This window comes from Sphaeramia orbicularis, chromosome 14 (genome assembly GCF_902148855.1).
Source record: "Sphaeramia orbicularis chromosome 14, fSphaOr1.1, whole genome shotgun sequence".
NCBI classification, from domain to species: Eukaryota; Metazoa; Chordata; class Actinopteri; order Kurtiformes; family Apogonidae; genus Sphaeramia; species Sphaeramia orbicularis.
Window position 1 is genome coordinate 51,169,299 of NC_043970.1, and position 60,948 is coordinate 51,230,246.

Genomic DNA, 60,948 nt, shown 5'->3' on the forward strand with positions numbered 1-60,948 from the left:
GTTTTTCCAGTTTTTGTTGGAAGTGTTCTCTTTAGTTAACTTCATAACAAATGCACCTCAGACTGTTTCCAGTTTTCCTTTGGTTTTGGACTTTTCATCTATTCCTGAAACAGCTGTAAATAAAAGCTCAGGTATTTGGAATTTCACAGCCCTGAGTTGTTTTTCATTTTTGTCAATCTGGACTGATTTTGTACAGTTTCAGAAACATGTGAGTGGTCAGACTGCAGTCGCACTCAGACTCCAACAGTGTTATTGTCCAGTCAGTTTACTCTGCTTTTATTTGGGCTGTTCTAAAGAAGATGGTTCAAATCTTCCAACATGTTTTCAAATTCACAGTGAGTCACAATATGGACGATTATCAATAATAATAATAATTCATTTATAAAGCGCTTTCAATCAAAGTGCTGTACAGATATAAAATCAATCACAATAAAACATAAAAACTAAAAACATTAACAGTAAAAACAAATCAAGACATAAAACACAGAGTAAACAAGTGGGTCTTGAGCTTTGCTTTAAAAACATCCCCAGAACATGCCTGCCTTCTGTCCAGAGGAAGACTGTTCCAGAGTGTTGGCGCACGGAAAGAAAAGGCTCGCTCACCGACAGTGTTTTTCCTGACTTTAGGCACAGTCAGGAGGCCAGATCCTAGTGAGCGAGGATCATCCAGTTTATAGAATGTGTAGATGGAGAATGTAACTCACACATATGATGATGCTGCTTCTTCTGCTTCTTCTTCTTCTTCTTCATCTTCTTCTTCATCATCTTCATCTTCTTCTTCATCTTCTTCTTCCTCTTCATCATCATCTTCTTCTTCTTCTTCTTCTTCCTCTTCTTCTTCTTCCTCTTCATCATCTTCTTCTTCATCTTCTTCTTCATCATCATCTTCATCTTCTTCTTCTTCATCATCATCATCTTCTTCTTCATCATCTTCTTCTTCATCTTCTTCTTCTTCATCATCATCATCTTCTTCTTCTTCTTCATCTTCTTCTTCTTCATCATCATCATCTTCTTCTTCATCATCTTCATCTTCTTCTTCATCATCTTCATCTTCTTCTTCATCATCTTCATCTTCTTCTTCATCTTCTTCTTCTTCATCATCATCTTCTTCTTCTCCTTCATCTTCTTCCTGTTCTTCCTCTTCTTTTTCCTCTTCTTCTTCTTCTTCTTCTTCTTCTTCTTCTTCTTCTTCTTCTTCTGTGTTTTGAATCTTCAGCTCTGTTTTTCATTTTGATTTCATGTATTAAGTTGATTCTCGTCAGTTTTCTCCAAACATTCATAGACTTCTTCTGTTTGAATACATGTACCATCAAACCAGTCACAATATTTCTAGATTTCTTCTGGTTTTGACCTCATGTCTTCAGTAAAATAGTCTCTCAATTGTAAGTATCTAACAGAAACCCTCGTAGTCCAGACTGTACTTTGCTTTGAGATCCTAGAAGCTTAGAATTCTACCTTTTTCTTTTTTTTTGATGCTGTAATACGTTTTGTATGCACTTCTAATCCTGAAAAACATTTTTGTGGAGACTCCCAAAGGAATTTTTCTTTACATTTAATCTTTTTTAAATCACCATTTATTATAATATCATCCTCTAAACTTGACATGTTTCAGTGGAAAAGCATGTATTTTCCTTTATTTAATTCATTGATCATGTAGATGTTCATCAAAGTTCAGAATAAATTCAAAGTTTATATAAAAACGAAGAAAACTGAAGAAACAAATGACCTTTTCAGCAAAATATATCATTACCTGGACATATGAACAAGTGTGTCCATCCACTGTCATTGATCCAACTCCATGGGTTTTACCGGTGAATCAGTGTTGTAGAAGATAATGGTGTTTCCACGGCAACCACAGAGCTTTTGAACGTCCAAATGGGTCATATCTGATGACCATGAAAGATGACAAACTGTATTTTACACCAATTATTTACATGTATTGATAGGTTTAGTGGATCAACAGGTATTAAACGGTTTAAATCAGTAGATGTTTTTGGATGTTGTTGGATCACATACCCTTTGAATGAACTTTAATCATTATTTAGTCATTATAACACGATAATTTACTTTCAGATCTTTTTGTGTGCATTTTAAAACTGAACTTTACCTCTGAACAGGACCGGTGTTGGTGTAAAATCTTTTTCATTGCTGGTAAAGAGGTCATTACCAAGAATTAGTGTGACTTTCCAGCCTGAGGCAATGGATGGATGGAGTTAAAGGGATGTCTGACGTCTTGGAAAACTGGAAGAATTCAGCTACTTAAAATGTAGAGGAGGAGGGTTTCAACATTATTAGCACTTTATTATTTATCTCAGCTGCTCAAATTCATGCAGCGTCGTTCTGTTTAACCCTTTCATGCATGAATTAGGAGAACCTTAATCAAGATGCTTTTCCAGAGTGATTTTTATTCCTCTTTGGGCATGAAAACAAAAACAAAAACGAAAAAACAGTGCGATTAAATTTTTTTTATGAACCTAATTTTTCACAGAGTTACAAAAATGTCCACTCAGCTGGACACCATGTGTTTAATTTTAGAAGCAAAGAAATGTGTATTTACTACATGTATTTACTGATATACTGTGTGAAAACTATGAAATAAAAACATGTTTAATGCTGCTAATCTGATGTTTTCACACATTTGATCATACTCTAATACTAGTTATTACTCACTTCATGAAGATAACACTGGGTTACAAAAAAATGTTTTTTTGCAAGTTGTCTAGGTTTTTTCAACTGAATTCGGACCATTTTGCACCGCTAAATCCAAAAATGACATCTGTTTTTCTCAATCAGGTCAGGTTTTTTTTCGCTAATTTGATTTTGAAAAATTTGATCTTCTCACAAAATATAATAATGAACACCAAAATAAGATTGGTAAGCACACTTTATGAAACTTGTGACTTGATTCCTGTTAGGTACAATGGTGTATTCACCGCAGATGCAGCAGAATACGTCAGGCTTATTTTTGCAAGATCTTCTAGTCAAAGCCATTTCATTCACCTGTAATATTAAAAAAAACATTAATCATAAATTGGCAAAAGTAAAATCTTCAGAACTCGTTTATTGCAAGAAATATGAAAGAATTTTGTATCATATGATGTGAAAATGCCCATAAATGTAAGCAAAAATGTTCAAAAGCCAATATGTAGCATAGTTCAGAAAGTTGACCTGATTGAGCAAAATTAATGTGATTTTTGGATTCAGCACCAAAATGATCCTAAATCAGCTCAAAAAACTGAAACAATAAATTTGTTGTTGACCAGTGTTATATGCAAAAAAACCCACAAACTTTTTGTTTAAAAAAGAAAAAAAAAATCCCGCTAATTACAGTCTGATAACAATTAGCATTTTTTTTACACTCAGACATGTTACTGCAGATTAGGTTTATTTAGAACAGCAAAGTTACAGTAATGGTATGAATTGCAGTGTATATGGAACTAAAACAACAAAATCCATGAATATACACAGGAAATTTGCCTGAGTAAAATGTACTGAAATTGAAGAAAATTTTACTCTACTCAGATAGCATTTGGTCCCTTTCTAAAAAGAGTAAAAGTTACTCTTTGGGTGGGGCTCTCTTAAATCAATATTAAGCCAAAGTTACTCTTTTTGAGGAAAATTCTTTTGACTCTGGAGAAAATGCTCAGTAATTTTTCCTGTGTACAAGAGAACACCTTTGAACAGCTGTCCACTGTAGTGACCGCTGTGAATGAAAGGGTTAATGCAAAATAGAGAATTCACAATAAAAACTGACAGTATTCCAGAATATCATCAGGTTAGTCTCAGCCTGAAGGATCAGAAAACACTGATGTGAGTCAATGCCAACATGTGTAATACAGCCCTAATGAGGATCATTATCAGGTTTTTTCCCAGCATGCCCATTGTCTTTGACTCACACTGAGTCGTCCATTGAAAACGATCAGATTAAAGTGTGTTGAGACGTCTTGACTTTTGTTCGGGCTTCAGGTGAGTGTACTGGCCGTAAACCTGACTCATCCAGGGAATGCCCACGTTACACAGTTTGAGTGACGGCACCTTCGAGTAATAAAGGAGGGGTTAAAGCACCTGAGAGTGATAAAGAACGGCGCTGGTTCTGACGTCGATGTTAAAACACTTGGCAAACATTTATGACCTGGCAAACGGCTTCGGTCTGTCATTTGACTATTCTTAAATCTACTGTTGCTTCAGGGAAGTAATGATGATGGATGAAGGCAGGGTTGAGGATATACGAGTTCCAGTGAACGGCATTAATCTACCAAATAATCACATTCAAATATAGAACTGTGTTATTTTTAGTATGAAGCTTGTGTATAAAGATGTAAAAAGAAAACAATAGTAGTACTGCAGTGATAATTTATTCTCTTTCTTTCTTTCTTTCTCTTTATTGAGCTAATAAAAAAGTGAATTTCCCCTTGGGGATCAATAAAGTTCACCTGTATCTGTATTTAAATTAAAATCTGCTTTAACTTATGGGTTTTTGTTTTTGTTTTTGTTTTTGTTTTTAGTTTAGTTTAGTTTAGTTGAAAGGGGCCAATGCAATTTTACACATGGTTACACATGGTTAAAAAAAAAGCCAGATTTAGCCGGAAGGCTAGTTTTCATCTGTAGTCCTCTGGCCAAGTTTTAAAAAGACAGTACAAAAAAAAAACAAAAAACCCACAAACATTTACAAGAGAAAGACATGCTTAGACACTTGATAGGGCACTAATGTAACAAATAACATACACATAACAGACTGTTAAGGGAGCACAAAACACACAATACCTGTACAATGTAATACAAGATACATATTTGAACACTTACTATACAATTAAAAGAGAATAAGACATCACAATTGTAAACACTATAAACGTATCACATGTATTCATCGCATTCAGGTAAAATTACATTCAAGAGAATGTTGGCACAGTAAAGTATTTACCACATAAAGATGTTCAGGAACTAAATATTTTATGTTCATTTAATTCTTTCTATTACTATTTTTGTGGTGACTTCCAAATTAAATTTTCTCTACATTTAACCTTTCCTAACAAATTTATTGCCATTTACTATTTTGTCCTCAGCAAGGTTATAATAGTTTTGGATTTTTCATTATAGTTTATTTTTATTTAGTTTTGACTTTTTTTTTTCTCTAATTCAGTTAGCTTTAATTAGTTTTTAGAGCAGGTTTGCTAGTTTTTATTAGTTTTTGTTATTTTCTGAATGCTTAGTTTTAGTTTAGTTTTAGTTATTTTCAATATCTTTTAATTTCCTCGTCATCATATTCAAATAAATCCCAGACAGGACTCTGCTGCTTTCTCCCCACTTTAGTCTCCATGTTTCCAGGTAGAGTGGGGACCAGAAGACGACTGGAAACCACAAGTGACGGACCGTTAAATATCATACGGTGCCAGCTAAAATTGCTTGAGGGAAATAAATCGATTTCAAATCAATCTGACATTGATAAACTCCCTTCGTTTGTCTGATTTTTGACAAACAAAGGGAATTTTATCTGTAATTTTTATACGTTTTAGTTAGTTTTATAAGCACACTATACAGTTTCAGTTAGTTATCTTTTTTTGTCTTAATTATAGTTTGTATTTATTTCAGTTAATGAAAATGTTTTTACAATTCTAGTTTTCGCCATTTCGTTAGTTTTTGTTAACGGTAATAACCTTGGTCCTCAGCATTCTCAGTGAAATGCAGATATTTTCCTTTATCAAATTTACTGATCGTGTAGGTGTTCATAAAATCTCAGAGTGATAGTTGTAAATTATTCAAAAAGATATCAAACCATAAAAATGAAGAAAAAGCTCAATATATCATTAAATGAAAATAGAGCAAAGTGGAGTGAGACTCTGCTTTAAAGCCATAATAGGCCTGAAACTTGAGAAAATTGGAAAAGTTATGCTTATGTCAAGCAACAAAAACACAGTTCTTTAACCCCTAAAGCACTCCAAATGAATTTTGTCTAAATCTAAACTTATTTACTGTCACGGTGTGCTCCGCTGTGGCCGCTGACCCCTCCCACCTAATCCTGTCATGCTGCAGACTCTGACATTATTTCCACCCTCATATTCTTGTTTATTTTCTGTTAATTAACCTGTTTACTCTCTTCAGCACCGTGCATGAGTCCATTCTTTCTCTCCGTTTTGACATTTATCAGCATTTATAATTTAATCCTCTGCATTTTCCCAGTGAAAATATGGTATTTTATCGTTTTTACCCCCCCAAAGGAGAGGCAAAGGGTATTGTTTTTGTTTCAGTTTTTTTGTTTGTTTGTTTGTTTGTTAACACTCTAGCAGCAAAACAATAGGTTGAATTCATACCAGATTGGGTTTATAGATTGCCAGTGACCCAGAATAGATCCCATTACATTTTGGGAAAAGTAGGTCAAAGTTAAAAATTTTTTATGAATTTTGAAAATCTTTTTTTTCCCCCATTTACATATAATCGGTGAAATTTCAAATGTCTGTAGCAGCAAAACTATTGGTTGAATTTATACCAAATTGGGTTTATACATTGCCAGTGACCGAAAATAAATGTCATTCCACTTTGGAAAATTTTGGTCGAAGTTCAAATTTTTTATGAATTTTTGAAATCTTTTTTTCCCCCCATTTACGTATAATGGGTGAAACTTCAAATATGTATAAAAATAATAATTTTGTTTCATTTTACTTCAAACTTGGCACATATATAGAGGCGACTGATATGCTGACATCACCACACGCATAGACATGATGACATCAGCTGGATCGATGCCAAAATAAGATACAATACATGCAAGGGGCGGGGTTTGTTGTGCCTGGAACCTCTTGTTTGTTTGTTTGTTTGTTTGTTTGTTAACACTCTGGCATGTTGATGTTCATAGAAGCTCAGAGTAAATTAAAAGGTTATTTTATCAAAACAGAGAAAACTGACTTTTCTGCAAAATCTGTCATTAGGTGAACACAAAAATAAGTGTCTCCATCCACTGTCATTGATCCAACTCCATGGGTTTTACTGGTGAATCAATGTTGTAGAAGATGACGGTGTTTCCACGTTCACTACAGAGCCTCTGAACATCCAAACAGGTCATATCTGATGACCATGAAAAGATGAAGGACTGCATTTTACGCCAATTATTTACATGGATTGATAGGATTAGTGGATGAACAGGTATTAACCAGTTTACGTCAGTTGATACTTTTGGTGGACAGCGGTTGTTTTCTTTCATTCAGGGTTAAACTGTGCGATAGTATGAAGTTTTTCTTGTTGCATTTTTTGTTTCCAGATACATTTGATAAATCTGATTTCTTGTTAGTTCTATTTCTTAAATGTGTTGCAGCCTGAATGTCAGGAACAGATGTATATGAGAATGGGCTGTACATTTTTACCATGGTAACTAGTAATCTGTCCTAACTTCTGAGAAACCTAACATTAATTTTGTGATTATATCTGCAGTCAGGTTCTTTCTAGGCTTGTCAACAAAAGAAATAAATTACTGTTCCCTTCATTCTGTCTTATTCCCAGACTGGTGTTGAATCACATATTTCTGACGTACAATGTATTCCTTCACAGTTGTTGCGTTACACTTGGGCAACTACCAGTCTGCTCTGCATCCTTTATCAGTGTTGAGCAGCAGCGATGTTGAGACTTGCATCATTGTGGGTTTGATGAAAGCAGAGCCATGTTGCCTCCACAGTGTCTACAACCCAGGTTTACCAAACAGGACACAGACGGCTGACCAGACATTTCCTTCTGTTGCAGTTCCTTTGTTTTAGGATGAGCTGAGTGTTTATCGTGTTAAAGGCTCGGTCTTCAGTTTGATCAGTTCTTGTGGTTATGCATGAGAACTCTGTTAAACCAGCACTGGAAATGCAATGAGTTATGGCTTCAACACTTCAGTAGAGACCTTTTTCTTACATGTGGAGGTCGTTCTTTTCCTATTTTAGACAACACGATTCCAAAAACCCACCTTTTCAGAATTGCATTTAACTTGTCCTGATGACGTTCCTCTAATTCCTGTTCTTTTGTTCTACATGCTGTGTGTTTTCAAGTGTTTTCTGTATGATGATGTCATAATATTGTTTGTATTTCTATATTCTATACTCTGTTTTAGAACCCTATGAATGTTGTACATTCTTCTTTGTACCTACGTCAGTGGTTCCCAACCTTTTTTGGCTCATGACCCCATTTTAACATCACAAATTTCTGGCAACCCCAGACATTCAAACATTTTTTTCTGGCTAAAATTAATTTGTTTTTGATCATGTAATAGTTTACCATACTAAGTTGCAAATAAACATTAATTTAGGTTACATTTAGACTATATAGTGTATATTATTATGGATGGAGGCAGAAAAGCCAAGTTGATCAGGATATGTACAGTCAGTCCAGCCTGTATTTACAAGGCAGACAATTAATGCTGAACAAACAAGAACTCAAACTATGAATTATGAAAGAGCTGCAGCATCTGAAACCGGCCACAATGAACATTTGAAAGATAAACAGAACCACAGTGCTTCAGTTTCAGCTTCACAGTTTGTCATGTCTTATATGCATTGTGATTGTCTCTGTCAACTCACCATATATTTTTATTAGTAAGTTTTTTTAAAAAATATTTTTATCAATTACTGGAAATTTCAGGTGACCCCATTTGAATTCCAGGCGACCCCACATGGGGTCCCGACCCCAAGGTTGAAAAACACTGACCAACATGTTTCAACATATGAAAGTGTCGTTTAGAATCTAGAAAATCACTATTAGTATTATGATTAATGTTTGTATCATTCAGACATTAAAATTCATCACACATTTACAGCTTGGTAAGAACCTGGAAATAGTGAGGTAGTACTTTGGTTACACATAAGTAATACCATGCAATAACTTCTGTAATAACATAAAAATTGTTGGAAGTAAAAAATGGTCATTACATATTATAATACTGCTTATGTTCCAAATTTCCATATTTTTTTAAGGTAAAACGGTAAAAAGTATATGGTTGATATTGTGACGACTTCTTGCCTGGAAATACTTGTGGCAGTTTCTGTACTATAATGAAGAATCAGAGCTGAAAAATGCAAGATTTTCTGTTTCTACTAAATTTCATGCTCATATAGAGGGTGTGCACGTGACGTCACGCAGAAGTCATTGCAGTTCCGCCCACTGAGTGGCAGAAAGAGGGAGATGAGTGGCAGCGTTGACTTCAATACTGTCTAAACTGAAGAACAATATTCAATAAAAAATGGGGCAGAGCTGTTGTGTGACTGATTGTATGAACAGGTTTGAAAAGCAGTCGGAGCTATCATTTTACAGACACCGAAAGACAAAGAAAAGAGAAGTAGACGGATCCACAAATCCAGGAAACCAAACCTAGATCTGTGGTTCCCGTTTCATGTCAGCTAACATTCATTTATGCTGTATTTTTGGGTCAAATCAGACCTTAACTTACGTATTGTTTTGGCTAACGTTACTTCTTAGTAAAGCTCTTGGTTTCATGATCAGATCTTTCATGGTTTTTGTCTTCATTTTGTGATTCTGAACCTTGTGCTTCTACATGATTTGTAAACTAATTTAAACTGAGGCTAACCTAGTTTTTCAAATACGGGGGAAATGGAGAATAAAGCTACGATGGAGTGTTAGAGCCACATAAGAAAATAAAAACACTTGTCACTACGAGTATAAAGTCATAAAATATCGAAATAAAACCCATAATTTTATCATAATAAAGTCGAATACAAAAAGAATCACAATGTTATGAGAATAAAGTCGTAGTTATAAAAAAAACAACTCATAATTTAACAAAAATGTCATTTGTTTATGAGATTAAAGTCGTTATATTCTGACAATAAAGCCATAATATTACAAAAATAATGAAACCATGTATATTTGTTTCAGGTCCAAATAGCAATGATCCCCTACACTCTAGATGTCAGGATACTCCATTTCTGTCCACGTCAGTGTTCATGGACCACTTGTTCTTTGGTAGCGCGTACGGATCCATGTTCAGACCAATTGTCCTTCATTTAATTTCATATTTCACATTTTCCTGATCTCGCTGTGTTTTCTGCTATACTCTGTCATGTTGAGCAGGTTGGTTTTTGCCACTTAGAGGGGCGTGACCCGGGGGGGAGGTGACATATGTGCATACCCTCTATATACATTATATAGACTAAATGTTGTCTAACATTAACATTTATTTGCAACATAGTATAGCAAACTATTACATGATCAAAACAAATTAATTTTAGCAAAAGTCTGGGATCACCAGAAATTTGTGACATTAAAATGGGGTCACAAGCCAAAAAGGGTTGAAAACCGCTGTCTTAGACTAAACCAAACACCACTGAGTAGAAGAGTGGTGTTAACTATACCACTGTTCTTCCACCTTAGTTGTAGAAGGGTGTGGGTTTGATACCCAATTCCCCCACCATTAAAAACAGGTACATAAAGGTTAATTCTCCTGTCAGTGCACCTCCTTATGTGCTAATGCACGGCACTGTGTGTGTATTATAGGTAAAATGATACCAAATTTCCCAATGCGGAGAATAAAGCAAGCTAATCTTTTTAGTCAAGAGGTAAGAGCCAATCAGAGCTTAGAATACACACAGAAGGACCAATCAGATTCTGCTTTTTTGTCATGTTATGTTTGGCAAGGATGAGAAAATGTCCCATAACATGATATCTGTTGGAAACCCCAAGATGATGGTTTTAAATATGATACAGGTAAGTTCAGCCATTTTTTTTATTTTTTAGATGTTGTTGAAAAGTTACTACTAGCAAACCGTAGTTTCTTAAAGTTATTCTGGCATGGAAGCTAATATCTGACAGCTACTGTTAGCCTTTAGTGAAGTTTGCATTAGCTTCTTAGCTTTGACAGAATGTTGTTTATTTCATGCTTTATTTATGTTGTGATTTTTTTTTTTTATTATACGGTGTTTTATCTTGTAAAGCACTTTGTAACTTTGTTTGGAAAAGTGTTATTTAAATAAAGTATTGCTTACTTAACTTACTCCATAGCTTTGGAAGTACTCGAAGCTAGCTAGCATCATCTAGCTAGCATTAGCTCGTTAGCACATTATATTCACAATCAAAATAAACTCAGCGAAATCTAAATATTAAAAAAAGCAGAACTTGTCTCCATTTTAAGGAATTTCATGAGAGTAGCCATAAATTGTTGAAGTTTCGTATCAATATTGTGTTTCTTAATATTTTGTCATTTTCAGTTCTCCGTTCATTTCCACCCTACTTTTCTCCTTAGAATCTGATTGGTCCTTTTGTGTACGTCTACGTTCTGATTGGCTCTTTTCTCTTGACAATTGATTTAGTCTAATATAACTATGATATTGAATGGAAACTGATTAATAGATATTACCCAGATGTATTTTCAGGTCAAAGGTCATAGCCCCAAACAATAGAAGGAAGGTTGCATTTCAGGACAATAATATTTTCTTTATAGAATTTTTTGCATTATTGTAGGTGCTATTACATAGTTTGCATGCCCTTGGTGATCCCTACAGTAATAGCTATGCATTACCAAAGTATTACCGTGTTAATGTGGATTTGTGATACAAAGAACAACCTCATTCTCTTCTTTTCGCGTTGTTGTTTTGGGTGTTCATTATGCATTGGGCTTGGTGTTTTCTGTCAGTGATGTTGATTGTTACAATCACATAACATAAAAATGCAAATAACATGAATTCCCCTGTTGCTTTCTACTATTTCTGACTATCAAAAAAATAATCCCTAAAAGCAGAATTATTTGTATGTTGTTTAAGATTTCATGACATCTAGTACATTAACCTTTGTTCTTAGAAGTGTACCACTGCAAGATTTATGATGCACCTTTCTTCAGAAAAGTCAGACATCATTAATCACACTCAAGATACTCTGTCTCCAAACCACATTACGTCCTCCAGCATAATTAACTTATTGTCTTTATTCCAAATATCATTATTATATGTCGGATTTTCTGGCAGAGCCACTACCTAAACACAAAACCACACAGTAAATTAGCTGCATTTTCACCAGGCAGAAAGTTCAGTAAAGTCTGGAACTGAAATGTGTCTATAAGCCATAAACTAGAGACCTTATCTATGATTTAAGTGCTGATCATCTGTCGATAAAGCTCTGAAATATCCCCTTTCACTATGGATATGCAAATCTGTTCCATAATGAGAGTTGTGTGTTCACTGTTGACAGATAAGAACAGATTGGACTAGTTTACGCTATTGTGTAATGCGAGGTATCTTTGTTGCAGTAAAATATATGAGATGTTCTGGCATGTTTGTATCAAAGATGATACTGTAGTTGCTTTATCGAATTGTGTTGAATGTCTGCTTAATCTTGTTGAGTTGTTCTCTTTGTGCTACTGCTGCAGTAAACTGGAGTTAGCTCCTCAAAATCATTGCAAAACTTAAAGATTTCACAACTGAATTGTTCCTTCTGTGCTTGTCTTTATTGTTGTCCGCCTACGAGTTAAAGCATGCAGAGATGTTTTTCTTATTCCTGTGTGATGATTAAATGTTTCTACTCTTCAATCCAGTTGTTTATGAGGGTCTGTCAAATCTGATTTCCCACTTTGAGCAGGTTAATGTAAAAAGAGCCCAGGTATTTCTTTGAAGACCCTTCTTAAGACGTCCCCGATGTGCATGGAGCCACCTTGCTGTTCTTGTTGGGACAGGACCACTGACAGATAATTAACAGGTGGTCCCCTCTGCTGCTTTGCATACTCCCCGTCCTATCAGCAGCTCTACGACACAGAGGTAAACACACACATTTTGGGACTCCAGCTCATCAAACATGAAGATGCTCTGCCTGTGTTTTCTGATTCTCATCACATCCGTGCAGATTCTTGTCCATTCTTTACCCCTTCGAGCCTCAGATCTGCCTGCAGACCCTCACCGTGGACCCTCTGAAGATGACCAGGAGTTTGCAGAGGTATTTAAACATTTTGTTTCATGTCAGCATGGCAACTTGACATAGACTAGCTGCTGGATTTATGTGTTATGGTGCAAGAGTAGAGTTGTTTTATTGACCTGAGATTCAGTCTGGACAGTTTTACAGCCTCATTACTGTGACCTGAAATGAGTCCTGCTCAGGTATGTTAGTGATTTGTTGGTTTAGTTAAGTGCTGGTTTCCTTAAAAGCTTCTGAAATGACTTCATTATTGACCCCTGCTGTCTTCAATATTGTGCATACTTTTTGCACAACTTCTGCAAGTTTTGTGCACATTTTGGCCACATGAAATAATGATAAACAGGTAATTAATTAATTAAATTATAATCCGCATTTTTCCCTGATGATAGAAAATTGCTGTCTATGTACCACAACATTGTCAAATATCTCTTTCTGTTTTATTATTATTTACAAAATAAACTTTCATACTTCTCTGCAGAGGCTTTATTTTGTTGTCATACATATTTACAGCTTGCTTTAGAATGCACAACACCAAAAAACAATCTTAATGTCTGCATTCTGCTCCTGTTGAACCACAATAAAGATAAATTTGCTGTGATCCTGAATGCCTCCCAGCGTTTGGCCGCTATCAGTCTCCTTTCAGTTAATGATATATTTAAAAGCTGATGTTATCTGGTGGCAGCAGGCCAATTAAGTCAGGTGATAACAGCTGTGAAAACCACACACAGATAAGCTTTTAAGTTACATTTGGCGTGAAAAGTGTTTAATGACCGTGTGTTTATGTATCAGCTTGAAATGGTTCGTCATTTGACCTTCACTGTTTTCACAATTAAATGAATTAAATGAGAGCAGATGTTGTCAAAATAACAAACATTTCGATTAATATTTAAGGATTTATCAGAAAAACTACTAGTGCTTAAACCACTGGTGCATCAGCCAACCCTAACCCTAACAAACAACCCGGAGACAGTATGGGATGTTGCAGTTGATTTTACATGTTTTATAGGCATCTATAACACTGAAGGTACAGTATCTCAAGGCGATATATAGTGGTTGTTGACACCTACAATTACACAACAATCTCTGCACCCTATGTTATTATTAAGGGTTACAGAAAATGTAAGGAATGTGCACTGTAAAGACTGAACATTCGTGTTACCATTCAACATGTAAAACACTTGTAGAAGGGGAAAAAAAGCATTTGGCAGCTTGTACCACCTTAAATACTTTGCCACAGACTTGTATCAACGAATGCACCTGAATAAACCACAACAGAAAAATACTTTGCACAGTAACCAATTTCTTGCTTTCAGGCATATTTAAAGCACTTCTATGGCTACAAGCCCAAACTGGAGAGGAGGAAGAGGACCGCCGGCGCCAGGGCCGATGCCGATTGGTCGACAGGACTCTGTGATAAAGTCAAAGAGATGCAGCACTTCTTTGGTTTACCTCAGAGCGGAGAGCTGACCGATGAAACGCTGGCAGTGATGAAGAGGCCGCGGTGTGGTTTGTCAGACGTCGAACCGTTTGGAGAGACTATCCGCTGGAAGAAGAGCCAGCTCAGCTACAGGTCAGAGGTCATCGGAACAAATCAGAGTCTGAAACCAAGAAAAACATAGATTAGTGAGACGGATGTTCACATATCAAGTTTGTACAAAGAAAAGGATCAAGAAGCATCGCAGTGTTAAACAAGTGTTCAGAGAACGCAAACCTCCGCCAGGCACCCTGAACGGTGTGCATGTGTGGATCAACTATTTCTTTTTAAATTAAACAGTTTCCAGGTTGTTCCATACAGCAGAAAAAGTTGAAGCTTGGTACCAGTCATGTGTGTGTCAAATTATATTCAATTCCAATCAGTATTTGTTGAGTTATAATGAAAAATGTGTGGTAAATGGGATTTTCAATGTTAAATGTAAATGTCCACAGAGTCCACATTCCACAGTGGATGTGGACAATTTTGTGCCAGATACAAGATATTGTTCTAAGCTACGGGTTTATCAAACTGGAGACTAATCAGAGTCGTTTTGAATTTTTTATGAATTTTCGAAAATTACTCAATGATCAGAGATAGGAAAATTCAAGATTTTGTGACCTTGCTGTGACCTTGAACTTTGGCCTACTTGGTCCAAAATTTAATGGGTTCATCCCAGGGCCTAGGCCTATCTGTGGGGAAGATTTGGTAAAGATGGTTGGAATAGTTTTCCTGTAAAGTTGCTAACAAACAAACAAACAAACACACAAAGCAAAGTGTTCACAATACCTCCTGGCGGAGGTAACAAAGTAAAGCAGGTCCTGGGTCATAAATCCCTCCTCATTCTGTACTGTTCACTTGTTCCTCCATATCTACAACACTATGCAGAGGTTTGGGGCAATAACTACGTCACCACAATACATCAGTCATAGGGCAGGTTATAGAGATCACACAAACCCATCATTCTTACAGTCAAAATTGTTAAAAATTTAAAGATCTCATTGAATTTCAGATAGCTCAGACATTATTTAAAGCAAGAAAAAAAAATACTACCTGGAAATATTACCAAAAAAATCACAGAAGGGGAAGGAGGTGATGAATTAAGAGGACAATGAAATTTCAGAACCTTGAAAGTGTGAATGATATGGCCGAGTTTCTGTGGTTCAAAATGTGGAGCAAAATTATGGAATAGATTGAAGGTCGAGATCAAAGAATGTCTGAACATCAGCCAATTTAAAAAGACGTACAGTATAAAGAAATGTTTTTTATTTGCTATAAAACTGTAAAAGGTGTCTGAGTATTACCAGATGTTTACTGTGTTTTGTTTTGTTTTTTTCACTTTAGTTAATCATCATTTTGGGTTACCTTCAAAAATGCACTTATTTATTATGTAAGTATGTCTGTATAGGTGTTTAGGTATGTATGTATGTATGTGTATTTTTGTAAAAAAAAAATAAAAAAAAATAGCAATTGTAAGTTACAATTTACAAAAAGATCCAAGGGAATTAATTTTTCATACCTTATAATAATAGGAAGCTATATATTGACTGTTGTGTGGGGAAAGGGTGGGATTAAATGTGTGCAAATCAAGTCAGTGTATGTTGTTGTAAGTTTTCATACTTTCTAGCCACTAATGTAGGATTCTTTTGTTTATTTTTATTGCATATTCAAAATAAACTGAACTGAATTAATTTTTTTCCACAGGATTGCTGGGGAACAGCTCCCCATCCCAGTGTCTCGGGTTCATAAGGCCTTCAGGGCGGCGTGGAAGATCTGGTCCAACGTGACGCCGATGCGTTTCCGTAAACGCCGCAGAAGAGAGGCAGACATCGTCATCTCCTTCCACAGCGGCGGTGAGATTAAAGCGCCCACATGTGCTCAGACAGACAGGATGTACTGAGGTTTGATGGTTTTCTGGACGCTGTGTGTTTCAGATCATTACGACGGCTCCCCCTTCGATGGAAAACAGGGGATCCTTGCTCATGCCTTCCTGCCTGGGTTTGGTATCGGTGGAGATGTGCACTTTGATGCTGATGAAGACTGGAGCTTTAATTCTACTGGTACTGCTGTTGGAGCATCTCTCACTTTATGGATGTGACTAAAAGGTTCAGTGTAGAAGAATTAACCCTTTCATGCATAGTGGTCACTTTAGTGGACAGCTGTTCAAAGCTGTTCTCTTGTATATTTGTGGATTTTGTTGTTTTATTTTCATATCAGCCAAAAAAGTGGATATGCTTATGCATCATCCAATACACTGTAATTCACACCATTACTCTAAATTTGCTCTTCTAGACAAACCTGATCTGCACTAACATGTTTGAGTGTAAAAAAAAAAAAGCTATTTGTTATTAGACTGCAATTAACGGTTTTGTTTTTTTTTTTTTTAACAAAAACTTATTTTCGTGGTGTTTTTTTTTTTTTTTTTTTTTTTTCATATTATCTCCATGCAGGTATGTTAAAATGCAAGAAAACATCAGATTAGCAGCATTAAACATGTTTTTATTTCATACTTTTCATGTAGTATATCAGTAAATACATGTTTCTTTGCTTATTTAGCTGAGTGGACATTTTTGTAACTCCATGACAAATTGGTTTATAACTTTTTTTTTTTTTTCATGCCTTAAGAGGAATAAAAACACTCAGGAAAAAATATGTAGATTAAGGTTCGCATAATTCATGCATGAAAGGGTTAAGGTGATGGATTGTTTTCATTGGTTTATAATGACGGGAAAATAAAAATTGTTGTGTTGTACTCCACTTCACATTGAGCAACTTATATCAAAAGGAGTCAAACACATTTCTACAGTAACACAGAACCGTGATGTCACCCATTTTTATTTGATTAATGTGCTTTTTTTAATCGTGAAATTGGGCTTGTGTGACAATTCTGCTGCAAACGCATGACCACATTGGCTTTTTGGAGTCTACAGTGACCATATTTGGACAAAAGGAGCAGAACTGTTGCAGAGCAAGGAGTTATGGGTGAGTCACTTATTGACTCAGTAAAACTGTAAACATCATGAACTAAACACTAATGGGTGACATCAGAGCTCCCCTGAACACTTTTTATATGTGGCCATGTGCTAAACATTAGCTTACTGACAAAACTGATTACAATAACATTAAATTAATCAAATATTTGTGCGAAATAAGTGTAATTCATGAACCACATAGTTGTTTTCACTTCAATAATCAGAAGCATCAAATGTCAAGTGAGCTGTCAATCACACCTGTCAATCATAACTTGATACAGCAAACACTGAAGAGAGCATCCGTCGGACCTAAATCTTAATGGTTGGCTTAATGGAGCAGCAATTTACAGATAGAGTGGATCACTTAGAGTAGGGGTCTCAAACTCGTTTGCTTTCAGGGGCCACATTCAGCCCAATTTGATCTTCAGTGGGCCGGACCAGTGAAATAATAGCATAATAACCTATAAATAATGGCAACTCCAAATTGTTGTCTTTGTTTTAGTGCAAAAAAAAAAAACATTAAATTATGAAAATACTTACTTTTATGAACTATCCAAACAAAAAATATGTGAATAACCTGAAAGGACTGAAATTTCTTAAGAAAAATCAGTGTAATTTTAACCATATTCTGCCTCATTTCTACATGTGCATTATGGATGGGATCTACAACGACACTAAACACTTAGTAACAGGCAGAAAATTGTTAAAACCGTGCTTAATTTTCTTTAGACATTTCAGGTTCATATTTGTTCAGGTTAGTCACATTTTATTGTTACAGGATAGTTTGTAAATGTCACTATTTTCATAATTTAATGTTATTTTTTGCACTAAAACAAAGACAAAAATGTGAAGTTGTCATTATTTATAGGCATAATGTAAGAATATTTTTTTCACATCAAACCCAGAAGAAAATATGGAGTCATTATATTCTGTAGGTTATTATGCTATTATTTTACTGGAGATCATATTGGTCTGTATGTGAAACCTGAACGAACATAAATTTGACAGCCTTCACTGTGGAATTTTTGTGCTTTGCTAATTCATTCCACGGGCCGCATTGGAACCTTTGGCGGGCCGCATTTGGTCCCCGAGCCGCATGCTTGAGAGCCCTGACTTAGAGGGTCCAAATAAAACCAATAAGATCAGAAATACTCCTGGAAAAACTGACTGACAGTATTTCTAAAGAGAGGTTCATTATAAGTCTAATGGAGTTTCAAAGTAGCATCTAGTGGCCGTCAGTGGTATTACAACTTTAAGGTACTGCCAAATTTTATTCATTTTGGAGCTGAAGTCCTTGCCCTTTAGTCGGGACAGACTAATTCTTTTTATATCAAGTTGATCTCTTTGTTGAGTATGAACTAGTGATAATATGAGCTTTAACTAAAACACAACAAACACAGTCTCTACTGAGTATTTTCAGTGTTTTAGCCGACACAGTAGGAGGATATTTCAGCCTCAGTAGATGCCACTACATCTTACACACTGAACCTTTACGCTGATCAGTAAATGTGACAGTCCGTATACTACTTTCTTTTGTTCAGACAAGGTATAGTTTTTAGATGTTATACCTTGTCTGAACAAAAGAAAATAGAATATTTACATAAACAGAAGACAAAATGAACGTTTTTAGCCTTAATGTGACGGTCTGTTTGTTCTTTAGGTTTCAACCTGTTCGCCGTCGCTGTACATGAATTTGGCCACGCCCTCGGCCTGCCACACTCCTCCGACCCCGGTGCCATCATGTTCCCAGCGTACAACTTTGCACCGAACTATGAGTTGGAACTGTCATTCCGCGATGTCAAAGATGTCCAACAAATGTACGGTGAGTGTGTTTGGACTGAAAGGTAAAGAAATGTAGTGGTTAGAATCACAAATACACTATTTTTCATGTTTTGGATCCTTAGTGAAAAACATCAACATACACTTATTTTTCTGTCAATGTTGGAAATTGAAATAATCAGGTTGAAAAAAACACTGACTTTATTGATTCATTGTCATGTAAATTTTAACTCAAATGAGTTTTAAACTAGACATAATTTTTTTAACCAAATGTTAAAAAACAAGAATTTGGGAAATGTTAGGAATTTTGCTGACTCAGATAATTAAAAGTTGTCACCACCAACTGAGGCAAAAAAAAATATAAGGATGGTTTTTGCAGAAATGTGATTGATCGACTGCTAACAGACAAACAGCGATCGAAACATAACCTCCTTGCCAGCTGAAATTTTTTTCATTTAATATGATGTGCATCTGTAATGGCATAACAATCAGGATAGAAAATATATATGCATTTGTCTTAAGACAGATGCCGTGAAGATGTTTTGATTTTCCTCTTTATTCAACCTGATAATGAGCTAATTTTGTTCATTGCAAATTGTCCAGAATGCACCTCTCAACAACCAAACAGAATGTACTCTTTACTGACTGGTTGTTTTTCTTCGTTCTCTTCAACGTTAAGTCCCGAGAGAGTAAAAACTGTATTTTTTATTCATTACAATTACATTTTTTCTGATATATATATATATATATATATATATATATATATATATATATATGTATATGTATATGAGTTTGTTTTGTATCTTTCAGTTTCAGCTACAGTTATGCTACAACCTGGCACACTACATCTCTCCTGTTTAAGGTTAATGTATATTGTGCATTGTCCCTGTCTAGATAAATAAATAAAATAAAATTTAAAAAAACACAGAATGTTTCATTATTTTCATTTTGTTGAATAAGAACTCAAATTATATGTTTTATATAAACTGATTTAACATTCTTATTTAAGATTTAATTAAGGTTAGTTGAAAAAGTTAAAATGATATAAAAAGACACAAAGACATGAAAGTGAAACATTGTGTATTTTAAAGCCTTTTCATCATTTGGGAAAGCTGGAAGAAAACAAGTCATCCTGCTGGAGAAGGTTTTAGGAACAAGTTGAGGAATGTAAATAACGTACCCACATCCTGTTTGGTAGATGACATGTTTTTTAACAGTTGCATTTTTTGGGAATGTCCATTTTTTTGTATAAATGTTAAGAGAGTAAAGATCATCCAAGTGGGATATTTCTGAAGAGCATGTAGAAGATGTTTTGTAAATGTTCCCTTTTATTTCCTCCAGGTATTAATCCCAATTTCGCTGCTCTGTTCTCCAAAAAGCCTCCTCCAAGAACTCCTGACAAATGTGACCCAGATTTGTCATTTGATGCCGTGTCAGAATTACAACAAGAGGTTCTGTTTTTCAAAGACAGGTTTGTACACTGTCCAAACATATAGAATAGAATAGAATAGAATAAAACAGGTAGAATAGAATAGAATAGAATAGAATAGAATAGAATAGAATAGAACAGAGTAGGTAGATAGAATAGAATAGAATAGAATAGAATAGAATAGAATAGAATAGAATAGAATAGAATAGAATAGAATAGAACAGAGTGAAACAGAATAGAATAGAATAGAATAAAATAGAATAGAATAGAATAGAATAGAATAGAATAGAATAGAATAGAATAGAATAGAATAGAATAGTCACAGAGATCAGATCAGAAATGATGGTGAAAATAACTGTCATCCATTTTCAGATTTATGTGGCGAAAACATCCACAGTTTGAGGAGATCAGAATCACTCTGACCAGCAGCCTGTGGCCTGATGCTATCCCTCCATACCTGGACGCCGTCTACGAGAACAGCGCAAAGAACTTAATCTTGTTTTTTAAAGGTAGTACGACGTCGCATATTCAGTGTGAACCAATAACTGCAGTAAATGTACACAGTTAAGGAGACTTTGTCCTTCAGGTCATCAGTACTGGATGCTGAAGCAGTTAACGGTGGAGGAGGGATTCCCAAAAAACATCACGGAGCTGGGCTTCCCCCCCAGGATAAAATCTGTAGACGCTGCTCTTCACCTCCGCAAAGAACGCTTCACTGTGTTCTTCACCGGCCACGAGTGCTGGAGGTGAACGCCATCATTTCACATATTTATTTACATCATTTTAAGGAAACATAACCTGAACCTTGACCTGAACAACTGAATCAACCCCAGATCATAACACTGCCCCCAAAGGCTGGGACTGTAGGCACTAGGCATGATGGGTAATCTCTTCATGTACCTCTATTCCCACTGTGATTGTTACCATATTTTTAATCAACTTCTGGTTCCTTCTCACCATCTTCAGTTTATTTTTGCCATATTTTAGACTCATTTTACTAACTTTTAGTCTGTTTCAACCATCTTTTAGTTTGGCTTTATTATCTTTAGCTTCATTTTAACCGCCTTTTAGTTTAGTTTTCCTGTCTTCCATATTAGTTTTTAACACTGAGTCTGTATAAATCATTGCTTAGTTGAGTTTTACTACACTTTAGTTTAGTTTTAATATCTTTAAGTCCGGTTTCACAAGCTTCTACTTTGTTTTGACCATCTTTATTTGGTTTTTACCATGTTCTAGACTCCTTTTAGTTTGTTTACTTTTAGTCTATTTCAACTGTCTTTTAACTTGGTTTTGCCATTTTTTAGTTTGGCTCTATTATCTTTAGCTTCATTTTAACCACCGTTTAGTTTAGTTTTCCTGTTTCCATATTAGTTTTTAACACTGAGTCTGTATAAATCATCACTTAGTTGAGTTTTACTACACTTTAGTTTAATTTTAATATCTTTAAGTCCAGTTTCACAAGCTTCTACTTTGTTTTAACCATTTTTATTTGTTTTTGTTTTGTTTTTTTTTTACCATGTTTTAGACTTTTTTTTAGTTTGTTTACTTTTAGTCTATTTCAACTGTCTTTTAACTTCATTTTGCCATGTTTTAGTTTGGCTCTATTATCTTTTGCTTTATTTTAACCACCTTTTAGTTTAGTTTTCCTGTCTTCCATATTAGTTTTTAACATTGAGTCTGTATAAATTATCGCTTAGTTGAGTTTTACTACACTTTAGTTTTAATATCTTTAAGCCCAGTTTCACAAGCTTCTACTGTGTTTTAACCATCTTTACTTGGTTTTTACCATGTTTTAGACTTTTTTTTAGTTTGTTTACTTTAGTCTATTTCAACTGTCTTTTAACTTGGTTTTGCCATTTTTTTAGTTTAGCTCTATTATCTTTAGCTTCATTTTAACCACCGTTTAGTTTAGTTTTACTGTCCTCCACATTAGTTTTCAACATTGAGTCTGTATAAATTATCGCTTAGTTGAGTTTTACTACACTTTAGTTTAGTTTAAATATCTTTAAGTCCAGTTTCACAAGCTTCTACTGTGTTTTAACCATCTTTACTTGGTTTTTACCATGTTTTAGACTTTTTTTTAGTTTGTTTACTTTTAGTCTATTTCAACTGTCTTTTAACTTGGTTTTGCCATTTTTTAGTTTAGCTCTATTATCTTTAGCTTCATTTTAACCACCGTTTAGTTTAGTTTTCCTGTTTCCATATTTGTTTTTAACATTGAGTCTGTATAAATTATCGCTTAGTTGAGTTTTACTACACTTTAGTTTAGTTTTAATATTTTTAAGTCCGGTTTCACAAGCTTCTACTGTGTTTTAACCATCTTTACTTGGTTTTTACCATGTTTTAGACTCCTTTTAGTTTGTTTACTTTTAGTCTATTTCAACTGTCTTTTAACTTGGTTTTGCCATTTTTTAGTTTGGCTTTATTGTCTTTTAGTTTTCTTCAACTGCCTTTTAGTTTAGTAGTAATTTTTTTTTTTTTTTTTTTTTTTTAACAAGGTTTACCAACTTTTAGTCTGACAACGAGGGGTGGGGTCCAATCTGGCCCACAGGATGAATTTGCAAAATGCAAAAATTACACTGAAGGCTTTAAATATTAAGGGTGTCTGACTCATTTTATTTCAGGGGCCACATACAGACCAGTATGATCTCAAGTAACTCAAATAACAGTATAATAACATATAAATAATGACAACTCCAAAATGTGTTCTTGGTTTAATGTACAAAATAAAGTAAAATTACATTATGGACATATTTACATTTATAAACTATCCTTTCACAATAAAATTTGAATAACCTGAACAAATATGGACAACCTGAAATGTCTTAAGAAAAACAAGTGCACTTTTAGCAATATTCTGTCTGTTAGTAAATGTTTTCTGCATTTGTAGATCCACACATGAACAACTGGAATTATCTTTTTCATTTTGTACAGTGACCAGTCTTTTCATTCTCTTGAACGATGAACCATCAGCGTTGTAAAGTAACACATTGCATGCACCACTGTTACTTAATCTTATATTACAAAATTAATGTAATTGCAATCAGTTGCTGAGACACGATGCAGGATTTGCCTCAACATCATCTCATCTGATTGACAGCTGTAATTACCAATCACAAATCAGGTTAATTCAGATGCAGCTTTATTCTGTACCTTTCTGTTTCCAAAATGGCATGAAATGACATCCGGTTATGTATCTTTATGTTTTGTTTTTTGAGAGCAAATCTGTACTGGCAATTTAATTCCAGCTCCTCCATCTTTAAATCTGCGACTATATGAATATATTCTTCTACTTAAAATATAACAATGAAGGCAGATTTAAAAAAAAAAAAAAAAAAAAAAAAAAAAGAAGAAAATCTGTATTTTTCCTAACACTGCTGCTAGGTCACAAAAATGCAAAAGTCACATGCTATCTAGTCATCTGTAACCTTTTAAGTCTCATCTTGACTATACCCAGATCACACAGATTCATCTACTTCCCCTGTGGGTCTGATTTAAATACAACTTCCATCTTAGAACTTCTTCTTGTGGTGGGTCTCTGCGCACTGCCCTGGCTCTTCGTCATCCACTGGGGCTTTTCTCTCCATTATTCAGGATGACACAGCGCTGCTTTGCCAGCAGAAAGGTGGGCATTCTTTGCGAAAGCATACACCAAACAGTGATATTTGTTTTTTTAATCACTATCCAGATACAATGAACAGCAGAAGACGATGGAAGCATCGCCGTTACTCATAGAGCAGGAGTGGCCGGGGATTCCAACGCCCGTCGATGCGGCGGTTTTCTATGAGGGTAGTTACATCACCTTCCTTTTACCCGTCATAACAGGAACACCATGTGGGTTACTGTATGTCTGCTGCAAAAACATACAATTCATGCCAAGTGTAAGAGGTATTCCAGGTCAAAGATGCAACAGGTTTTGTCAGATAAAGTATCAGCCTGTTATTGTTGTTACCTCCGCCAAGGAGGTTATGTTTTTGCCAGGGTTTGTTTGTTTGTTTGTTTGTTTGTTTGTCTGTCTGTCTGTCCGTTAGTGTGCAACATAACTCAAAAAGTTATGGACAGATTTGGATGAAATTTTCAGGGTTTGTTGGAAATGGGATAAGGAAGAAATGATTAAATTTTGGTGGTGATCGGGGGTGGGGGGGGCCACTGATCAGGCGGAGGTCTGCGCTCTCCGAGTGCTTCTAGTTTTGGATCTAAAATTACTTACTTATGTATCATTGTTACAACTGCTAGTATTATTATCACTCTATTATCATTATTATTATCCTGTGATTATTAAACTATAAATATACATATTGTGTGTATTATAATATTTTACCATAATTACCTCCGCCAAGGAGGTTATGTTTTTGCCAGTGTTTGTTTGTCTGTTTGTTTGTTTGTTTGTTTGTCTGTCCGTTAGTGTGCAACATAACTCAAAAAGTTATGAACAGATTTTGATGAAATTTTCAGGGTTTGTTGGAAATAGGATAAGGAAGAAATGATTAAATTTTGGTGGTGATTGGGGGTGGGGGGGCCCACGGGGGGGGGGGGGGGGGGGGGGCGCAGACCAGAAAATTTTATCAAAATCTGTCCATAACTTTTTGAGTTATGTTGCACACTAACAGACAGACAGACAAACAAACAAACAGACAGACAAACAAACCCTGGCAAAAACATAACCTCCTTGGCGTGGGGGGGCCCACGGGGGGGGCCACTGATCAGCCTTGGCGGAGGTCTGCGCTCTCCGAGTGCTTCTAGTTACTTATTTAACCTCCTCAGACCCAGCTATGGGTTTTCTGTTTGCATTTGTGGACAAGAGTTTCACAACTTTATACAAAAAAAAGAAAAGAAAACTGTCCACAACTAAGGACGTTCCATAAAAATTTTGAAAAATGCATCTGAAAAAACTGTTGCATCATGATGTTTCCAATATAGGCACTTATTTAATAAAAAACAAAAAAAGCTGCTACTTTGCTGACATTTCCTGGGTCTTTGGAGATTACTATAATTTATTATTACTGCTTTACTTTATTATTTATTATTTCTACTTCTACTGTGTAATGTGCAATTGCCTGTTTTTCACTCCTGTTTCTTATAGTTATTGTTGTTTGTAGTTATTATTTTTCCTTTGTAGTATGTCTTATATGTGCACATTTGGTGTGGTTCTGCTATGGGAACATTAATTTCCTGAGGGCTCTGTCCAAGGCATTAATAAAGTTCTGTCTAATTTAATCTAATCTGATCTAAAATGTTAACACCTCCATACATAGAGATTGCTCTTGAAATAACACTGTCAACACCTAGAATAAAACCAACATGGCCTTAGTGGTAATTACATTTTTTTTTCACTATTCATCATGTAAGTGTGACTGGAAAAAAAATAACAGCAGTGAGAATTGTGCAAGCAATTTGTGGTGCTACATACAGTATTTAATGTTTCTAATATGAACAGCGAATAATACACCACCTCTTTTGTAAAAGGTGTCAAAATAAAGCACCTAAATTGTCCATACTTTTGCTAAACAAATATGGAAACTGGTTGAAACATGTACATTAACAAACTGTAAAACTATTAAGTAATGATCAAGTTTAACCACCAAAATCCTGTCATTCAATCATAGAAATTTACAGGTACTAATGCAGAACAAGAAAAGCACATAAAGTGACTAAATGTCTCTTATTGGTTTGCATAATCAGTTAACTTAATTAAGTTTATGTCTATATTTATCACAGATATCACTGCTATACAAACAGAATGTGTCTAAATGCAATACCCTATTATTGCATTTTGGTCACTAATAAAGAAAAATTGAGTCAAAAGTACAAGTGGTCTTTAATTTCTAGGATATAGTATTAGGTTAAACAAATATTTAATGAATTCAGTGAGGAATTAAAGGTTCATATATGAATTTTGCACCTGCTCATGCACTTACATTAAGTTTAGCCTGAACTGTGGATCAACAAACTGCAGTTTAGCAAAGATAATAACATCACATAACTTAATACCTTCATAAGCCTCAAAACTCACTTGTGTAGAAGAAATGCTGTCATTTTACCATCAAACTCCATTCTTTTCATTTAGAGCTGTGTCCAGTGGTGAAAATAACAACAGTGGTCACATTTTGAGAAATATCCCTTTAACAAAATAAACATACTGGATAATGTGACATGATATACAGATAAAATAATCCTTTAATAGTTCCGCAATGAGGAAATTTGCAGTGTTATAGTAGCATAGGGGTAGTAAGAAATATAAAAAGCATAAAAAGTACATAAATCAGCACTCAGTAGAAACAGTAATAATAAATATGTACAGAAAATATGAGGAAAATTGCAAAGTATGGAGTATTACAACAAGTCTTGAATATTATTTTATCTATGTCTTGTATCATATACTCTATAATAACTGCACATTGTAAGAAAATACACTGACAGAATTTCGGAGCTCTTTATTCTAAACCAGGGGTGTCAAACTCATTTTAGTTCAGGGGCCACAATAAGCCCAATTTGATCTCAAGTGAGCCGAACCAGTAAAAATAATAACAGAATAACCTATAAATAGTGACAAGTCCACATTTTTGTCTGCATTTTAGTGCAAAAAACCCCCACTAAGTTATGAAAACACTTACTTTTATAAAGTATCCAAACAAAAAAGATGTGAATAACCTGAAAAAACTGAAATGTCTTAAGAAAAATAAGTGCAATTTTAACAATATTCAGCCTCCACTTATCATTAGTCCATGTGCATTATGGATCAGATCGACAAAGACACTAAACACTGAGGAACAGGCAGAAAAGAGTTCAAATTGCGCAGAATTTTCTTTAGACATTTCAGGTTGTTCATATTTGTTCAGGTTATTCACATTTTATTGTTACAGGATAGTTTGTAAATGTAAATATTTTCATAATTTAATGTTATTTTTTGCACTAAAACTAAGAAAAATTTGAAGTTGTTAATTCAAGATTTTTTGCTAAATTTAAGATTTTTTTTGGCTTAATTCAAATTTTTTTTACTTAACTGAAGATTTTTTTTTGCTTAATTCAAGATTTTTTCCTTAACTCAAGCTTTTTTTTTTTTTTTTTTTTTTTTTTTTGCTTATTTCATATTTTTTGCTGAATTTGAGATTTTTTTTGGTTGAATTCAAGATTAATTTTTTTTTTTACTTAATTTAACATTTTTTTTCCTTAATTCAAGATTTTTTTTCCTTAATTGAAGATTTTTTTTTTTTTTTTTTGCTTAATTCAAGATTTTTTTTTCCTTAATTCCAGCTAATTTTTTTGTTTTGGCTTAATTCAAGATTTTTTGCTAAATTTAAGATTTTTTTTTTTTTTTTTGCTTAATTCAAGATTTTTTTCCTTAATTGAAGCTAATTTTTTTTTGTTTTTCCTTAATTCAAGCTTTTTTTTTTTTTTTTGCTTAATTCATTTTTTTTTTTTTTTTTGCTAAATTTGAGATTTTTTTGGTTGAATTCAAGATTTTTTTTTGCTCAGTTTAAGATTTTTTTGCTTGATTCAAGATTTTTTTACTTAATTGAAGATTTTTTTTTTTTTGCTTAATTCAAGATTTTTTCCTTAATTCAAGCTTTTTTTTTTTTTTTTTTTTTGCTTAATTCATCATTTTTTGCTAAATTTGAATTTTTTTTTGGTTGAATTCAAGATTTTTTTTAACTTAATTTACTTTATTTTTTTTGCTTAATTCAAGATTTTTTTTACTTAATTGAAGGTTTTTTTTTTTGTTGTTGCTTAATTCAACATTTTTTCCTTAATTCAAGCAAATTTTTTTGTGCTTAATTCAGTTCAAAAGTGTGGAATTTTTGCACTTTGTAAATTCATCGACCGCACCCGCATTTGCCCCCCGGGCAAATGAAGGTGTTTGACACCCCTGTTCTAAACACTAATAATAATTTTTGGTCATTTTTAAAAATTTTTAAAGTAGAAGTACTGCATATACAACCAATAGTATGGTGTTTGTGTTATAATAATGACTCTCCACTGCCGACAGGACTCGTCCACTTCTTCAGGGGAAACATTCTGTACAAATACGACGCCGTCTCCAAACGCGTGGTTTCGACGAGTTCCGCCAACAAGATGCTGGACTGTGAGAAGAAGGACGATAACGAAACACTGAGTGACTGAAGACGTGTGTTTATCTGTGAGACACCGTGAGTTACATAACTGTAGATGTGAAAATAGCCTCAATGTTCATAATAAGAAATGAGGAAGCAATGAATAATGCAGGGAAGTGGTTTAAAGTGTTACCTCAGTGATTATTAACACAGTTTTGTAATAATGGTATTTGTATCTGAAAGCAACTTTTTGTGTTGCTTAAAATTTCTTCAAATGCATTTTGTTGATTTTGAATAGAATTAAATGTTTTATATGTTTAATATCGATAATGTAAGGCAAGGCAAGTTTATTTGTATAGCACATTTCAGCAACAAGGCAATTCAAGGTGCTTCACACAGGACATTGAAATAAAAAGAAACACATTTAAAACATTATAAAAGGAACATGCAAAAGTTGATTAAAAACAGCAAGTAAGAAAACAACACATAAAATCCCCAAAAAATAAAAACACACACATATTAAAGTAAGACTTGCAGTGCAGAGTTTCAAAAGAGAATATAAAATTTAAAAAGTCAAAAGCCTTTTAGTCATGTAATGCATAGCACCTATGTTTTTTTCCCCCGGTTGTGTTGTGGTTTTGTGTTTGCATCACTCTGACACTTCCAGACATAGATTTTGAGGTTTATGGAGTAACTAGTATTGGTTAATGTCCATGAGAAATTAGTCTTCAGGTAGTGTTTAGTCATAGTATCTAAAATGTAACTTTCCGCTAACACTAATACAGGTAGTGGTTACACATTATTACAGACAAACCATAGTGGAAAATCACTGCTTATGTGACACCTTTTTTAAATTAATCTTTCTATAACATGTCTTTTCGCCAAGTGACGTTTATTTACACTCATATCCTGCAGAATGTGACATTTGACGTTTTTAAAAAGTCGATGCATTTTTCCAGAAAAGGCGAAGAAACACACATTTTCCATGTTTACTTTTAAATGACGTACTGTACACAATAAAGATCCTTATCAGATATAGTGTCTGAAGCCTGTTACTGTAATAACTGTTCATCATACATATCTGATATCTTTTTGGCATTGGATGGATTTTGGAAAGGTGTGGGTTTTTGTTCCTAATGACGTGATACAACATGTTTGTATCTGCAAATACACGCTTCTCCAAGAGTTATAATGACAGCAGTGTGAGGGTTGGAGAAAGCTCAGATCATTAGGAGGCAGAAATATACAGAATAAAGTGAGAGATTGGCAAAAGAATTGAGCAAATCAAAAGAAATAACCTCACAAACAAGGTAAATAAATCATGAAAAAAAAGTAGAGACACTGATGATTAATTGATTTAATATATAACAAGTTTAAACTCATCTAATTGCAAAGAAAAACGTTCATGTATGTGGAGTTATTTTACCTGCAGTTATTGACATAAAACTCTAAAATCAGTATAAAATATAAAGGTATTAAAAGTGTAATATGTACATGTATAAGAGCATTTTCTCACCTGATTCTCAGCATTAATGACAGATTCAAAACTCATTAAAAGAAAAGAAAAGGTTATGATTTATGCAAAAATCATCCTTGTATAAACAAACCCATAATGGCAGCGCACAGATGCAGAAACTCAGCTTATCCTTTTTTTATTTTAGTTGTTTTTATATGATCCTTTATACACTGTTGCAAATAAAGTTGGAATAATTTAGTTTTCTGACACATTCCTGTTTTCATTCCTATTTAATCACCTTTGATTTGTTGTAGTGATTATATACTGAGACCCAGAATAACTCACATTGTCACAATAATTTAATAAAAGGAGATTTAAAAATATTTTATTCCAACTTTAGGGACAACTGTGTTGTTTTTTCTTGTCCCAGTTACATGATGAATAGTGATGAATAAGTATTATTTTTTATAACTCTACATATGACGTTGTTACTTGCTTTTGATTTTTACTCTTATTATCCATCTGTGCATCACTAATAATACTGAGCAATTATCATCAAACTGGTGGAAACTGGTAAATGTCAGACAAAAATAAACCCATTAAATACAAGAATGGGCTGATACTTTATCTGACAAATCCTTTTGTCCACCTTTGACTAAGAAAACTTTGGTATAGATGGTGTGTTTTTGTGATGTTAAGCTCTAGACTTAAAGTAAACCACATGGTATCCCTGTTATGAAGAATAAAAGGAAGGTGATCTATTAAGAATAAATCACATTGACACACTTCATGAGATGAAGTAATAATAACGGGCAGTTGTGTAAATGAGTGCCTATTATTGTTATTTTATGTGTTGGAGTAATACTTGATACTGTATGATGCCAAATAAAAGTAATACTAGAAACATTTAAGACAATGAAACAAGAATATCTTCACATTAAAGTGTCATCATAAATTAAAGATCCGTGTCTGGTTTTTGGAAAGTTTTTCTGTTTAATGATCCAGCGCAGCCAACTTCCCCTCCCATCCATAAAAGGAGTGTTTCCTGAGTCATTGACAAAGGAGGGTAGTTGCTCAACACACCTAGTCCTCAGCATATATAAGACCCAGCTGCACAGCAGAAACACAACTCACAACCAACCGACAAATATGAAGACATTCAATCTGAGCGTGCTCCTGAGCCTGGCGGTGGCAGTTTACTGTGCACCGGTGTCAGAGGTCACTGTGCAAGATGAAGGCTTTGCAAAGGTATGTGTTCATGGGTTTATTCTTATGCATGTAGTAGAAGTGCTTAGATGGATTCCATGTTCTAAATTTTGTGTTTTTGCAGAACGCCAACATGTTTCTGCAGATCCTGAGCTGTTCCATTTCATTTCTTTCTAATTGTCTGCTCCCCTTTTTGCAGAACTACCTCAAGAGCTTCTTCAACCTGACAGAAGAGAGCGGTCCTACGGTCCGCCGTGGTGGGATCAGCCTGTTGGTCAAGAAGCTGAGTGAGATGCAGCGGTTCTTCGGCCTCCACATCACTGGGACGCTGGACACCGACACTCTGTCCATGATGAAGAAACCCCGCTGTGGTGTTCCTGATGGACAAATCGGAGAGTTTTCCACCTTTGGAAACAACTTGAAATGGCAAAAGAACAGCCTCACATACAGGTAATTAGATTGCATTACATTACATTACACTATTAATCCCACAATACAGGGTGTCCCATAAGTCTCCGTACATAGGAAAAATAAACGTTTCTTGACATAAACCATTTTTATTTATATAATATGCTCTATATGACTGCCATTTTGTCGGGAACACATTTCAATGTCCTCCACTGCTGAAGAACTATAAAGAAGAAATATAAAGAAATACATGTTAGAACCATGGAATGTATTATGTCTCCTATGTATGGAGACTTATGGGACACCCTGTAGAATAGAATAGAATAGAATAGAATAGAATAGAATAGAATAGAATAGAATAGAATAGAATAGCCTATATTGTCACTCTGTGTGTAATGAAACTAGTAGTGCTACACTAACCAGTGCAATAATATTAATAAAAACAGAAAAAAAAAACATGTAAAAAAAATTAGAATAGAACAAATATAAAATTACAAAAAATAAAAAATAAAAGAAGAAAACAGAATATAAAACTTTACAAAAAATAAATAAGAATAGAACTAAAGTAGAATAGAATAAAAATATGAATATAGACAAATATTAACAATATTAACGGTATGTATATCTGTGAACAAGTCTGTAAAATTAGTGCATTTGTGTTTGTTCATTTATTTCGAATATAACATTAAAACCAAACAATGAAAAGATTTATATAAAAAGAAAGGAAAACATTCAAAAAGGAGAGGGATGAAGTTTAATTTATAATCTCCCGGCCCCTTTACCCCTTACCCTTACTGCATTGTTTTTGCAAAAATAGTGGATTTTGCTCTAATTTATTGTACATAATTCACATTATACAGGGCTAAATGAACAGGGACATGGGGAAATCCACTGATCAACGTATCAACAGAATACAGTGCAAAAAAAAAGTGCATACATAAAGATAGTGCAAAAGACAAACAATATATAAAAATAATAATAATAATAATAATAATAATAGTGGTAAGATGTATCATTATAATTATAGAAACAGAAGACAAGAAGAGGATGTCCTTTATGTGGTTGTAAATGAGGTTTTAATAACTGTGTTTGCTGTTTTTCTGTCCAATAGGATTGAGAATTACACACCTGACATGTCTGCAGCTGAGGTTGACGACTCTATAGCCAAAGCTCTGCAGGTTTGGGCCAAAGTTACTCCTCTGAGATTCACCAGAATCTACAGCGGCACTGCAGACATCATGATCTCCTTTGGAAGCCGATGTAAGTATCACCTTATACGTACGGCAGTTTCACACACTCCTTATGTTCATCATCCGGTCCTTGATGACTGTTCCTGCTCCAGTCTGGTTTGTGTTTCTATTCAGTTTGCAAAACCATCTGACGCCAGTGTTTTTATTTTTACAGCACACGGCGACTTCTACCCCTTCGACGGACCTGACGGGACCCTCGCCCACGCCTTTGCTCCTTCATCTGGGATCGGAGGAGATGCTCATTTTGATGAAGATGAGACCTTCACCTTCCGCTCAAACACAGGTGAGTTCTTCACTGTTTACATTTTACGCACCTTTCTACTCCACTGCATCTCAGAGGCAGATGCTGGACTTTTAATGAACTAAATCTGACAGTTTAGCTTCAGATTACAGGTTTTTATCCCCTTCTTATCCAGTGAAAACGACCACTCTGTGTTGATAAATGTACAGATTGTGTGTTCGTGTATGGCCTGAGAATATTCTCATTTTAAGCAATAAACATCTTTAACCCTTTCATGCATACTGGTCACTACAGTGGACAGTTATTCTCCAGCTGTTCTCTTGTCGATTCATGGGTTTTGTTGTTTCAGTTCCATATGAGCCAACACAGTGGACACTTATGCACATCCCACAAACTGCAGTTCACACCATTACTGTAACTTTGCTGTTCTTCATAAATCTGAACTGCACTAACATGTTTTAAATCCATTGCTAATTTTTATTAGACTGTAAGTAACAGTTTTCTTATTCAAAAGCTTTTTTTTTGTTGTTGTATATTATCTCCATGAAGTGAGTAATACCTAGTATTAGAGAATGTTATAATGTGAGAAAACATCAGATAAGCTGAATGAAATATATTTTTATTTCATGGTTTACACACAGTATATAAATTTTGATAAAGAATTAAAAACATGCACATCACTCACCACATTTAAACGGATGTTTTAAACTAAGGTATTCAATAAATATAAAATATTAGGATAAAGTAAGCCAATTATTAGTATGAATCTAAGATTTTGCTTAGATTGTATTATTTGTTTTATTATATTATTGTTTAAAACGGTGCCATCTTGTTATCTTTTGTTTCTGCAGCTTTCCTTTTTGTAAATAGGCATAAATAAGCTGTTGTTTCAGCCTACGCCTTTTCACCCATGTTTAATATAGAAATCCAAACTGTATGTATGTATATATTATGTTCTGTTAAATGGACGAATTAATTACAATTACTACTACTACTACTACTACTTTCTGATGATGGTTTCTTTGCTTCAAAAATTTAAAGCATGGCGTCCAGCTGAGTGGATGTTTTTGTAACTCCTTAAAAAAATAGGGCCATAAAACAATTTAAATCGCATTGTTTTTTTTTCATGCCTAAAGAGGAATAAAAACATTCAGGAAGAAAATCTTGACTAAGGTTCTGATAATTCATGCATAAAAGGGTTAAAGCTCTCTGGAAATTACATGATTACAACGCAGAAAACAGTTGACTGTATGCAAATGGAGCATAAAATAAGATTAAACCAGTCAATAGTTTAAGAAGCAGATCAATTCTTAACTCATAAAGACCCAGTGCAACTTTTGTGGCCATTCCCAAATTAATTATTATTCTTTTGATTGAACTTTTCTTAAGTGACTTATTATATTATCCTCTTCATTTTGCATGTGTTTCAGTAAAAATCAGGTATCTTGTTATATATAATTTATTCATCATGTAGATGTTCATTAAAGCTCTGAAAAAAACTGACTTTTTCAATAAAATATATCATTAACTGAACATAGACCAAGTGTCTCCCTCCACTGTCATAGATAGATAACTTTATTTATCCTACAGTAATATTTATCCGACTCCATGGGTTTTACTGGTGAATCAATGTTGTAGAAGATGTCGGTGTTTTCACGTTCACTACGGAGCCTCTGAACGTCCAAATGGGTCACATATGATGACCATGAAATGACAACAAACTGCATTTGACACCAATTATTTACATGTATTGATAGGATCAGTGGATCAGCAGGTATTAAACAATATAGATTAATAAATGTTTTGGTCACCAGTGGATGTTTGGGTGTTTTTATGGGTTAAACATCTACAGCTGTAAAATGAATCAAGAGCAACATTTCACTTCATGCACATGTTCCCCCTCTTACCTCCAGTTCGGTGTTCTCTGTTGCAGGTTATGTCCTTTTCATGGTCGCTGCCCATGAGTTCGGTCACTCTCTGGGTTTGTCTCACTCCGATGATCCCGGTGCTCTCATGTACCCCATATATTCTTACAACAACCCAGAAACCTTCGTCCTGCCTCGGGATGACGTCAACGGCATCCAGTCTCTCTATGGTCAGTACAAACACCACCTGAGGAGAAGCTCAGAACTGAAACACAAACCTTCAGACTTAGCATAGATATACATACTGTTTTCATAGATATACATACTGTTTTCATAGATATACATGCTGTTTTCATAGATATACATAATGTTTTCATAGATATACATGCTGTTTTCATAGATATACATAATGTTTTCATAGATATACATACTGTTTTCATTCATATACATAATGTTTTCATAGATATACATAATGTTTTCATAGATATACATACTGTTTTCATAGATATACATACTGTTTTCATAGATATACATACTGTTTTCACAGATATACATGCTGTTTTCATAGATATACATAATGTTTTCATAGATATACATAATGTTTTCATAGATATACATACTGTTTTCATTCATATACATAATGTTTTCATAGATACACATACTGTTTTCATAGATATACATACTGTTTTCATAGATATACATACTGTTTTCATACATATACATAATGTTTTCATAGATATACATGCTGTTTTCATAGATATACATAATGTTTTCATAGATATACATAATGTTTTCATAGATATACATACTGTTTTCATTCATATACATAATGTTTTCATAGATACACATACTGTTTTCATAGATATACATACTGTTTTCATAGATATACATGCTGTTTTCATAGATATACATGCTGTTTTCATAGATATACATAATGTTTTCATAGATATACATAATGTTTTCATAGATATACATACTGTTTTCATTCATATACATAATGTTTTCATAGATACACATACTGTTTTCATAGATATACATGCTGTTTTCATAGATATACATAATGTTTTCATAGATATACATAATGTTTTCATAGATATACATACTGTTTTCATACATATACATAATGTTTTCATAGATATACATGCTGTTTTCATAGATATACATAATGTTTTCATAGATATACATAATGTTTTCATAGATATACATACTGTTTTCATACATATACATAATGTTTTCATAGATATACATGCTGTTTTCATAGATATACATAATGTTTTCATAGATATACATAATGTTTTCATAGATATACATACTGTTTTCATACATATACATAATGTTTTCATAGATATACATGCTGTTTTCATAGCTGTACAGGCTGTTTTCATAGATATACATACTGTTTTCATACATATACATAATGTTTTCATAGATATACATGCTGTTTTCATAGATATACATAATGTTTTCATAGATATACATACTGTTTTCATAGATATACATACTGTTTTCATTCATATACATAATGTTTTCATAGATACACATACTGTTTTCATAGATATACATAATGTTTTCATAGATACACATACTGTTTTCATAGATATACATACTGTTTTCATTGATATACATACTGTTTTCATAGATATACATGCTGTTTTCATACATATACATAATGTTTTCATAGATATACATGCTCTTTTCATAGATATACATAATGTTTTCATAGATATACATACTGTTTTCATAGATATACATACTGTTTTCATTCATATACATAATGTTTTCATAGATACACATACTGTTTTCATAGATATACATACTGTTTTCATTCATATACATAATGTTTTCATAGATACACATACTGTTTTCATAGATATACATACTGTTTTCATAGATATACATACTGTTTTCATAGCTGTACAGGCTGTTTTCATAGATATACATACTGTTTTCATTGATATACATACTGTTTTCATAGATATACAGGCTGTTTTCATACATATACATACTGTTTTCATAGATGTACAGGCTGTTTTCATAGATATATATGCTGTTAATAATGTTAATATTGTGTCTATTCATATTTTATGTCTATTTTTTATTCTATTTAGTTCTATTCTTATTTTACTTTTGTAAAATTTAATATTCCATTTTCTTATCTTATTTTTTGTTTTTGTAATTTTATATTCTGAAGGACTGGTTTTTATTAATATTGTTGCACTGACTGGAGTAGTACTCCTAATTCCATTGTATGCACAATGACAATTGAGGCTACTCTATTCTATTCTATTCTATTCTATTCTATTCTATTCTATTCTATTCTATTCTGTTCTGTTCTGTTCTGTTCTGTTCTGTTCTGTTCTGTTCTGTCCTAATGTGATTCTGATTTGATGTCTCCTCCAGGTCCAAACCCTGATGAGGATCCAGCCGGTCCTGGGCCTCAGCCTCCCACCACCCCCGACTCATGTGACTCCACACTCGTCTTGGACGCTGTCGCCTCACTGCGGGGAGAAATGCTCTTCTTCAAAGACAGGTATCAGACATGCAAATTCAAAACATCTGGAGACAGCTGAAGCTCTCCTTTCCCAGAACGGTCGACTCATGTGGTTTCTTTTCTTCTGGTGTTTTTTTCAGCTTCTTTTGGCGTAGCTACCCACAGAGCGTCACACCTCAGCAGACTCTCATCACCAACTTCTGGCCAAATGCTCCTGCCACCATCGACGCAGCTTATGAAAACCTACAGTCAGACCGACTCCTGCTCTTTAAAGGTATGTACGCACTGGAAAACTGATGTGATTGCACACTGGAATCTCAACAGTTTTTGCTGTATTAATATCATACAGTGTTGTAATATTAACTGCAATGCAATCTGGGAAAAAAAAACCAAAACATTGCTACAGGATTACAGTGTTGTAAGAGAATGTAGATCTTTAATTTAAATAGCAGATCAGCTTGGGAAGATAGAAGAAAGTGACGATTTTCATATAAAGACATTGACAGTAAATCTGTAGGTGCATTACCGTACATCTATTTAAGACATATTTTGAAGGTTGCTTGACAATATTTAATGAAAATGGAAAAAAATTGAAAAAAAAAAAAGCTAAACGTAAAGATTGTATGTTTATGTATGGCCTGAGAATATTCTCCTCATTTTAAGCAATAAACATTTTTAAAGCTCTGGAAAGTACATGATTACAATGCAGAAAACAGTTGACTTTAGGCAAATAGAGCATGAAATAAGACTAAACCAGTCAATAGTTTAAGAAGCAGATCAATTCTAAACTCCTAAAGACCCAGTGCAACTTTTGTGGCCATTCCCAAATTAATTTTTCTTTCTATTGATCTTTTCTTAAGTGATTTGTTATATTATCCTCTTCCTTTTGCATTTGTTTCAGTGAAAATCAAGTATCTTGCTATATTTAATTCACTGATCATGTAGATGTTCATTAAAGTTCTAAAAAAAACCCTGACTTTTTCAGTGCAATCTGAGGGAAAAAAAAAAACAAAACGTTGGTACAGGATTACAGTGTTGTAAGAGAATGTAGAACTTTAATTTCTTACAGTCTTAGAGTCTTTACAGAAAAAGTTAATGTCCATCAATGGGGAATAGAACATTATTTTCATCATCATAGAAACATTTTTTGAGATAGATTTTGATTTAATGAACTCAAACTCATGTGAATGATCACCTGTTTCCCAGATAAACTGTGAAAACATCTCTGGTGCAAGGGATTTTTTTCTCTGTCTAATCACTAAAACTATGTCCTGCTTCTGCTGTTTATTAGAGCCATGTGAATCATACCCTACTGCACCACCTTCTGACCACACACAGCTTAGTTTCACTCCAAACCAATTTACATAGATGTACAGAATTTATATTTTCTTTTTTTTTTTTCTTTTTTGTGCAACTTTTCAGTTAAAATGAATTTGATATTATATGAAAACACATACTATTTTTCAAAGCGCCCTCTGCTGGAGAAAAACTGTGAAATTTGAAATGTGAAATACAATAGAATCAGTTCAGAATAAAACAACTTAAAATGGAACTGAATCTTTTTCTTTTTTTTATGCCCTTAGAAATTCAGTTTAGCTCCCGCACATATATAGTAACTGAGTGTCTGGATTATATTGCAAATTTTCAGTAATTCACTGAAGAAATGGCCTTTGGTTTCTGTTAAACCACTGTAATAAAGTGAAAAAACATTGCAGGCGAAGCTGCTGAGAGTCAGTTACTCCAAATGTGAAGTTAAATTTTTGTTTCTCAATAATTACAAACCCTTCTTATTCTTCTCAAGGTCGTAAAGTGTGGGCTTTCAACGCCTACGATCTGGTGCGTGGTTATCCCAAGTCCATCTCCACCTTTGGTCTGCCCAGCACCGTGAAGAAGATCGATGCTGCTCTCTATGACGTGGAAACTAGAAAGACGCTGTTTTTCGTCGGCAATAATTACTACAGGTGTGTGTTATTTATTAGTGTATTTTTCATCTTTTACTCTGATGTCAAGGTTATAAATGATGACTTAGTCTCATTATTTGCATGCCTTTTCAGTTATGATGAGTCCAGTAGAAGAATGGACCGTGGATTCCCCAAACGTGTGGATGAAACCTTCTCAGGTCTGACTGGAAAAGTGACGGCGGCGTTCCAGTACAGAGGTGAGGAGCAGAGAAGACTTCAACAACAGCACTACTGACATTAAAAAGGAAAAGTTTTACTATAAACTGACTCTGTGCTTGTGTTCTCCAGGTTTCTCCTACATCTACAGCGGACCCTACATGTTCGAGTACAGCCTGAGGAGCGGCAGATTGTTCCGCGTCCTGAGGAACAACTACTTTTTGCGTTGCACAAACTATTAGACCAGAGTTTGATTTACTGTGAATCATAATGAAGGCAGCAAAGTTTGTTCTGTTCAGTTACACAGCTACAGTTAAATACTGTATGCAGTAAAGCACCTTATACATTTTATGAAGCACCTTTTTCAAACTTCAGTTTAATTTATTTTTTACCTTTTTAATGAATTGTCTTATTGCTGTTGTTAGTGTGTTGCTTACATTTGTGTTTTTTCATACAGTCTAATTGGATTGTTAAACATGTTACATTATTATTATTATTTTTAAACTGCACGTCTACATTTTTGTATGTTTTTTATTTAACCAGGAAGGTCCTGGTCAAAATGGCAGCGACATATTTTCTACTGTTTCCAAATGTAAAATGTGATACAGTGAAGTTGCACTGAAATAAAAGCTGATTAATTATACTTTGTTTTGTGTTATTTTGCTTGAAGATGTTTGAAAAACCTATTTACTTTCTGTCACATACGAAACAAATATTTCTTCTTTCCTCATAAAATTATTTTAATCAGTCAAAACTAAATATATGGAATATTTAGCAGCAGAACTTGTATAATTTACACATTGTAGAAAATGACTGGAATTCTGAAATGTCCCATAAATGAAGAAACATGCATTTTGAGTGTAGTAAGTAGGACAATTCAGCATCATCATTTTTTAATTTGAACTATTTCATTTTATCAGTTGGAAAGTATGCACATCTTCGGTGTTCAGTATTGACTGATACACATGTTGTGCTGAATTCTACTGCTCCCCCTTCCTAAGTCAGCCATGAAGAGGACAATGTGCACCGAATTCATCCTGTCACAACTTTTTCTCCTTTCTGACTGTGGAGCACAGGTTGCAAACATGCGGCCCGGGGGCCAAATCCGGCCCGCCAAAGGATCCAATCTGGCCTGTGGGATGGATTTGTGAAATACAAAAATTATACTGAAGATATTAACGATCGCGGATGTCAAAATCATTTTAATTCACATTCCATATACAGACCAATTAGACATCAAGTAGGTCAGACCAGTAAAATACTATCATATTAAACCTATAAATAATGAAAGCAATGAATTTTCTCTTTGTTTTAGTGTAAAAAAGTAAAATTACATAAAAATGTTTATATAAAAAAACTGTTATTTTACAAAGAATGTGAATAACCTGAAATGTCTTAAGATAAGTCAATACATTTTTACCAGTATTCTGCCTGTTATTAAATGTTTTGTGTATTTGTAATTGTAGTGTAAGTTGTAATGCACATGTGTAAATGATAAACTGATAATCTGAGGCAGAATATTGTTAAAATTGCAGTTGTTTTTTGTAAGGCGTTTCCAGATGTTCATGTTATTCCGATTTTTGTAGATGCTAACATTATTATAATTTAATTTCACTTTTTTCACTGTTATTATTTTTACTGGTCCGGCCCACTTGAGATCATATTGGAGTGAATGTGGCCCCTGAACTGAAATGAGTTTGATTTGTTCATGGTCGCTCCAAAGACACTGTTGCTGCTATACTCAGTAAAACAATGTCCTGTGTTACAACTTGGCTGCAGGAGTGCTGTCTACAGCTAAACGTTTCTAAAACTGTAGGCATGTATTTCACTAAAATAAACAGAGCATCACCTGACCCCGACATACATGTCAATGGAGGAAAAATACAAATTGTCAGCCAATATAAATATCTTGGGTTAGTAATAGATTCACAGCTCTCCTTTAAAGCCCATATTGCCAAATTGTGTAAAAAAAAAAAAAAAAAATCAAGTTAAATCTCACAAATTTTCATGCAATTCGAAATGAAATGTCAACTGAAGCAGCAAAAATGTACTTATATTCAATGATTCTCATTCACTTCAACTATTGCCTAACCAGCTGGTCCCAGGCTGGTCAGAGTGCAAAAAAACCATTGGAAGTTTTGTACAAACAAGCAATTAAAGTTATGGATAAAAAACCTAGGCACTATCATCATTGTGCAATTTTTTAAAAAAAATACAGTCTTTTAAACTGGGACAGTCTCCCTACATTTGCAGATTTAAGTTTGGTTTATAAAGTATTGCATGATTTGGCTCCAGATCCTCTGGCAGAGTTCATCAGCCAAAGAAACAGCTGTGAGTGTGTCAGTGGAGGCTCTGTCAGAGGTGACTGTGTCTTTCCTCTGCGTAGGAGCACTTTCAGTAAGTCGGCCTGGTCAGTGAGGAGTGCTAGTGAGTGGACCTCAGTACCTGAGGAGGTTCAACTGCTTACAACATACAAGGCCTTCACAAAAAAATTGAAAATGTGGCTTATCAACACCTATAGCTGCCAACACTAAAAGACAAGCTTGCTGTGATGTTTTGATGTTGTGATCAAATGTTGTCGTGGTATGTTGTGATGTCTTATTCTCTTTTAATTGTATAGTAAGTGTTCGAATATGTATCTTGTATTATATTGTACAGGTATTGTGTGTTTTGTGCTCCTTTAACAGTCTGTTATGTATATGTTATTTGTTACATTAGTGCCCTATCAAGTGTCTAACCATGTCTTTCTCCTGTAAATGTTTTTTTTTTTTTTTTTTTGCTGCCTTTTTAAAACTTGGCCAGGGGACTACAGATGAAAACTAGCCTTCTGGCTAATTCAGGCTTTTTTTAACCATGTGTAACCATGTGTTTTATGAAATTGCATTGTCTCCTTTCAAATAAACTAAACTGAAAGTAAACTAATCCCCTGCTGTAGAGTATGAAATTAACTGTGAATTATTCAGCCTTTTAACACCATCATACCTGTGTAGCAATTAAGTAATTAATAATACTGTAAAATATTGTTGTTTTTTGTGTTGTTTAAATCAATAAAATTCTATAACTCAGATCCTCTCTCTTTTCTAGATCCTGAAAGTATGTCTTTTTTGAGATGTTTACATTCTAGTGTTATAGGTAGGTTGTGTGCCCTGCACCTGTTTACTTGCTGTGTTGTAATGTTGCATGCTATTGGTTGTTATTAAGTCTGTTGCCTGATTCTGGAATGTGATTGGTCGGTGTCGGTGGGCGGGTTTAAAAAAAACTTAGAGATGTAGAGTATGAGCTAAGAGCGGGATGGTGACAAGAGGACGAAAATAAAAGAGACAGAGATTGAAAATATTGACAAACTGTGACTTTGCAGCCTTTGTTAGTTTCATGCGATATAACAGAGTTAAGCGACTGCGAACTGCAAGCAGGTTTAACGCACTGGAGGTGTTACGCTGCATTAGCATACTCGGCTAACTAGCCTAGCTACTAGCCAAAGTACACCACTGGAACTGAGGGACTTTGACCGTGGATTTGTGAGTGTTCACCTTCATCTACTTCTGCTGGATAGAGGAAACGGACCACCTCGATGTTCCCATCACCATCGGACCTGAATCTGGGGGTTTGTTGGTATTGTTTTCTGTCTTAAGTCATGTTTATTGGTTTGGAAACTGTGTGCCCGCTGAGTTATCAGGAGTCATCATGGAGATTTGGAGGCAACTGCTTTGCAAACATCATGGTAATCTTATTACACTGGTTTATAAGTAAAATACCTTTAGAATAAAAGTAGGAAAACATAACCAAGTCTGTGTCACTATTAAAGAAAAAAATAATTCAAATAATGGTTGGCTGTAGTTTCTAAGATATAGTCTTGGATCTAAATGTGAAATGGTGAGAATTAAAGATAGAATGGGCTTGTGTCAGAGCTACTAGATCTACTTTAAAACACTGTCTGCTAATGATGGCTGGATGAAGCCTTCTTGGAATATTCAAGTTTTTCATCAAATTGGTTCACTATGAATGAAGCGTCATGAGTAGCTTCATTTGCTCCATCCACTGGACAAAAAGTATAATGCATGCAATCTTTTTACAAGTACATTGTTGGTCTGACGTGTATATTTTTGCATTTCAACAAATGTACTGTCTTTTAAGAAATGACAATGGTCATAAGGGAAAATGGAAACTATAAATCTTGGATGATACAGTGAATGAAAAACTAATCTAATTTTGGGCATACCTGTAAAATTCAGGGCACTGCCTCTGGCATAAGGCATAGGAAGTGCTACATGAAATTTTGCATCAGAAAAGTTTTATGGACATGTATGTTTCTTAAAACATGTGTTTAGTGTAAAAATGTCAGATACAACAGGTTGTGAGGACTGTGATGAAAATGGGTTAATCCTCTGTCTTGTATGGAAGGAATCACAGGCATGTTAGATGGAAGCAGAACTCTCTGCATCTTCTACTGTGTTTATTAGAGCCATGTGTAATGGAGGTTACAATGCCACCTGGGGAAAACTACAAAGTCTTAATTACCCTCTTCAAATCAGTTTGTGCAATCTTATTTCTGACCCCATTTGCTTCAAATTTGCTTGACATTGTATAATAAGACAGCTAATCGAGACCAATCAGTGAACTGTGGCAAAAGCAAAGGAATTACAATGGAAAGCAACTAAAACAACTTAATAAGTAAAGGTGAAAACAAGGGCAAAACTGAGCTTTAAAAAGAGCAAAACAGTAAACTGAGATTAGCCTGGTTCAACATTTTGCAGATTAAAATACCATGACCTGGGGTCATGACTCTACTCACCTCCTGTGAGTGAGTATTTGGACAGAATACAGGACTTCACATGTTAAACTGAGTCAAAACTATTTATCCAGGGTTTGTGTTCCTGTCAGAGAGCTGCCTGACATTCATTCAAAGCATTCATCAAATCCAGAAACATTTCATTGACCTCAGGAGTCTGAAAAGACAGTCCAATGCTGCAAATTCTTTATATGAGAGACTTCAACAGGGGGTGTGGTCAAAGGCAGAGTCAGTTTGGAGCATTGTTTACTACCATGTCCAGACGGACTGAAGATTACCACTGTTCAGGAGCAGATTTTAGACTGTGATGCTCTGAGATTCTTTCTGAATTCACCTTGACAGTTCTACTGCAAGGATCAATACTGTTGAAGCTGTTTTAAGAAAAAATTTGCATTTTATTGAATCTTAAAATGCATATAGAAATGTTTGTATTGTTGTCTTTTCATAGGATGTTCTTTCATATGTACGCTGTATTCTAAAAATTATATTTTTACTTGTTACTGTATTTACTTTCATGTTTTTACTTGGAACTTGAATCTTTAATAACATTTATCTGATTAATTAGTGCCAGAATTTTCCCTAAGGGCTTGTTTTGAGAAACTGCTTCAGTTTATCATTTATTAAATAAGTTTGTGTAGATTTTGATGTAGGAGCTGGATCAGACAAGCACTGATGAGGCCTCTGACCACACAGTTAATCTTACTGTTGATTAAAAACATAACATACATGATCAAACTACAAAGTAGACAGCACCAAAAGAAGGTTTTACTGAGTGTCAGTCACAGTGTGGACCAGAGGATGGCAAGATTAAAAGATCAAAATTATGAAAATAATACCGGGGTTGGTTACTCTGATCACTTCACAGTATTGTCAAATTACATTTACTCTAATAACAGGTTGGTGTTAAAGCTCCAACCTGAATTTGACTATAAATATATCAACAGCTCTACAATATTTGAGTGACATTAATTCTTAAATGTCTTTCACTTGAGTGTATTAGATTAGATGGAACTTTATCAATCCATTTGGCAGAACCCTCAGGAAATTAAGGAAAGCAGATCCCACTAAGAGTTGGACTGGGATTGCTGGATTCAGAGTGCAAATTTCTAACTATTGCACCGTGGTACCACTGCATATGTGTCTTTATTACGGGCCTCCCTAATCCGAATGACAAATGGCATGGAATAACGAATGACCTAACCCTAACCCTAACCCTAATCCTAACCCTAGTGGCCATTCGTTATTCCATGCCATTTGTCATTCAGATTAGGGAAGCCTCTTTATTACTCACATCCTATATTGACCACATTCCATTTAATGATAAATGTGTCAACTTTAGCTGGTAACACGGTGTTGTAATAATGACCTCATAAACATGACATATTGCCCTGCAAACAAAAATAGTATTTATGTTAGTGTAGTTCTTTTTCATTGGTTTGATTATTTTATTTAACTAACTTGTAACTACAGAGTCTTCATTTGGATAAGCTTTCATTGTTGTGTCAGAGTGCTTGGTCTTGTTTCCAGCTGTTTTTTTTTAATTTATTTATTTAATTTTTGGGATGGCCATGGCTGAGGAGGTAGAGCAGGTCATCCAATAACTGAAGGGTTGGTGGTTCGAATCCTGTTCTGTCCTAGTCATGTGCTGTTGTGTCCTTGGGTAAGACACTTCACCCACTTTGCCTTCAGTATCATTCACACTGGTGTAGGAATGCGTAAGAATGTTTGGTCGGAGGGGCCATTTGGGGTGAATTGGCAGCCACGCTTCCGTCAGCCTGCCCCAGGACAGCTGTGGGTACAAACGTAGTTTACCACCACCAGAGTGTGCATGAAAGAGTGAATGAATACTGGATCAATAATGTAAAGCGCTTTGGGTGCCTTGAAAAGTGCTATAGAAATATGATCTATTATTATTATTATTTTACCCTTTTAACTTCCATGCATTCCACCCTAGACTTTGATGAACACCTGAAGCTGAATTTTTTTTTTTTTTTTACTTAACTTTACCGACATTCTGCTGAAGTCATGCAAATGATTAATACTCAAGTAAAAAAAATTCTAAATTAATGCCCCATATAACAGCAACACTGACGGGTTTTGGTCAGTACAGTCATCATGGTCTTTAATATAAACAGATGTGCATCATCTTCTTTTCCTCATAAGTGAACAGTCATCAAAGTGTAGTTTTATGAAAACACTAATACACAGATTGGATAATGTCCCATACTGGCATGTCTAGTTTCAGAATGTGTGTTAACTGAGAATATAGATACGGAGGTTTTGTTAAGAGCTGATTAATGTGCATTATTTATTCTGTATGTTGTGTGCTTGTGTTATATGGACTTGTGTCTGCAATAAAGTTTATTATTATAATTATTATTATTAGAGTGAAACAATAAATTAAGCATGTTTGTTCAGAAGAACAACAATTGATAATTTCCAAATTAAATATATTGAGAGAAACTAAAATTTAACTTATTTCCTTAACTCATTAAGACCACAAACAGGCACTGGCGACCTGAAGCAACTACTGATGTAAAATGTTTAATACCTGTTGATCCACTAATCCTGTCAATACATGTAAATAATTGGTGTAAAATGCAGTTTGTCATCTTTTCATGGTCATCAGATATGACCCATTTGGACATTCAGAGGCTCCATAGTTACTGTGGGAACACCGTCATCTTCTACAACAATGATTCACCAGTAAAACCCCTTGAGTTGGATCAGTGACAGTGGATGGAGACACTTGGTTTATATTCAGTTAATGATATACTTTACTGAAAAAGTAACTTTTTCTTCAGTTTTCTTTGTTCTGATATAATTACCTTTGAATTTACTCTGAGTTTTATGAACATCTACACGATCAGTAAATTAAATACAGAAAAATACATAATTTACACTGAAAAAACTCAAACTAAAGAGGATTAGATTACAATAAATGGTGATAAATCACTTAAGATAGTTTAATATAGAGAAAAATTCATTGAGGAGCTGCCACAAAAGTACCACTGGGTCTTTATGAGTTAAATGGCAATACGTGAATGTGTGCATCATTAAACAGCTGTGGTTTTTCTGAGGAAGAAAATCCAACTTCCTTGTTGATTCCTCAAATTAGTAATTTCTCAGTAAATGATGAAGTTGCTCAACCCCCTCAGTCCTCAGTGTATATAACAGCTCCAGAATAGAAACACAACTCAATTTTCCCAAGAAACATGAAGATATTCAATCTGAGCGTGCTCCTGAGCCTGGCTGTCGCAGTTTACTGTGCACCAGTGTCAGAGGTCACTGTCCAAGATGAAGACTTTGTAAAGGTATGCATTTTTTTTTTTTTTGCATTTATTTATGTTTATGTTTATGTTTACGCATTTGGCAGACGCTTTTTTCCAAAGCAACTTACAGGGGAAAACCAATTAAATCACTCAGTCAATCAGATTTTATTTATATAGCGCCAGATCACAAAAAAAGTTATCTCTTGACATTTTATATATAGAGTTGGTCAAAACCAGACTCTAAGTCAATTTACAGAAACCCAACAGAATCCTCCAGGAGCAAACACTTATGACTGGTGACAGTGGCGAGGAAAAACTTCCCTTTAACAGCAGAAACCTGGAGCAGACCCAGACTCCTGGAGGATGGACGACTGCCTTGACCAGTTGGGGTTAAAGAGAGAGGGAAGAGAAGGGGAAAAAGAGAGAGCGATAGAGATAGAGACTGGGGGAGAGGGGGAGTAGGGGGAGACACATGGAGGCGGTTGAGGATAAGTGAGTGGTGATGATGAGGGCAGGGAAGAGGCCGGACCACCGCAGCAGGTCCAGAGATAATCCTGGAAGAATCTGTGGTTATCCTGGGAAAAACCTTATTAGAATATTTAAAATGGAATGTTTGAAAGTGCTCGGATAGGAGATGCTCTCGGAAGAGCTGGGTCTTCAGGAGCTTCTATTTGAATTGTTTGGATGGAATCACACACTTAGATGTTCTAAATGTGTTTTTGCAGAACACTGACATGTTTCTCCAGATCCTAAGCTGTTCCATTTCATTTCTCTCTAATTTTCTGTTCTCCTTTTGCAGAACTACCTCAAGCACTTCTTCAACCGGATGGAGGAGAGCGTTCCCATGTTCCGCCGTGGTGGGATCGGCCTGTTGGCCAAGAAGCTGAGTGAGATGCAGCGGTTCTTTGGTCTCCACATCACTGGGACACTGGACCCTGAGACTGTGGCCGTGATGACGAAACCCCGCTGTGGCTTTTCTGAGACAGTCGCCCGGTATTCAACCTCTGGAAGCAAATGGGAAAATAACACCCTCACATACAGGTCATTATCTAAACAGAGGTCATGTTAGGAAGAGCTGTAGTTTGTGGTTATAAATGAGACTTTAATATTGTTGTTTGCTGTTTCTCTATCTTACAGGATTAAGAACTACACCCTTGACATGCTCGAGTCTGAGGTCGACGACTCCATTGACAAAGCTCTCCAGGTTTGGGCCAAAGTCACTCCTCTGAGGTTCACAAAGATCTACAGCGGCACTGCAGACATTATGATCTCCTTTGAACGTGGAGGTAAGTAGAACCTCCACTGCATTCACCTACTCTTGTTTAGCATCCCCTTCTCTAATACAGTTACTAATGTCTTGTATTTCTACAGATCCAAATAAGAAATAGTTGGAACAGTTTGGAAACACAAATTAACCCTTTCATGCATAGTGGTCACTACAGTGGACATCTATTCTACAGCTGTTCTCTTGTATATGGTATTGATGGATTTTGTTGTTTTCGTTCCATATCAGCCAACATGTGGATGTTCATTCATCATATCATACACTGTAATTCATACCATTATTGTAACGTTGCTGTTCTTGATAAACCTGATCTGCAGTAACATGTTTTAGTGTGAATCAGTTCCAAATTATTTGCCTTTAATTAACAGTTTTCTTAAACAATTCATTTTCTATATATTATCTCCATAAATTAATTATCGCCATAATAATAACTAGTATTAAAGTATGATAAAAGATAAAAAAAAAAAAAACATTAGATTAGCTGCATTAAAAATGTTCTTATTTCATAGTTTTCACACAGTTTATCACTTTCTGATTAAAGGTTTTAAATACATGTTTCTTTGCTTCAAAAATTAAACACATGGTGTCCAGCAGAGAAGACATTTTTGTAACTCCATATAAAAATAGGTTCATTACAAAAATTCAACCCCTTTTTTTTTCATGCCTAAAGAGGAATAAAAACACAGGAAAAAAAAAAACATCTTAACTAAGGTTCTCATAATTCATGCATCAAAGGGTTAAATGAGAAACGAGTGTAGTTTGACATCCATTTCTCACACTCAGGCTGGGAAACATTTAAGAAGTTGAAATAAAATTAAAATATTATCTGAAACGGGTGACTGTATCATGATTTGTTCCAGGAAAGATTATCAACAGTACAGCAGCATTGTTCCTGCTGCTGTCACAGAGCTTAACAAACTGTAGCAATATTTTGCACATAATTTTATTTATTTTTTTATTTTTTTATCTGTGAATTTATCTTGTGTTTATGTACGTATTGGTTGAGTTTTAAACTTCAATAGATAGAACCACATGAGTCAGGATTTCTGTGGAGAACCGTCATCCAGATTTACAATGCAGAGTTACAGACACAAAAACACTTGAGACCTTGTGTCACCTGTGTCCAGGATCATTGTCGGCCTCTTTAGGCTGAAAGGCCTTTTGAAACTTTTCATGTCATCCCAGCGTTTTCTTATTCTACCTTTGTCTTTAGTCAGTTAAACCTCATATTTGTATGTTCTTATTAACAGACCACGGTGACAACAGCCCCTTCGACGGCCGTGGTAATACATATGGGAATACCTTTGCTCATGCTTTCCCTCCTGGTTCTGGAACCGGAGGAGACGTTCATTTTGATGATGATGACACCTTCACTTTCCGCTCACGCAAAGGTCAGTTCATTAATGCTGGGTTTGGGGCAATATTTAACTGAAAAACTACAGAACTTTTACTCAGAAACTTCACTTATTTACACGAATGTCACTTTTTTTTCCATTTCATGGTGCTTTATATTTCTAGTACTTTTCATTCTGTATATCTATGAATATGATTTTCAGTTTTTATGAGAAACTGAAGGATGAAGTTATCTTTTAATGGTTGACAAAAAGCTGAAAATAGGCCTGCTTTTCTGAGCTTGTGCTGACTTAAGAGACAGTATGTGATGATATTTAGATTATGATTCTTTGCTGTAAATTATTTAGCTGAAGGTCTCATTTGCAGTGTAACTGACAGAATGTGAATGTGAAAAGTAGTGATGATAAAAAACAGTCGATTCTGGAAACCATAGAAATAAATGGTGTTTAAAAATGGTGAATGGTGATGAAATCATCATCAAAGCAAAACAAAAGAATAAAACAATTAAAATCAATTTTTTAAAAAAATGATTTAAATAAGTTAAAACCCAATTATTAAGCAATTATCAACACAATCTTAAGCTTTTTCTGCTGCTGTTCCATGTTGCAACTGCATAAATGTCGTTTTATCTGCATTTAAAACTATCTTACAATTATTGAGGACATGTTTCACAGCAGCAGAACACCACTGAAGAGACATCAAATAGTGTCATCCACATAAAGATGAATTTTACACTTGGTTACAGATGAGTCATTTATTTAAAATGTAAAGAATACAGGTCCAAGTACTGACCCTTGTGGAAGACCTTTAATATTGTAGAGGACCAAGCATAAGGACTAGGATAAAGGTGGTAAAATTAGGAAAAATGATAATTTAATAAAGTTAGAAAAATGTTAACGCAAGCTCCAAAAAATATCAATTAACAAAATGAGCAAAGATGGACCCAGCTGAGGTCAACTAAACCAAACTGCAACAGAACAAAAACTGACCTAACCAAAGAACCAAGGTGGGCTTAAATAGAAAGGGACCAACCCAAATCAAACACAAGGGGGGGCATTACACTATGAAATTAAACCGAACCATTAACTTAGTCAAAATAACATAAAAAATAAATAATCATAACTAGACACAAAATACTCACGGTGTGAAACCAATGCGATTTAAACCAAGAATTTAAACAACTAAATTAACACAAGAAACAAACAGCGTTTCCCCCCCTCAGTCTTGTGACATTAGTTCCTTCCCCCGTCTTAAATACTAGCCACGCCCCTTTTTTCTGGTCTTTTTTTCTGCAACTGAAAAACCACGTAGTAAATAATTAAAACATAACTAATATGTGTGCCCCCACATTAGACTGTTTAAATAAAATACTTAAACTAAACTGTGCGATGTAGTCATTAACTGTAACTTAACAAAAATGCGTGAAACAAAAACTACTAACAGAAGACGGTGGTGGCAAGGGATCCACCACAAATGTCCATTCTAATCTTTCAGTGCACTTGAACTGAACTTTATACTTAGCAAAGTATTTTCACAGTGTAGGTATTTTTAATTACGTGAAGGGTTAGAGTACTTTCCTCTGATGTTTTTTGTTTTTGTTGTGTAGGCTCGGTCCTCTTCATCGTCGCTGCCCATGAGTTCGGTCACTCTCTGGGTTTGTCCCACTCTAATGATCCTGCTGCTCTCATGTTTTCTGCGTATGTGTACCGGAACCCAGACACCTTTGTTTTGCCTCAGGACGATGTCAACGGTATCCAGGCTCTCTATGGTAAAAATAACAACTTCTGATCCACTAATTCTATCAATACATATAAATTATTTATGTAAAATACAGTTTGTCATCTTTTCATGGTCATCCGATATGACCCATTTGGACGTTCAGAGGCTCTGTAGTTACCGTGGAAACACTGTCATCTTCTACAACATTGATTCACTTGTAAAACCCGTGGAATTAGATCAATGACAGTGGATGGAGACACTGTTTTATGTTCAGTTAATGATAGATTTTACTGAACAAGTCACTTTTTCTTCGGTTTTCTCTATTTTGATATAATCTTTGAATTTACTCATATCATGTACATAATCTGTCAATTAAATATGGGAAAACACCTGAATTTCATTGAAAAATGCAAAATACAGACAATAATATTAAGATAAGATATTCCTTTATTGATCCCACAATGGGGAAATTCACATTATAATATAATAAAAGATGATAAATTGCTTACTACAGGGTAAATGTGGAAAAAAAAATCATTTGGAAATTTCCATAGAAAGATTCTGTCTTTAATCGTAGATAATAAAAATTCATTGTCTTTACACAAAACTGACATTAGATTCATATTATTCTCTTTCGGATATTGAAAGTGTTTTGGTGATGATGAGGATCTGTCTACTGCAGAAAAAACTTGAGTCGTGTAAACATAGTCTAGTATGAAAAACAACCAGATGAAGTGGATGAAACTCTGGTTCTTAAAGAAGTTCTTTGTTGTAGAGTAATATCTTCTAGTTTTATTTTAACCTCCAGGTCCAAACCCTGATGTGGATCCTGTGAATCCTGGACCTCAGCCTCCCACCACCCCTGATGCCTGCGATTCCACGCTCATCTTTGACGCCGTCACCACCGTGCGAGGAGAAATGTTCTTCTTTAAAGACAGGTATCAGACATACAGATACTGAAACATCTGAAGACTGAAGACAGGTCACTCTTTTCATTTATTTCTTGCGTTTCCTCAGATTCTACTGGCGTAATAATTCTCTGAGCGTCACACCTCTGCAGAATGTCATCACCAGGTTGTGGCCAAATGCACCAGTCAACATCAATGCAGCTTATGAAAACCAGGAAGAAGACAGACTCCTGTTCTTTAAAGGTATGAGGCACTTAGTCTAAGTCAGGGGTCTCAAACATGCGGCCCAGGGGCCAAATGCGGCCCGCCAAAGGTTCCAATCCGGCCTGTGGGATGAATTTGCAAAGTGCAAAACTTCCACAGTCAGGGCTGTGGAACTCATTTTAGTTCAGGTTCCACATACAGACTAATATGATCTACAGTCAAACAATAACAGCAGAATAACCTACAAGAAATAACGACTCCATATTTTCTTCTCGGTTTGACGTGAAAAAAATAATATGCCTATAAATAATGACAACTTCAAATTTTTGTCTTTGTTTTAGTGCAAAAAAATAACATTAAATTATGAAAATATTTACATTTACAAACTATCCTGTAACAATAAAATGTGAATAACCTGAACAAATATGAACAACCTGAAATGTCTAAAGAAAATTAAGCACAGTTTTAACTATTTTCTGCCTGTTATTCAGTGTTAAGTGTCTTTGTAGATCCGATCCATAATGCACAGGTAGAAATAATAAGCTGAGGAATAATATCATTAAAACTGCATTTATTTGTCCTAAGAAATTTCATTTTTTTCAGGTTATTCACATCTTTTTTGTTTGGATAGGTTGTAAAAGTAAGTATTTTCATAATTTAATGGGTTTTTTTGCCCTAAAACAAAGACAAACATTTGGAATTGTCATTATTTATAGGTTATGCTGTTATTATTTTAGTGGTCCGGCCCACGGGAGATCAAATCGAGCTGAGTGGCCCCTGGAAGAAAATGAGTTTGAGAGCCCTGGTGTAAATCCTCCCAGCTACATTATTGTGTATGCCTAAAAAAAAAAAAAATGTTTTTTGTCCTTCTACAGGTTGTAAAGATCTAGTGCCATTTATCTACTGCACATATACAGTGACTGATGCTCAAATGCTCTTTGGTTTCTATTAAAAAAATCTGTAAGAAAGTGTAAAAACTTTGCAGGTGAAGCTGCTGAGAGTCATTTTCTACAAATGTTAAGTTACATTTTTATTTCTCAGTAATTACAAACCCTTCTTATTCTTCTCCAGGTCGTAAAGTGTGGGCTTTCAACACCACCGATCTGGTGCCTGGTTATCCTAAGAACATCTCCACCTTTGGTCTGCCCAAGACCGTGAAGAAGATTGATGCTGCTCTCTATGATGTGGAAACTAGAAAGACGCTGTTTTTCATCGGCAATAAATACTACAGGTGTGTGTTCTTTATAATAAATTCCTTCTGTCTGAGATTTTTGTCCATCCCATTTCAGACATTATTCACCTGATGCTTTTCAGATCTCACACACATGCTCCGTACATGTGCCTTTCTCTCAATTTTTGCATTTTTTGAAAAACATTTTCAGAAGGTTTTTGAAAAAATTGAAAGTTAAGACTCAAAATGAATCCCTGGGTGGATGGAGTATCAGTGAGCAGGAGGGGGCAAGGGGGGGCAAGGGGGGGCAGGGGTGTTAGTAAGCTCCGCCTACTTTTGCACTCGTTCGCATGCATTTCATGTTTTGCTCTTGTTATAAATGGTGATTTGGTCTAATTATGTACTTGTTTTTTCAGTTATGATGAGTCCAGTAGAAGAATGGACCATGGATTCCCCAAACGTGTGGATGAAACCTTCTCAGGTCTGCCTGGAAAAGTGACGGCAGCGTTCCAGCACGAAGGTGAGGAGCAGAAAAGACCTCAACAGCAACACTACTGACATGAAAAAGTAAAGTTAGGAATTTGCAATTGATTACACTGGGTTACAAAAAAATGTTTTTTGCAAGTTATCTAGGTTTTTTCAACTGAATTAGGACCATTTTGCACCGCTAAATCCAAAAATGACATCTGTTTTTCTCAATCAGGTCAGGTTTTTTTTGCTAATTTGATTTGGAAAAATTTGATCTTCTCACAAAATATAATAATTAATACCAAAATAAGATTGGTAAGCACATTTTATGAAACTTGTGACTTGATTCCTGTTAGGTACAATGGTGTATTCACCGCAGATGGAGCAGAATACGTCAGGCTTATTTTTGCAAGATCTTCTAGTCGAAGCCATTTCATTCACCTGTAATATTAAAAAAAACATTAATCATAAATTGGCAAAAGTAAAATCTTCAGAACTCGTTTATTGCAAGAAATATGAAAGAATTTTGTATCATATGATGTGAAAATGCCCATAAATGTAAGCAAAAATGTTAAAAAGCCAATATGTAGCATAGTTCAGAAAGTTGACCTGATTGAGCAAAATTAGTGTGATTTTTGGATTCAGCACACCAAAATTATCCTAAATCAGCTCAAAAAACTTAAACAATAAATTTGTTGTTGGCCAGTGTTATTTAATACTTTTTTTGTTTAATACCCAAAAACACTCCAAAAATTGCAACAATTTCTATATTTTTTAATACTGATTGAAACAGAACATCAACAGTCACTTCTGATGTTATAAATCAACACACTGATGCCAAATAACACAAGAAACCAGCCATTCATTCAACAGCTCTTTCCATGTTGATTTTGTCGTCCCTATTTTCTGTTTTTACATCAGAACACTCTTACCAGGTTATCTACAGGGTTGAAGAAGATAAATTTATGACTTTTTAAGACATTCTTCGAGGTGTCTTTGTTCAAATTCCCTCCATTCACATAAATATCAGTCCAACAGGCCTCATAGTTGTTGTGTTGAACCAGTGTGAACCATGTTTTAATCCAGCTAATGGAAATTTTCCATTTGTTCATGACTAATGTTTCTGCTACTGACGTTTAAGCTGCTAAAGCTCATACCTGAACCCCCCCTCCTCCACCCATGTATGACTGTCGGAGGCTCTACTCATTTCCATTTCTGTTAAGATCAACATTAATTACACATTGGACAAATTTTTGTACCAAGATTTACAAAGAAAATACAGAAATATAATTTATTGTGCCTGGAATTTGTATGACCTTTGAGTGTCAGACTTAAGGATTAATTATTAATTTTAAAGATATTTAACCCTTTATAGGGCACTCATAGAAATACTCTGAAATTCAAAATTTCAACCTTGTGTTTTTGGAGGACATAACAAGACTTGATTACTTTTGTGAAATTTTTCAAAGTATGTTATTGTTATGTAGAAAATCAAGGTCAATGAAGTTACCATATTTGGTTCCTTACTCGTAAGTGGCCAAAAAAAAAAAAAACATCCACAAAGTAAATATAAAAAAATACAAGAAAAAAACATGTAATGTGAAAGGAACATGTCTTTTAAAACATTAGAACATTCCACCAACATAAGTGCTGCTCCAGACCCCTGTCCACATCCACATGATCCCTTTGAACATCATTCCTTACATTAGTACCATTACTGCATGGTACCGAACAAAGCAGGTCCACTCACTGTTCATGCAGAGGTGGACCTTACAGACCCTGGAGACCACATCGAACCTTTTGTTGCCTCACTATACTCACTGTAACTGTTGCTATCACTGTCTTGTAATGTGTGTGGAAATGACCAAAAATAGTCACTTGCCCGCTAAAGGCTTAAGATCTTAATTTTGAACTACCACTTTTAACACATCCTAACTATCCTTCGACATGCTGCTTCCTCTTTTATTTACGTATCTTATTGTTATGTGTGTTACTCTTACGATAAAATCTGTTCCCCTTTTAGGTCTTGATCCTCAGACAGATTTCATTTTATGACCTAAACTGACTGTTCTTCCCTTCTCCAGGGTTCTCCTACATCTACAGCGGATCCTCCATGTTAGAGTACGAGGCGAGGAGCGGCAGACCACCTCACATCCTGGGGAACAACCACTTCCTGAGTTGCACCAAGTCTTCCACCAATTCTCTTTGAAAGACAAGGCGGCAGAGTTTATCCTGTTTATCTTGTGTGATGCGTTTATAACATTATTTAAAAGCACTATTATGAGATCAATAAATAACTTATTTTTTTTTAATTATTTTTATTATTTACATGAATTTAATATTTTTTATATAATTGAACTTTGGAATATGTTACATAAATTAATTTTATCATTAGTTTTATTGCACTTGTCAAGTTTTTTGTGTGTTTGCAAACATTAAATCTACATTACAGGTAAATAAAATCTGGTTAAACATACTTTTGTTCTGTTATTTTGCTCAGTAGTACTCTACTGAAGGGTTGAACCACTAAACTAACTCTTCCTTATCTGCCGAGTATCAAAAAGAAAGCTCTTGACATAACAAGTGATCTGCTGCATCCATTGAACACTGTTTGACCCTCAAGAAGATGTTTCAAAATCCTAAGATGCATAAAAAATATGTACAAGAAATCCTCAAGCATGCTTCCTCAAGCCTTCAAACATCTTCTCAGGTAAAATTACTGTTTGGATTCATTTCAAATTGTGTATGCAGCTTTCTTGGGACAATGTCTACAAAGTTTGTTCTCAGTTTTGAGAAATTTAGATTTTTGTTTCTTAATTCTTAACACATTTTTGGAAAAATTAAAAATTAGTCTTAAAATGGTCCATATTTGATGGTTTATAACATGGAAATGGTTAGAGTTATTAATATAGTTACTATTCAGCACTAATGGGAAGTCATATATGCACTTTTATTTGGGTCCATGATCTTTGACCTTGAGGGGTCAGACTCAAGGTCATTAATGTCTAGATTTCAACAATCTTTTTCAAAACTACTGGTTGGATTCATTTAAAAAATTTTATGTAGCTTTCTTTGGAAAATGTCTACAAACTTTGGTCACAGTTTTGACACATTTGGATTTCTGAAATATTCAACATTTGCCTTTACTTGTAATGGTCCATATTTGAAGGCCTTCTAACATGGGAATGGTTACAGATATTAATATAGTTACGATTGAGCAGTCCATTTATGGACTTTGATTTAATTACTTAAGTTCTCCTCCCCTGAAAGTACCACCCACTTCTATTGGGAGATTGATCTCCTGCACTAAGACCACAGGACTCTTAACATAGAACAGAATCTGACATTTTTGTAAATTCAAGTTTTTTATCGACTCTTGGTAGAACATGCCGATGAAATACAGGGTCATTAGTCCTATTTTTATTAGTTCTGATTTCTGTGAAACCATATCTCTGCTTTTTATGTATTTTTTGTTTCTTCATGTGGAACTAAAAACAGTTCTCCACTTTGATGATAGTAAAGTTAACTTAAACTGACCTAATTCTAGTGGAAGATATAGTTCAGTTTCTTTTGCTTTTCTTCTCAGATCAGACAGAAGTCTTCCTCATACCCAGCTGACAATGGCCCTGCTGAGGCACTAGACCAACAACCAGAGGATCTGGACCAGAGAACGTATGTGGACTCATCCCTCGGAGAACAATGGACATATTTACATGGAAGACACTGATGTAAATTGTGGAGGTAATGGATTTAAGTCTGGATCCACCGCTTACTTTGACACTTACAACAACCCTGTCAACATACATGCCTGTGTAAGTATAAAATAGTATAGTATAGAACACAGGTGTCAAACATGTGGCCCGGGGGCCAAATCTGGTCCGCCAAAGTTTCCAATCCGGCCTGTCGGATGAATTTGTGGAGAACTGCAAAAATTACACTGAAGATATTCACAATCAATGGTGTCAAAATCATTTTAATTCAGGTTCCACATGCAGACACATGCAGTCTAATTAGATTTCAAGTGGGTCAGAACAGTAAAATATTATGATAATAACCTATAAATAATGACGACCCCAAATTTTCTCTTTGTTTTTTGGTGTAAAAAAGTAAAATTATATGAAAATGTTTGCATTACCAAACTATACATTTACAAAGAAATGTGAATAACCTGAACAAACGGAAATGTCTTAAGAAAAGTAAATGCAATTTTACCAATATTCTGCCTGTTACTAAATGTTTTGTGTGATTGTAATGCACATGTGTAAATGATAAACTGATAAACCGAGGCATAATATTGTTAAAATTGCACTTGTTTATCTTAAGACAATTCAAGTTGTTCATGTTATTCAGATTTTTAAGGAAACTTTGTAGATGCAAACCTGATCATAATAGAATTTTACTTTTTTCACTGTTATTATTTTACTGGTCCAGGCCACCTGAGATCAAATTGGACTGAATGTGGAACTGAACTAAAATGAGTTTGACACCCCTGGTATAGAATAACTTTATAAAATATGTTAAATTATTTGTTTGTTGCAGTTATTGATATCTCTTCATATCATCAAATGACCATATTTATAGACAGTGGCTCCAGTGTGCAGGCGCCGACCTGATTCTGACTGTATATACCGTATATGTGGATATTTCTGTTACATATTTGAGTGACATTAATCCTTGAATGACTGACACATCACGTCAGAACATGTTTATGTTTATGGCACACATCCAGCATTAAATCCTATAAAAAAATGATGAATAAGGTTGGAGTGTAAATGTAGTACCATCAGCTGGTAACAGTGTTGTATCATGACTGTATATTGTACATATGAACTGTCCTGGAAACATAATTAATCACTGTTTTTTTTTTATATTGATTTTGATTGATACAGGTTATATTATCATCCTCTTTACACTGAATTTAATTCAGTTTAATTTAACCTTAAAGACCTAAACAGTCATTGTCGACCAAAAACATCTACTGATCTAAAATGTTTAACAACTGTTGATCCACTAATCCTATCAATACATGTAAATAATTGGTGTAAAATGCAGTTTGTCGTCTTTTCATGGTCATCAGATATGACCCATTTGGATGTTGGAACGTGGAAACAACAACATTTTCTACAGCATTGATTCACCAGTAAAACCCATGGAGTTGGATCAATGACAATGGATGGAGACACTTGGTTTTATCTTCAATTAATGATATATTTTGTTGAAAAACAAACTTTGGCGTCAGTTTTCTTTTTACATCTACATAATCAGTAAGTTAATATGTGAAAATACCTGATTTACACAAAAAAATACAAAATACAGACAATAATATTATAATAATCAGTGATAAATTACTTAGGAAAGGTTAAACATACAAAAAAAATGTATTTAGAAGTTGCCATAAAAAGACCACTGGGTCTATAATGATAGATAATAATGAATAAGAGCAGACATTTCAGTCCAAATCCAGAAAAACAAAAAATATATATAATTTACTGTGAGCTTTTATGAACATCTATACGATCAGTGAATTAAATATAGTAAAATACATGATTTTCACAGAAGAAAGCAAAATGTAGAGGATAATGTAATAAATGGTGATAAATAATGTTAATTGTAGAGGAAAAATGCACAAAAATAATTCTGTATGTGTTAATTTCAGTGATATTATGCTCAAATTGGCTACAACAGAAGGATTTATAGCTTAAAAAAAAGAAAAAAAAAAAGAAAAATGTTTGTCAACGTTACACAACTTCCCTCTCGTTTGTGACCACTGCATAGTTTTCTACTAACACTAATTTACATATTGGTTTGTTTTGTTAAATTAATGTAGGTGTGTTATGGTTTGTGACTCTTAAATACTATCATAAGTAGAAATGTTTCCTGTTGTTGGAATGGTATGTGATGTCCACACAGATGAACAGGCTTTTTCCTGACATGACCAAACCTGTCTGTGTTTGTTAACAGGGTACATTATGGTCTCAGCTTGAGGGTTCGTCACCGTTTATGCATCAGATGGCCGTGAATTACAGACAAACACCTTTATTTATGTCACAGAGAATACGCATGTTTAACAGTTAAACCTTAAGTACGCATTTGTGTTATTTTATTAAGCTCCTAAACTATGGAACAATCTGCCTGTCCATATCAGACCGGCCTCCTCTCTGTTT

General features: G+C 34.6%; 3 protein-coding genes across 3 annotated transcripts; all 3 read left to right on the forward strand.

Annotated features, from left to right (window-relative positions):
* The first annotated feature begins 7,523 nt into the window (after positions 1–7,523).
* On the forward strand, positions 7,524–21,280 carry LOC115432663 (72 kDa type IV collagenase). The gene is made up of 10 exons (XM_030153572.1): positions 7,524–7,677; positions 12,667–12,725; positions 12,811–12,900; positions 14,193–14,449; positions 16,055–16,203; positions 16,285–16,410; positions 18,983–19,144; positions 20,443–20,572; positions 20,903–21,039; positions 21,117–21,280. Exons 1-10 carry the CDS (start codon positions 7,524–7,526, stop codon positions 21,278–21,280), a joined length of 1,428 nt encoding a protein of 475 aa, XP_030009432.1.
* A 9,874-nt stretch (positions 21,281–31,154) lies between these two features.
* On the forward strand, positions 31,155–40,256 carry mmp13a (matrix metallopeptidase 13a). Its single transcript, XM_030155002.1, has 10 exons — positions 31,155–31,285; positions 31,443–31,693; positions 32,763–32,911; positions 33,056–33,184; positions 35,076–35,237; positions 37,408–37,537; positions 37,639–37,772; positions 39,300–39,459; positions 39,553–39,656; positions 39,748–40,256. Exons 1-10 carry the CDS (start codon positions 31,187–31,189, stop codon positions 39,855–39,857), a joined length of 1,428 nt encoding a protein of 475 aa, XP_030010862.1. The 5' UTR covers positions 31,155–31,186; the 3' UTR covers positions 39,858–40,256.
* A 7,256-nt stretch (positions 40,257–47,512) lies between these two features.
* On the forward strand, positions 47,513–56,993 carry LOC115432664 (matrix metalloproteinase-18-like). The gene is made up of 10 exons (XM_030153573.1): positions 47,513–47,718; positions 48,476–48,717; positions 48,814–48,962; positions 50,212–50,352; positions 51,921–52,082; positions 52,842–52,971; positions 53,051–53,184; positions 54,217–54,376; positions 54,733–54,836; positions 56,869–56,993. Exons 1-10 carry the CDS (start codon positions 47,620–47,622, stop codon positions 56,991–56,993), a joined length of 1,446 nt encoding a protein of 481 aa, XP_030009433.1. The 5' UTR covers positions 47,513–47,619.
* The last annotated feature ends 3,955 nt before the right edge of the window (positions 56,994–60,948 follow it).

Excerpts from the sequence above, each read along its gene's own strand:
- LOC115432663 (XM_030153572.1), top strand. The coding sequence starts at position 7,524 with ATGTATTCCTTCACAGTTGTTGCGTTACACTTGGGCAACTACCAGTCT. Across the intron at positions 12,726-12,810 it reads AGCAGCTCTACGACACAGAG|ATTCTTGTCCATTCTTTACC; the intron begins GTAAACACACAC and ends ACATCCGTGCAG. Across the intron at positions 16,204-16,284 it reads CATCTCCTTCCACAGCGGCG|ATCATTACGACGGCTCCCCC; the intron begins GTGAGATTAAAG and ends TGTGTGTTTCAG.
- mmp13a (XM_030155002.1), top strand. The coding sequence starts at position 31,187 with ATGAAGACATTCAATCTGAGCGTGCTCCTGAGCCTGGCGGTGGCAGTT. Across the intron at positions 32,912-33,055 it reads GATCTCCTTTGGAAGCCGAT|CACACGGCGACTTCTACCCC; the intron begins GTAAGTATCACC and ends TTATTTTTACAG. Across the intron at positions 37,773-39,299 it reads CCGACTCCTGCTCTTTAAAG|GTCGTAAAGTGTGGGCTTTC; the intron begins GTATGTACGCAC and ends ATTCTTCTCAAG.
- LOC115432664 (XM_030153573.1), top strand. The coding sequence starts at position 47,620 with ATGAAGATATTCAATCTGAGCGTGCTCCTGAGCCTGGCTGTCGCAGTT. Across the intron at positions 48,718-48,813 it reads AATAACACCCTCACATACAG|GATTAAGAACTACACCCTTG; the intron begins GTCATTATCTAA and ends TCTATCTTACAG. Across the intron at positions 50,353-51,920 it reads CACTTTCCGCTCACGCAAAG|GCTCGGTCCTCTTCATCGTC; the intron begins GTCAGTTCATTA and ends TTTGTTGTGTAG.